At 36.5% G+C, this 72089-nt stretch overlaps 2 protein-coding genes across 5 annotated transcripts; one reads left to right on the top strand and one right to left on the bottom strand.

The window, feature by feature from the left end:
* The first annotated feature begins 29524 nt into the window (after positions 1–29524).
* On the top strand, positions 29525–51226 carry LOC105050181 (EH domain-containing protein 1). Of its 4 annotated transcripts, XR_832984.3 has the most exons (17): positions 29525–29788; positions 29974–30053; positions 38309–38377; positions 38471–38528; positions 38636–38688; positions 38792–38837; positions 38916–38977; positions 40767–40880; positions 41052–41154; positions 41264–41313; positions 43034–43162; positions 43247–43498; positions 43670–43749; positions 44020–44146; positions 44228–44371; positions 45614–45806; positions 50795–50933. XR_832984.3 is itself a non-coding variant. In XM_010930102.4 (16 exons), the coding sequence occupies exons 1-16, from the start codon at positions 29704–29706 to the stop codon at positions 50978–50980; spliced, it is 1638 nt and encodes a 545-aa protein (XP_010928404.1). In that variant the 5' UTR covers positions 29526–29703; the 3' UTR covers positions 50981–51226. The 4 variants fall into 4 exon arrangements, 3 of the variants coding, with proteins under 3 accessions (XP_010928404.1, XP_073118348.1, XP_073118349.1); XM_010930102.4 differs by lacking the exon at positions 45614–45806 and having other exon boundaries at positions 29526–29788; positions 50795–51226; XM_073262247.1 differs by lacking the exons at positions 29974–30053; positions 45614–45806 and having other exon boundaries at positions 29526–29788; positions 50795–51226.
* Positions 51227–59019: 7793 nt separating this feature from the next.
* On the bottom strand, positions 59020–61099 carry LOC105050180 (GDSL esterase/lipase At2g42990). The gene is made up of 3 exons (XM_010930101.2): positions 60727–61099; positions 60164–60656; positions 59020–59272 (listed from the first exon to the last, which is right to left on the bottom strand). Exons 1-3 carry the CDS (start codon positions 61093–61095, stop codon positions 59079–59081), a joined length of 1056 nt encoding a protein of 351 aa, XP_010928403.1. The 5' UTR covers positions 61096–61099; the 3' UTR covers positions 59020–59078.
* Positions 61100–72089: the final 10990 nt, after the last annotated feature.

The following is a 72089-nucleotide window of genomic DNA, read 5'->3' as shown; positions in this document are numbered from 1 at the left end:
CCTTGGACTTGCATTACTCTGTGCTCCCTCAGCGCGGTCCTATGCCTCCTCGTGGCAAGAAACGGCCTCATGAGAGAAATTATCGCCTCGACCGCGCTTAGGTAGATTTGCACGGTGGATAACGTGCAATCGAGAATTCGTGACATACAAAGGTTACTGTGGCGTATTATCCACCGTGGGATTTGGATGGTCTACATGTGCGGGGTCCAGGTAATAATTTCTCCCCATGAGTGACGCCATCCCGATTTAAACGCCGCCTGTACATTTAACCCCAAGAAATGCCGCGAGTACAGGACTCCTCCAATTGGGAGGGAGCTCTTTTTCTAAATAATATAAAAAAAAAATATTTATATAAATAATATAAAATTTAATTTATTTATAGAAATAATATAAAAAAATATATATATCATTTTGAATGGCATTTTCTTCCTGCCACGTCACCCATATTTTTTCACGTAGGCGTCATCCGAAAAAATAAAAAAAATAAAAAATATCATTTTGAATGGCGTTTTTAAAAACATCATTTTGAAAGGTGTTTTTAAAAACGCCATTCAAAATGGCATTTTCTATTTTTTCCCTCAAAAAAAAAATTAAAAAAAAATAGAAAAAAAATAAATTTTAAAATTTTAAATTAATAAATAAACTAAAATTTTAATTTTGAATGAAATTTAAAATATAAAAATTTAAATTTTTAATTCAAATAAAAAAGAAAATTTTAGATGATTTTTTTTTTAAATTAATTTATTTAAAAAAATGTCTAAACAAAATTCTTAAAAATTTAAAAAATTAAAAATATCATAGAAAAAAAAAGATAAAAAAATATGAAAGAAATAAAAATTATAAATTTAAATTTAAAAAAAAATAAAAAATTTAAATTTAATTCAAAAACATCATTTCAAATTCTTGCCAAAAATGTTCAAAAAAATAAAAAAATAAAAAGTACCATTAAAAATAAAAAAATAAAAAAAATAAAAAAAAATAAGAATTATAATTTGAAATTTAAAAGAAATAAAATTTTTAAAATTAATTAAAATAAAAATATCATTTCAAATTACTTTTCCAAATTCAAATTAATTTATTTAAAAAATATTCCAAATAAATAAAAAAATAGCCTAAAAAAATTTCATAAAAACAGAAAGAAATGAAAAAAATAGAAAAATTATATAATTATAAATTTAAATTAAAAAAAATTAAAATTTTAATTTGAATTAAATTTTGATAAAAAAAATACCATAAAAAAGTGAAAAAATGAGGAAAAAATGTGAAAAAAATTTATAAATTAAAATTAAAAAAAAATAAGAATTTTAACTTTAATTCAAATAAAAAATATTATTTCAAATTACGTTGTCCATTTCAAATTATTTTTTAAAAAAATTATCTTAACAAAAGAAAAAAAATGTTGTAAAAAAATAAAAAATACCTTAAAAAAAGAAAAAAAAATACAATTGAAAAAAATAGAAATTATAATTCTAATTGAAAAATAAAATTTATAATTTTCAATTTTTAGAAATAAAAATTATAATTATAATTGAAATAAAAAATATCATTTTAAATAACTAAATTAATTTAAATATAATTGTTTAAAAAATATTTTAAATAAAGAAAAAAAATACGTAATAGAATGCCAAAAAGATAAAAATGGAAGAAAACTAAAATTATAATTTTAAATTATAAAAATATTAAATTGAATTTCAAAAAAAATGTCATAAAAGAAGTAAATAAAAGAGAAAAAAATGGTAATAAAATAGAAATTATAATTATAAATTAAAAAAAATTAACTTTAATTTAAATTAAAAATTATCATTCAAATTACTATCCTCATTATTTAATTAAATTTATTTATTAAAAAATTATAAAAAAATAATTAAAAAATTAAGAAAAAAATTTAAAAAAATCAAAAAAAAAAGAAAAGAGAAAAAAAAGAGAAAACGTCAAAGGGAATGGCGTTTTCTCCTTCCCCCCTTCTTCTCTCCTTCTCCCTTCTCCCTTCTCGCTCTTCTCGCTCTTCTTCCTTCTCCGGCGTCTCTCTGACGGCACGGCGGCGAGCTCTCGACGGCGGTGAGCTGCCTCCTCTCTCTCCCTCTTCTTCTCTCTCTCCCTCTTTTTCGTTGGCCGCCAGCGTCAGAGGGCCGGTAAAAAAATATAAGGAATAATTTTGAATTAAAAAAAAATTTAATTTTAATTGAAATAAAAAAAATCATTTCAACTTACTTTTCTCATTTAAAATTAAATTTTTAAAAAAAAAATATCAAAAAAAATAATAAATTTAAAAAATAAAAATTACCATAAAGAAGTCAAGGGGTCGACTCATGGGGTCGACTCATAGGGTCGACTCACAGAGTGTGCCAGCCAAAAATTGTGCGTGCCGTTCAGCCCTTTTAGCCATGAGTCAATTTATGGGGTCGACTCAAAAATATAAATCTGTTTTTCTTACAAAATACACTTCCAAAAATGTTGAAATTGTCTCCAATAGATTACACATCTTTTGTTCTTGCTCTTGAGGCTTCCGAATCAGGTCTGATAAAATTATGATTTTGCTCTTGAAATATAATAAATCTTTTTTCAAGCCAAAATCATTAGTAATCCCCTCAAATATTTTGTAATCATCAAAATCAATTCAAAGAGCAACATTCAATATATTATTGTTTACGTTATAATTTTTATAGTCCTTTTAGCATAACTTTTTCTCTCCTAATGTTCTGAGACACATTCGAGTATGTGTATCCATATGCACAAAGCATAATATCCGATCATTTGAAATTAAATAATATAAAATAAAATTAATATTTAATATTATTAAATAGAATAAAAATATCAAACATATAAAAAATAGTACAATAAAAATATAAAAAATACTAAGTACAAATATAACAAAGACTAAGTCCTACGAGGACGTCGCGGTGCCTGTGGTCGCTTGGACCTTCTTAGGAAGGTCCTCACCGGCTGCTCCTACTGTGATGGCTCCTCCCCTATATCAGTGGAGGAGATCTGCTGATCATGCTGCTCAGGAATAACTGATGCTGTCGGATCATCTACGGATTGAGAGATCCGTTCAACCCTCTCATCTGGATACACGGATGGACCTGAAAAGAAAGTATCATACTCATGTGGCCAACTGGTACCCAGTGATGTCATCTGGGGGATGTAGGAAGAAGAAGACGCTGCCATCTGTGGATCAAAAGGCGGTAGCATCTATGCAGCATCTAATGATGACATCTGCGGAATATGCGGTGATGGCATATGTGAAACATATGGTGATGGCGTATATCTCATATCTGGCGTCGGAGCTGCTCCATACCAAGGCACACAGCTATATGGATCAACACCAATCGCCACCAATATTTCGGAACTTGTTCTTTCTATCTCCCGCAGTATCCGAATCCGTTCGTCCTTATCAGTCGTAGATAAAGCACGACGAGTGTCCAACACGAGATCCGACATAGAATCAGTCTACAAAATAAAAATAAAACAGTCAGTATAGTGTAAAATATAAAACAAAAATATAAAATAAATAATATAAAGTAATTTTCGTAATCTTACCAAAAGATGCACAGTAGAACTCTCGCCCTTGTATCCAGGAACTGCATACCGAGACTGTCCAATGACTCGCACCGTAATACTAAAAAATTAAGCCATGTAGTCATCGGTATATGAACGGCCTCTCAAAATAGGATCACCATGAACAATGTGATCTCGACGTGCATCCCAAATATCGATGTACTCTACATGTCTAATACGCCAGTCAATACGAGCTCTTTCTCGTCGATCAATACAATGAAGTCCTTGACTGGTATCAAACTGCTCTGGGATGCCCTGAATCTGACCAAACTGCCGTAGGACACGATCGGAAAGATGCCACTCTACCACATCAAAACAAATAAGTGGCACCCTAGCAGTCCATATGTCGTGTCCAACTGTACACATCTACGGTAGTATAGCCAATATCTCATCTGTATATGGCTCCCACAAAAACTGATATAGTTAAAATAAAAAAATTAGTAAGCTAAAATTTTAATAGATTATGAATACTGTAAAATGATATTTGTAAAAAATTTAAAATTTATCCGTCTATATATATCAACTAATGTATCCAACTGGCACCTATAAACTCGTGCCACTCTCGTCGATACGTGATGAACATTGAATGCAACGTTCCATCTGTTTCACAATGTATTAATATTAAATAAATTTTATCAAAATTAAAATAATAAATTTGAAATAAAAAAAAATAATATTTCAATATCTATATCCCAATGGTTCGTCTAGTCTGAATGAAACATCAGGATCCTGCTGCTCTGATGGCATCTCGAGCAACTGTCGTCGTAATGGACTGATAGTCGGCATACGCTCCCATACCCAAATCTGTAAATTTTAAAAATTAAATAGATGATATACCCACTGTAAAATATAATTGAATATTAAAAATAAAAATTTTTAATTCACATACCTGTAATAATATAAGATAACCACCAATCTCGCTTTGATCAGCATAAGAACCCCGACATATAGCTCTGTATAGGCAAGCTAGTACTGCACTGCCCCAACTGAGTCGACGAGCAAAGTTTAAATCCTCTAATAATGGTAAAAACATCAACTTCATCTTATTCGATGAAGTATCGGGTAACAAGAGACCTCCTAACAACCGCAGCACCAGACCCCTAACATATTGCTGCACCATCTCCTCTGGTGCATCATCCGCAATATGAAAATATCAATAACGATCATCCAAACTGTCACGTCCCCGATTCGAGATTGTGAATCGAGGGTCATGACAACCACCGCATACTCATAGAAAACTCTTCCCATAAGCATGCAAGGCATCTTATCATACTATCCTAAAATAACAGCGAAATAATTAGACAATAATTTAAATCCAAAATATAACGATCTAAATTTCTTCTTTAATATCTCTATAAATTCAACAAATGATTCATAGTCCTTACATCAAATTCAATAAGACTTTCAACCGAAAATAAAAGTATAGAGATTCTGCTTCTGATCACTCTTCCATTCATATCTTGTATCATCTTAATTCCTCAACATCTGTAAAAATAGTAAAATAAGAGGTAATGAAATAGACAGCCCAGTAAGCAATGATCACTTCTCAACAGATTTCATCAGGCATTTAAGTAAATAATCATTTATAGAAAATAAGCATATAGAGTTCATTAATTCGAAATCAATTTCAATTATGCAACATAATTCATGCCAAATTCATTTTTTTTTCGAAAATTCAAGTTTCTTTCGAGATTTCAATTTCTTTCATTCTTAAATTCTTTTCGTCAACCATGAGCTATGACCATATTTTTCCTGTGGCAGGATTATAATACCGCATATCTTCTTGCAGTGAGCTGCGAATCATCTGGCAGCAAAGTCCTTCGGAACCGCTGGTCTCTCTGGCTGTTTGTCACTGGTCTCTCTAGCGACATGAACCCTCAGGATAAATCAATTGCCAACGTATATGCCCCCATTGGCAGTATCCTTTACATAGTCAGATTGTCAATTCATAATATTTCTTATATCATAATTTTTCATAAATCATATTTCATATTCTAATTTCGATAATAAAACATATAATCATGCAGTATCGAAATCAATCAATATAATGCATCATGGAATCAATATGTTCAATCATGCTTCATCATAACATTTCAAATAAGATATTTTCATAACAAAATACCATTCATCCAATTCATGCATCATTTCGCAAATCATGTCAGAAAAATATATTATAATTTATCGATAAATCTAAAAAAAGTGAAACATTACTTACCTCGAACGCATTCCAATAAATCCATATAATTCTATAAATTTTTTTTCCAAAAATTCTGTTCGTAGATCATATTGCGATATCTCATGGTCAAACATCCACAATCCTATACAGAATCAATTTCAATAATTAGAAAGAATACGAATACCATATTTCAATGGTTTAGACTGGGTCCGATCATCTAATTTTATCTAATCAAAATCTAATTAGGACCTAAACGATCCAAATTTTGACTATCAGATCAAATCAGATTTGAAGTGATAGGACCAAAGTTTCTTCATCGATTTTATAAAATCAAGTGGAGAGAGAAAATTAGAGGAGAGAGAATTTATGAGGTATAATTCGAATTGATCAGATGACACAATCCAATATTACGATTGGTCCAATATCTCGATTGGTGAAATCAACATGATCAAATCAAGTCATGGCTAGATCGAAATCATGGATCATCAAATCTAAAGATTCATGGTCTGATTAAGGTGGGTGCCAGTACGTTGTCTGACAATCATGGATCAGGATTCTTCATTAAAATCAGATCAGAACTATTAAAAGAAATTTCTTCATTCACTAACCTTTTTAGAGAAAGAATCAATCAAGAGAGAGAATATTTTAGAGAAAAAACTCATCTTGAATTCTTCAGACAATATGATTCAACAAATTCAATCGATCAGATCAAATCATACTGAAATTATCATGTAGATAATTCAATAAAATCATGAGAAATAAAATCTAAAAATACCTGATCTGATCAAAGTGAATGTCGGTGTACCGTCCGACGATCACAGATCAAAAATTCATCACGAGGATTATTTAAATTCATCATCATTCTTCTCAAAATTTTAAAAATCTTATGAGAGAGAAATAATCTAGAAAGAGAATTCTAGAGAGAGAAAGTAGAGAGAGAAAGTCTAATTCTAGAGAGAGAAAATACTAGTTCAGACTGAAGGGAGAGAGGGAAGAGAGAGAAACTCTCTTTCTCATATTTTATTATTTATATCATTATTTATTAATTAATTTATTTTATTTTTTTCTTCTTTTCTTTCTTCTTCTTTTTTTTCTTCACGGAAGAGAGAGGAGAAAATCCTATTTATTATTATAATAATATTATTATATTATTTTTCTTCTTCTTTTTCTTTTTTTTTCTTTTTCCTTTTTCTTTTCTTTTTCTTTTTCTTTTTCTTTTCTTTTCCTTCTTTTTCTTTTCTTTTTCTTTTCTTTTCCTTCTTCTTCTTCTTCTTTTCTTTTCTTCTTCCCGTGGGTTCCTTTGGGCCGAAACAGGGGACCGTGAGGTCCCCTCATTGGAGTTCCGACCGACGGCGCAGCCGGCGTGGAGCGGCCGTCGGCAGGAGGGGGGCGACTGGACGACAAAAGGAGGGCCAAACCGGTGGTCAGCGGCGACCACCGGCGTCAGAAATCAAAAAAAAATAGGCAAAAATAGAGGTTCTTCCGTAACAAAATTCGACGACTCCGGTCACCGACGAGCGTGCACACAGGCATGGGAAGGAAAGGGGAGAAGAGAGGAAGGGGAGGAGGCTTACCTCCAACGCCGGTAAGGCTTTTCCGGTGAGCAATTGGACGGCATAGGTGCGGGTCTCCGTGAGGATTTTTTGATGATTGCCACCGACTGGATCCTAGGTCTTTGGTGAAAGGGAGAGAGGAGGGATCTCCTCCTTAAATAGAGCCGGAGGGAGCTCATTTCCGACTTTGATTGGGAGCCGGCGAGAGGAGGAAGAAGACTCCCTTCGGGAGTCTTCTCTCCTGTTTTCTTTTTTTTTTATTTGGGCTTTGGTGGGCTGAGTTTGTTATATGGGCTGGGCCATCATATTTTTCTCCTCTAAAAAAAATTTCGTCTTCGAAATTTTTCTTGCTTGAGTCTTCATAGTTTCTTACTTGAATCTCATCCAGAAATATTTCAATATTCTAATTCTTGATATAAATTCATTCTTAAATCATTTCATAAGAAAAAAGTAAATACATCAAATATTGATTTGAAACGGAACCATCCATTTTCTTATTTATCAAGATCAACATCTCAAAGATTTTCAATATTTCAAGATTTCAAAATTATGATCTCATTTTCTGTAAAATAATGTTCAATATCTCATGACTCAAATCAAATCTATCTCTTGTGAATAGAGGAAGATCAATGTCTCTATTCTTGCATAAGAACTTCATTCATCATCATTCATTTATTTATTTATTTTAAAATATTAACCACTCTTAATTTCAATCCATCATAAGATAGAAAAATATACTTCTATGAATCATTTGATGATATCCTAATCAATCAAAATTCAAAAATATTTTCTCTTATTCGTACTTTCAAAGGTTGAAGATTTATCATTTCAATCTCATTTTCGAACTTTTGATATTAAATTCTCGATGCAACTTCATCATTAAGTCATTTCATAAAGATCAATATCATCAATGTTGATTAGAATTAATATCACTATTTCTAGTCATCGAAATTTTCTTGCTCAAACCCTCAAACTCTTAAATATTCTAATTCTTGAAGTAAATTTTATCATTAAGTCATCCATAATAAAAATTAATAACTCAAAAATTAATCTAAATCAAACTATATTTTTCTTATAATCAAAATTAATGTCTCTATTCTAAGTATATCAATTTTCTTTATCTAAACATTAACAACTCTTAATTAATCGATTTATTATCAAATTAAATTATAAATAACTCCAATATATCTTTTGTAGAATAATCATCAATATCAATAGATAACCTCAATCTTTTTCATTCAGTCAGAGAAATAATAATGATCAAAAGAGTCCAAACTTCAAATTTTATTATACCCTGGAGATAAATATTTGAGTATAATAATCTAAGATCAAAATTATTATTCGATAAACAATCTCAAATTCTTCCTAATAAATAGAGGATTATAAAATTTAATTTTAAGATAGAGAAAATTTATCTCTAAATATTCTAAATCTAAAATCAAAAATCAAGGGTCCACTCATCCTAAAATAAGGATGCTAAATATTTTTGTAGCATAGTAGGTGGAAGCACTACTTTTAAAAATCACATTAGGATATCTAAAATAATTCAAAATTTTAAAAGATTATTCTTTCTAAAATCAATAAATTTTTGTATCAAACCATATCATCTATCATAATTTTTTAACTCAAAGGGTCAACATTCCTGACTTACTCAAAATAATTCAGATTATCATGCTTCTGCTGCGCACTCTGATCTAACAATCAAAATTTGTTAGCTTCACCAAAAATTTTTTTGATCAAATTATTTATTTATCTTATCAATAGAAAAGATCTAAAATTTTAAATTTCAATTGAAGCCAAAGATTAGCTTCTGATTCTCATTCATACTTCTACTGGTATATAATAATCTTGATTAACCCTTGAATCTAATATCATATTTAAACCATCATATAGATTTACTATAATCAATATGAATCAAATTTTAATTCTCATATCAATTCAATTCGATAAATTTTTAAATCAAAATCTTTATAAGTCAAATTAATGAAGAAAAAAAATCCTTCGATGCTCCGCCAAATTTGGACATAATCAGAATATATAAGAATTTCAAATCATTAATATTTTTTTTAAATTTTTATCATCAGGATCTTCAATATCTATCAAATAACTTTTCATAACAATCATATAAGCTTCAAAAAATCAAATCTCCATTTAATAGTAGATTCAATTATGGACCTCGTTAACAAAAACAAAGGAACTCCATATCAATTCTTAAATCCAAAATTTCTAAATTATAAATTCATATGGATCCCTTAATCTGAAATAAATATAAATCAGATCTTTTATCTTAATCTAAAGATATCAATTTTTTATTAACAACCTCGACAATAAAATCAAAAAATCTCTTGATCAACTTAGATACGAAATCTTTAAATTAAAATTTCATACACATCGTGTAGTCTCTAAGAGACATAATAAGATCTATTATCTAGATCTAAGGATGATGATTAAAGATTTCAGTACGATGAATATTCTACAACCTCATAATCGATTTCATCAATAAGAAATAGGTTTCTTTGCAATATCCTCAAATATGCATTCATCCTAATATGTCACTTTATATATAATCCACATACCAAATTCAATTTCGATAAATATTCCAATCAAGCATCATAAAAGATTTTTCTTAGTCCATCCTGGAATAATATTTTATCGTCAAATCTTTATCTTGCCAATAATAGTCAACTTCTTAACTAGAAGTAATATTATAGTATTATTCTCACATCAAATTTGAATTTATGATTCACTTGAATAACCAATGATCAATTAATAACCACAATGCATAATAAAATTTTAGGTCAATCCTTTTGTGATTACTTTCGATCAAGATCTAACTAATCATATCATAATCTATAGATTATCCATCATATTTTAAACTCTATATGTCATAATCTTTTGCGATCTTTTTATATATAATCTCAATATTTAATCAAAATTTTTAAATATTTCTCCCACTACAATCATCAAGATCTACACTATAATGTCCCTAGTGTCTATCCACTTACATCCATTCTATATCTGATTCTATGTTTCATAATTCATCCACTTATGCTCTGATACCATATTAATTATCACGCCTCCGATCCGAGATTGTGAATCGAGGGTCATGGCAACTGCCGCATACTCATAGAAAATTTTTTTCATAAACATGCAAGGCATTTCATCATGATATCTTACACATAAAGTTAATTAATTTTTTAATTTTTAACAATCAAACTTTAGTTCAAATAACAAATCAAAACTCAGTGTCCAAAGGAAAAATAATTGTCTGACAAAGTCAACACTTAAAATAAAGTCTTGGATCAATTTCGAGAAAATCCTAAATCAAATGAGCTAACTCTATCTCTAATCGCTCTCCCAACCGAAATTCCGCATCATGCTAATTTTCTGGATTTGTAAGAAAATATAAAACTCATCATGAACTAAATAGTCCAGTAAGCAGTGTATACCTTTAACTGAATAAATCAGATAAATAATATTATACTTATCGATTTACTGATAATAACAAAATCAATATGTAATTTCATGAAATCATAATCATACTATCAATCATATATAAAATTCAATTCATCATAATTTTAAATTATGCTTATCATCTTAAATTCATCAATTTCTTAAGTTCTTCTTACCAACCATGACTATGATCATATTTTTTCTGTGGCAGGGTCATAATACCGCGTATCTGCTTGCGGTAGGCTGCGAATCATCTGGCAGTCAAGTCCTTTGGAACCGTTGGTCTCATTGACGGTTTGTCGCTGGTCTCTCTGACGACATGTCGTTGGTCTCGTTGGCAATCGAATGTGATGGCCCAACCCGAGTAAGAATCCCAGCCCACCAAAGCCCAAAAAAAAAAACAAAGAAAGAAAAACAGGGGAGAAGACTCCCAAAGGGAGTCTTCTTCCTCCTCTCGCCGGCTTCCAACCGGAGTCAGAAACGAGATCCCTCCGGCTCTATTTAAGGAGGAGATCCCTCCTCTTTCCCTTCCACCAAAGACCTGGGATCCAGTCGGCGGCAATCGCCGAAAAATCCTCACGGAGATCCGTCCCTGTGCCAGTCCAATTGCTCACCGGAAAAGCCTCACCGACGTCGGAGGTAAGCCTCCTCCCCTTCCTCTCTTCTTCCCTTTCCTTTCCATGCCTGTGTGCACGCTCACCGACGACCGGAGTCGCCGGATTTTGTTGCGGGAAGAACCTCTATTTTTGCTTGTTTTTCTTTGATTTCCGACATCGGTGGTTGGCGCCGACCACCTGTTTGGCCCTCCTCTCGTTGTTGGGTTGCCCCCCTCTTGCCGATGGCCGTCCCACGTCGGTTGCACCACCGGTCGGCTAGCCAACAGGGGATTGTGAGATCCCCTGTTTTGGCCCAAAGGAACCCACGGGAAGAAGAAAAGAAAAAGAAAAGAAGAAGAAGGAAAAGAAAAGAAAAAGAAAAGAAAAAGAAGGAAAAGAAAAGAAAAAAAAAGAAAAGAAAAAGGAAAAAGAAAAAAAAGAAAAAGAAGAAAAAAATAATATAATAATAATATAATAATAATAATTAAGATTTTCTCCTCTCTCTTCCGTGAAGGAAAAAAAAGAAGAAAGAAAAGAAGAAAATAAAATAAAATAAAATAATTAATAAATAATGATATAAATAATAAAATATGAGAAAAAAAAATTCTCTCTCTTCCTTCAACCTGAACTAGTATTTTCTCTCTAAAATTAGACTTTCTCTCTCTAGAATCCTCTCTTTAGATTATTTTTTTCTCCTAAGATTTTTAAAATTTTGAGAAGAATGATGATGAATTTAAATAATCCTCGTGATGAATTTTTGATCTATGATCATCGGACGGTATACCGACATCCACTTTGATCAGATCAGATATTTTTAGATTTTATTTCTCATGATTTTATTGAATTATCTACATGATAATTTTAGCATGATTTGATCTGATCGATCAAATTTATTGAATCATATTGTCTGAAGCATTCAAGATGAGTTTTCTCTCTCTAAAATTTTTTCTCTCTAAAATATTCTCTCTCTTGATTGATTCTCTCTCTAAAAAAATTAGTGAATGAAGAAATTTTTTTTAATAGTCCTGATCTGATTCTAATGAAGAACTCTGATCCATGGTTGTCAGACAGTGTACTGGCACCCACCTTGATCAGACCATGAATCTTTAGATTTGATCATCCATGATCTCGATCTAGTCATGACTTGATTTGATCATGTTGATTTCACCACTCGAGATATTGGACCAATCGTAATGTTGGATTGTGTCACCTGATCAATTCGAATTGTACCTCATGAATTCTCTCTCCTCTGATTTTTTCTCTCCACTTGATTTTATGAAATCGATGAAGAAACCTCGGTCCTATCACTTCGAATCCGATTTGAAGATAAAATATTATTTCAGGATGGACTAAGAAAAATCTTTTATGATGCTTGATTGGAATATTTATCGAAATTGAATTTGGTATGTGGATTATATATAAAGTGGCATATTAGGATGAATGCATATTTGAGGATATTGCAAAGAAACCTATTTCTTATTGATGAAATCGATTATGAGGTTGTAGAATATTCATCGTACTGGAATCTTTAATCATCATCCTTAGATCTAGATAATAGATCTTATTATATCTCTTGGAGACTACATGATGTGTATGAAATTTCAATTTAAAGATTTCGTATCTAAGTTGATCAAGAGATTTTCTGATTTTATTGTGGAGGTTGTTAATAAAAAATTGATATCTTTAGATTAAGATAAAAGATTTGATTTATATTTATTTTAGATTAAGGGATCCATGTGAATTTATAATTTAGAAATTTTGGATTTAAGAATTGATATGGAGTTCTTTTGCTTTTGTTAACGAGGTCCCTAATTGAATCTACTATTAAATGGAGATTTGATTTTTTGAAGCTTGTATGATTGTTATGAAAGGATATTTGATAGATATTGAAGATCCTGATGATAGAAATTTTAGAAAAAAAATATTAATGATTTGAAATTCTTATATATTCTGATTATATCCAAATTTGGTGGAGCATTGAAGGATTTTTGTTTCTTCATTAATTTGACTTATAAAGATTTTGATTTGAAAATTTATCGAATTGAATTGATATGAGAATTAAAATTTGATTCATATTGATTATAGTAAATCTATATGATGGTTTAAATATGATATTGGATTCAAGGGTTAATCAAGATTATTGTATACCAGTGGAAGTATGAATGAGAATCAGAAGCTAATCTTTGACTTCAATTGAAATTTAAAATTTTAGATCTTTTCTATTGATAAGATAAAGAAATAATTTGATCAAAAATTTTTTTGATGAAGCTAAGAAATTTTGATTGTTAGATCAGAGTGCACAGCGGAAGCATGGTAATCTGGATTATTTTGAGTAAGTCAAGAATATTGACCCTTTGAGTTAAAGAATTATGATAGATGATATGGTTTGATACAAAAAATTTATTGATATTAGAAACAATAATATTTTAAAATTTTGAATTATTTTAGATATCCTAATGTGATTTTTAAAAGTAGTGCTTCCACCTACTATGCTACAAAAATATTTAGCATCCTAATTTTAGGATGAGTGGATCCTTGATTTTTGATTTTAAATTTAGAATATTTAGAGATAAATTTTCTCTGTCCTAAAATTAAATTTTATAATTCTCTATTTATTAGGAAGAATTTGAGATTGTTTATCGAATAATGATTTCGATCTTAGATTATTATACTCAAATATTTATCTCCAGGGTATAATAAAATTTGAAGTTTGGACTCTTTTGATCATTATTATTTTTCTGACTGAATGAAAAAGATTGAGGTTATCTATTGATATTGACGATTGTTCTACAAAAGATGGATTGGAGTTATTTATAATTTAATTTGATAATGAATCGATTAATTAAGAGTTGTTAATGTTTAGATAAAGAAAATTGATATACTTACTTAGAATAGAGACATTGATTTTTATTATAAGAAAAATATAGTTTTGATTTAGATCAATTTTTGAGTTATTGATTTTTATTATGGAATGACTTAATGATAAAATTTGCTTCAAGAATTAAAATATTTAAGATTTTGAGGGTTTGAGTAAGAAAATTTCGATGACTAAAAATAGTGATATTGATTCAATCAACAATGGTGATATTGATCTTTATGAAATGACTTAATGATGAAGTTGTATCGAGAATTAAAATATCAAAAGTTCGAAAATAAAATTGAAATGATAAATCTTCAACTTTTGAAAGTACGAATAAGAGAAAATATTTTTGAATCTTCATAGAAGTATGTTTTCCTATCTTATGATGGATTGAAATTAAGAGTGGTTAATATTTAAAATAAATAAATAAATAAATGAATGATGATGAATGAAGTTCTTATGCAAGAATAGAGACATTGACCTTCTTCTATTCACAAGAGATAGATTTGATTTTAATTTGAGTCATGAGATGTTGAACATTAATTTTTACAAGAAATGAGATCATAATTTTGAAATCTTGAAATATTGAAAATCTTTAAGATGTTGATTTTGATAAATAAAAAAATGAATGGTTCCATTTTAGATCGATAATTGATGTATTGACTTTTTCCTTATGAAATGATTTAAGATTGAATTCATACCAAAAATTAGAATATTGAAATATTTGTGGATGAGATTCAAGTAAGAAACTATGAAGATTCAAGCAAGAAAAATTTCGAGGATGAAATTTTTTTTAGAGGGGAAGAATGTGATGGCCCAACCCGAGTAAGAATCCCAGCCCACCAAAGCCCCAAAAAAAAAAAAAAAGAAAGGAAAACAGGGGAGAAGACTCTCGAAGGGAGTCTTCTTCCTCCTCTCGCCGGCTCACAACCGGAGTCAGAAACGAGCTCCCTCCGGCTCTATTTAAGGAGGAGATCCCTCCTTTCTCCCTTCCACCAAAGACCTGGGATCCAGTCGGCGGCAATCATCGAAAAATCCTCACGGAGACCCATCCCTGTGCCCATCCAATTGCTCGTCAAAAAAGTCTCACCGGCATCGGAGGTAAGCCTCCTCCCCTTCCTCTCTTCTTCCCTTTCCTTCCCATGCCTGTGTGCACGCTCGCCGGCGACCGGAGTCGTCAGATTTTATTGCGGAAGAACCTCTATTTTTGCCCTTTTTTTTGATTTTCGATGCCGGTGGTCACCGCCGACCACCGGTTTGGCCCTCCTCTCGTCGTTGGGTTGCCCCCCTCCTGCCGACGGCCGCCCCACGCCAGTTGCACTGCCGGTCGGCTAGCCAACTGGAGATTGTGAGATCCCCTGTTTCGGCCCAAAGGAACCCACGGGAAGAAGAAAAGAAAAAGAAAAGAAGAAGAAGGAAAAGAAAAGAAAAAAAAGGAAAAGAAAAGAAAAAAGAAAAAGAAAAGAAAAAGGAAAAAGAAAAAAAAGAAAAATAAAAAGAAAAATAATATAATAATATAATAATAATAAATAGGATTTTCTCCTCTCTCTTCCGTGAAGAAAAAAAAAAGAAGAAAGAAAAGAAGAAAGAAAAATAAAATAAATTAATTAATAAATAATGATATAAATAATAAAATATGAGAAAGAGAGTTTCTCTATCTTCCCTCTCTTCCTTCAGTCTGAACTAGTATTTTTTTCTTTAAAATTGGATTTTCTCTCTCTACTTTCTCTCTCTAGAATCCTCTCTCTAGATTATTTCTCTCTCCTAAGATTTCTAAAATTTTGAGAAGAATGATGATGAATTTAAATAATCCTCATGATGAATTTTTGATCTGTGATCGTCGGATGGTACACCGACATCCACTTTGATCAGATCAGATATTTTTAGATTTTATTTTTCATGATTTTATTGAATTATCCACATGATAATTTCAGCATGATTTGATCTGATCGATCGGATTTGTTGAATCATATTGTCTGAAGAATTCAAGATGAGTTTTCTCTATTTAGAATTTTCTCTCTCTAAAATATTCTCTCTCTTGATTGATTCTCTCTTTAAAAAGGTTAGTGAATGAAGAAATTTCTTTTAATAGTCCTGTTCTGATTCTAATGAAGAACCCTGATCCATGGTTGTCAGACAGCGTACTGGTACCCACCTTGATCAGACTATGAATCTTTAGATTTGATCGTCCATGATCCCGATCTAGTCATGACTTGATTTGATCATGTTGATTTCACTACTCGAGATATTAGACCAATCGTAATGTTGGATTGTGTTACCTGATCAATTCGAATTGTATCTCATGAATTCTCTCTCCTCTGATTTTTTCTCTCCACTTGATTTTATGAAATCGATGAAGAAACCTCGGTCCTATCACTTCGAATCCGATTTGATCTGATAGTCAAACTTTGGATCGTTTAGGTTCTAATTAGATTTTGATTAGATGAAATTAGATGATCGGACCCAGTCTAAACCGTTGAAATATAGTATTCGTATTTTTTCTAATTATTGAAATTGATTCTGTATAGGATTGTGGTTTTTTGACCATGGGATATCGCAATATGATCTACGAACAGAATTTTTGAAAGAAAAATTTATAGAATTATATGGATTTATTGGAATGCATTCGAGGTAAGTAATGTTTCACTTTTTCTAGATTTATCGATAAATTATAATATATTTTTCTGACATGATCTGCGAAACGATACATGAATTGGATGAATGGTATTTTGTTATGAAAATACCTTATTTGAAATGTTATGATGAAGCATGATTGAACATATTGATTCCATTATGCATTATATTGATTGATTTCGATACTACATGATTATATGTTTTATTATCGAAATTAAAATATGAAATATGATTTATGAAGAATTATGATATAAGAAACATTATGAATTGACAACCTGACTATGTAAAGGACCCTGAATTATGATATAAGAAACATTATAAATTGACAACCTGAATTTTAGAGAGAGAAAATTTTAGAGAGAGAAAATTTTAGAGAGAGAAAACTTATCTTGAATTCTTCAGACAATATGATTCAACAAATTTGATCGATCAGATCAAATCATGCTAAAATTATCATATGGACAATTCAATAAAATCATGAGAAATAAAATCTAAAAATACCTGATCTGATCAAAGTAGATGTCGGTGTACCGTCCGACGATCACAGATCAAAAATCTATCACGAAGATTATTTAAATTCATCATCATTCTTCTCAAAATTTTAAAAATCTTAGGAGAGAGAAATAATCTAGAGAGAGAATTCTAGAGAGAGAAAGTTCAATTCTAGAGAGAAAAAATACTAGTTCAGGCTGAAGGGAGAGAGGAAAGAGAGAGAAACTCTCTTTCTCATATTTTATTATTTATATCATTATTTATTAATTTATTTATTTTATTTTATTTTTCTTTTTTTTCTTCACGGAAGAGAGAGGAGAAAATTTTATTTATTATTATTATATTATTATTATATTATTTTTCTTCTTCTTTTTCTTTTTTTTCTTTTCTTTTTCTTTTTTTCTTTTCTTTTCCTTCTTTTTCTTTTCTTTTTCTTTTCTTCTTCCCGTGGGTTCTTTTGGGCCGAAACAGGAGATCTCACAATCCCCTATTGGCTGGCCGATCGGCGGTGCAACCGGTGTGGGGCGGCCGTCGGTAGGAGGGGGGCGACCCAACGATGAGAGGAGGGCCAAACCGGTGGTTGGCGGCGACCACCAGCGTCGGAAATCAAAGAAAAATGGGCAAAAATAGAGGTTCTTCCGCAACAAAATCCGGCGACTCCGGTCGCCGACGAGCGTGCACACAGGTATGGGAAGGAAAGGGGAGAACAGAGGAAGGGGAGGAGGTTTACCTCCGACGCCGGTGAGGCTTTTCCGATGAGCAATTGGACGGGCACAGGGACGGATCTCCATGAGGATTTTTCGATGATTGCCACCGACTGGATCTCAGGTCTTTGGTGGAAGGGAGAGAGGAGGGATCTCCTCCTTAAATAGAGCCGGAGGGAGCTCATTTCCGACTCCGATTGGGAGCCGGCGAGAGGAGGAAGAAGACTCTGGTTGGGAGCCGGCGAGAGGAGGAAGAAGACTCCCTTCAGGAGTCTTCTCCCCTGTTTTCCTTTCTTTTTTTTTTTTGGGCTTTGGTGGGCTGGGATTCTTACTCGGGTTGGGCCATCACATTCTTCCCCTCTAAAAGAAATTTCGTCCTCGAAATTTTTCTTGCTTGAGTCTTCATAGTTTCTTACTTGAATCTCATCCACAAATATTTCAATATTCTAATTCTTGGTATGAATTCATTCTTAAATCATTTCATAAGGAAAAAGTCAATACATCAATTATCGATCTGAAATGGAACCATTCATTTTCTTATTTATCAAAATCAACATCTCAAAGATTTTCAATGTTTCAAGATTTCAAAATTATGATCTCATTTCTTGTAAAAATTAATGTTCAACATCTCATGACTCAAATTAAAATCAAATCTATCTCTTATGAATAGAAGAAGGTCAATGTCTCTATTCTTGCATAAGAACTTCATTCATCATCATTCATTTATTTATTTATTTTTTTTAAATATTAACCACTCTTAATTTCAATCCATCATAAGATAGGAAAACATACTTCTATGAATCATTTGATGATATCCTAATCAATCAAAATTCAAAAATATTTTCTCTTATTCGTACTTTCAAAAGTTGAAGATTTATCATTTCAATTTTATTTTCGAACTTTTGATATTTTAATTCTCGATACAACTTCATCATTAAGTCATTTCATAAAGATCAATATCACCATTGTTGATTGAATCAATATCACTATTTTTAGTCATCGAAATTTTCTTACTCAAACCCTCAAAATCTTAAATATTTTAATTCTTGAAGCAAATTTTATCATTAAGTCATTCCATAATAAAAATCAATAACTCAAAAATTGATCTAAATCAAAACTATATTTTTCTTATAATAAAAATCAATGTCTCTATTCTAAGTAAGTATATCAATTTTCTTTATCTAAACATTAACAACTCTTAATTAATCGATTCATTATCAAATTAAATTATAAATAACTCCAATCCATCTTTTGTAGAACAATCGTCAATATCAATTGATAATCTCAATCTTTTTCATTCAGTCAGAGAAATAATAATGATCAAAAGAGTCCAAACTTCAAATTTTATTATATCCTGGAGATAAATATTTGAGTATAATAATCTAAGATCAAAATTATTATTTGATAAACAATCTCAAATTCTTCCTAATAAATAGAGGATTATAAAATTTAATTTTAGGATAGAGAAAATTTATCTCTAAATATTCTAAATCTAATATCAAAAATCAAGGGTCCACTCATCCTAAAATAAGGATGCTAAATATTTTTGTAGCATAGTAGGTGGAAGTATAACTTTTAAAAATCATATTAGGATATTTAAAATAATTCAAAATTTTAAAATATTATTCTTTCTAATATCAATAAATTTCTTGTATCAAACCATATCATTTATCATAATTCTTTAACTCAAAGGGTCAACATTCCTGACTTACTCAAAATAATTCAGATTACCATGCTTCCGTTGTGCACTCTGATCTAACAATCAAAATTTCTTAGCTTCACTAAAAAAATTTTTGATCAAATTATTTTTTTATCTTATCAATAGAAAAGATCTAAAATTTTAAATTTCAATTGAAACCAAAGATTAGCTTCTGATTCTCATTCATACTTTTACTGGTATACAATAATCTTGATTAACCCTTGAATCCAATATCATATTTAAACCATCATATAGATTTACTATAATCAATATGAATCAAATTTTAATTCTCATATCAATTCAATTCGATAAATTTTCAAATCAAAATCTTTATAAGTCAAATTAATGAAGAAAAAAAATTCTTCGATGCTCCACCAAATTTGGACATAATCAGAATATATAAGAATTTTAAATTATTAATATTTTTTTTCTAAAATTTCTATCATCAGGATCTTCAATATCTATCAAATATCCTTTCATAACAATCATACAAGCTTCAAAAAATCAAATCTCCATTTAATAGTAGATTCAATTAGGGACCTCGTTAACAAAAGAAAAAGAACTCCATATCAATTCTTTCTAATATCAATAAATTTTTTGTATCAAACCATATCATCTATCATAATTTTTTAACTCAAAGGGTCAACATTCTTGACTTACTCAAAATAATCCAAATTATCATGCTTCCGCTGCGCACTCTGATCTAACAATCAAAATTTGTTAGCTTCACCAAAAAATTTTTTGATCAAATTATTTCTTTATCTTATCAATAAAAAAGATCTAAAATTTTAAATTTCAATTGAAGCCAAAGATTAGCTTCTGATTCTCATTCATACTTCTACTGGTATACAATAATCTTGATTAACCCTTGAATCCAATATCATATTTAAACCATCATATAGATTTACTATAATCAATATGAATCAAATTTTAATTCTCATATCAATTCAATTCGATAAATTTTCAAATCAAAATCTTTATAAGTCAAATTAATGAAGAAAAAAAAAATCCTTCGATGCTCTGCCAAATTTGGACATAATCAGAATATATAAGAATTTCAAATCATTAATATTTTTTTTTTAAATTTTTATCATCAGGATCTTCAATATCTATCAAATATCCTTTCATAACAATCATATAAGCTTCAAAAAATCAAATCTCTATTTAATAGTAGATTCAATTATGGACCTTGTTAACAAAAGCAAAGGAACTCCATATCAATTCTTAAATCCAAAATTTTTAAATTGTAAATTCATATGGATCCCTTAATCTGAAATAAATATAAATTAGATCTTTTATCTTAATCTAAAGATATCAATTTTTTATTAACAACCTCGACAATAAAATCAAAAAATCTCTTGATCAACTTAGATACGAAATCTTTAAATTAAAATTTCATACACATCGTGTAGTCTCCAAGAGACATAATAAGATCTATTATCTAGATCTAAGGATGATGATTAAAGATTTCAGTACGATGAATATTCTACAACCTCATAATCGATTTCATCAATAAGAAATAGGTTTCTTTGCAATATCCTCAAATATACATTCATCCTAATATGCCACTTTATATATAATCCACATACCAAATTCAATTTCGATAAATATTTCAATCAAGCATCATAAAAAAATTTTCTTAGTCCATCTTGGAACAATATTTTATCGTCAAATATTTATCTTGCCAATAATAGTCAACTTCTCAACTAGAAGTAATATCATAGTATTATTCTCACATCGAATTTGAACTTATGATTCACTTGAATAACCAATGATCAATTAATAACCACAATGCACAATAAAATTTTAAGTCAATCCTTTTGTGATTACTTTCGATCAAGATCTAACTAATCATATCATAATCTATAGATTATCTATCATATTTCAAACTCCATATGTCATAATCTTTTGCGATCCTTTTATATATAATCTCAATATTTAATCAAAATTTTTTAAATATTTCTCTCACTACAATCATCAAAGATCTACACTATAATGTCTCTAGTGTCTATCCACTTATATCCATTCTATATCTGATTCTATGTTTCATAATTCATCCACTTATGCTCTGATACCATATTAATTGTCACGCCCCTGATCCGAGATTGTGAATCGAGGGTCATGGCAACCACCGCATACTCATAAAAAATGCTTCCCATAAGCATGCAAAGCATCTTATCATACTATCCTAAAACAACAGCGGAATAATTAGACAATAATTTAAATCCAAAATATAACGATATAAATTTCTTCTTTAATATCTCTATAAATTCAACAAATGATTCATAGTCCTTACATTAAATTCAATAAGACTTTCAACAGGAAATAAAAGTATAGAGATTTTGCTTCTGATCACTCTTCCATTCATATCTTGTATCATCTTAATTCCTCAATATCTGTAAAAATAGTAAAATAGGAGGTAATGAGCTAGACAGCCCAGTAAGCAATGATCACTTCTCAACAGATTTCATCAGGTATTTAAGTAAATAATCATTTATAGAAAATAAGCATATAGAGTTCATTAATTCGAAATCAATTTCAATTATGCAACATAATTCATGCTAAATTTATTTCTTTTTCGAAAATTCAAGTTTCTTTTGAGATTTCAATTTCTTTCATTCTTAAATTCTTTTCGTCAACTATGAGCTATGACCATATTTTCTCTGTGGCAGGGTCATAACACCGCATATCTTCTTGCGGTGAGCTGCGAATCATATGGCAGCAAAATCCTTCGGAACCGCTGGTCCTCTGGTGGTTTGTCACTGGTCTCTCTAGCGACATGAACCCTCAGGACAAATCAATTACCAATGTATATGCTCTCATTGGCAGGATCCTTTACATAGCCAGGTTATCAATTCATAATATTTCTTATATCATAATTTTTCATAAATCATATTTCATATTCTAATTTCGATAATAAAATATATAATCATGTAGTATCGAAATCAATCAATATAATGCATCATGGAATCAATATGTTCAATCATGCTTCATCATAATATTTCAAATAATATATTTTTATAACAAAATATCATTCATCCAATTCATGCATCGTTTCGTAAATCATGTCAGAAAAATATATTATAATTTATCGATAAATCTAAAAAAAATGAAACATTACTTATCTCGAATGCATTTCAATAAATCCACATAATTCTATAAATTTTTCTTCCAAAAATTCTGTTCGTAGATCATATTGCGATATCCCATGGTCAAATATTCACAATTCTATACAGAATCAATTTTAATAATTAGAAAGAATATGAATACCATATTTCAATGATTTAGACTGGGTCCGATCATCTAATTTTATCTAATCAAAATCTACTTAGGACCTAAACGATCCAAAATTTGACTATCAGATCAAATCGGATTCGAAGTGATAGGACCAAGGTTTCTTCATCGATTTCATAAAATCAAGTGGAGAGAGAAAATCAGAGGAGAGAGAATTTATGAGGTACAATTCAAATTGATCAGATGACATAATCCAGCATTACGATTGGTCCAATATCTCGATTGGTAAAATCAACATGATTAAATCAAGTCATGGCTAGATCGAAATCATGGATCATCAAATCTAAAGATTCATGGTCTGATCAAGGTGGGTGTCAGTACGCTGTCTGACAATCATGGATCAGGATTCTTCATTAGACTCAGATCAGAACTATTAAAAAAAATTTCTTCATTCACTAACCTTTTTAGAGAGAGAATCAATCAAGAGAAAAAATTTTAGAGAGTGAAAATTTTAGAGAGAGAAAACTCATCTTGAATTCTTCAGACAATATGATTCAACAAATCCAATCGATCAGATCAAATCATGCTGAAATTATCATGTGGACAATTCAATAAAATCATGAGAAATAAAATCTAAAAATATCTGATCTGATCAAAGTGGATGTCGGTGTACCGTCCGACGATCACAGATCAAAAATTCATCACGAGGATTATTTAAATTTATCATCATTCTTCTCAAAATTTTAAAAATCTTAGGAGAGAGAAATAATCTAGAGAGAGGATTTTAGAGAGAGAAAATAGAGAGAGAAAGTCAAATTCTAGAGAGAGAAAATACTAGTTCAAGCTGAAGGGAGAGAGGGAAGAGATAGAAATTCTCTTTCTCATATTTTATTATTTATATCATTATTTATTAATTAATTTATTTTATTTTTTTCTTCTTTTCTTTCTTTTTTTTCTTCACGGAAGAGAGAGGAGAAAATTTTATTTATTATTATTATATTATTATATTATTTTTCTTCTTCTTTTTCTTTTTTTTTCTTTTTCTTTTTTCTTTTCTTTTTCTTTTTCTTTTTTTTTCCTTCCTTTTCTTTTCTTTTTCTTTTCTTTTCCTTCTTCTTCTTCTTCTTTTCTTTTCTTCTTCCCGTGGGTTCCTTTGGGCCGAAATAGGGGACCGTGAGGTCCCCTCGTTGGAGTTCCGATCGGCGGTGCAGTCGACGTGGGGCGGCTGTCGGCAGGAGGGGGGCGACTCGACGACAAGAGGAGGGCCAAATCGGTGGTAGGCGGCAACCACCGACGTCGAAAATCAAAAAAAAACGGGCAAAAATAGAAGTTTTTCGTAATAAAATCCGACGACTCCGATCGCCGGCAAGCGTGTACACAGGCATGGGAAGGAAAGGAAAGAAGAAAGGAAGGGGAGGGGGCTTACCTCCGACGCCGGCGAGATTTTTTCGGCGAGCAATTGGACGGCACAGGTACGGATCTCCGTGAGGATTTTTCGACGATTACCGCCGACTGGATCCCAGGTCTTTGGTGGAAGGGAGAGAGGAGGGATCTCCTCCTTAAATAGAGCCGGAGGGAGCTCGTTTCTGACTCCGATTGGGAGCCGGCGAGAGGAAGAAGAAGACTCCCTTCGGGAGTCTTCTCCCCTGTTTTCTTCTTTTTTTTTTATTTGGGCTTTGGTGGGCTGAGTTTGTTATATGGGCTGGGCCATCACACAAACACTCAATCCTGAGTCGTGAATGATCGAAAAAATATGCATCAGGCTCAAACCCTAGCAATCGCAAGCACAAAGCCTGCCACTCCGGAATGGTAAGCGTGGGATCAACTCCGGTAACTAGATCGCCATCAACTGGTAGTCCAATAAGAATGCTAACATCCTGTAAAGTGATGGTCGCCTCACCAAATGGAAGATGAAATGTGTGTGTCTCTGGACGCCATCTCTCAAGCAAAGCAATAATAAGACCAACGTCCATCTGTATACGACCAATCCAATATACTTCATAAAATTTCAGATATCGTAAATAATCTAACACTCTATGTGGGATGTCCTCTGTCCTCCAGAAGTCAGCATCGGATCATCGTAGACGAAGGTGTCTGGACTCCTGCAATAAAATATAATAATTAGATAACGTACATGACTTTTAAAATAAAAATTTAAATAGTAAATAGGATTGAAATGCTTACGCCGCCATCTAAAGTAGTCTGTGATCGATGGTGCTCCTGCAATGTAAGAATACTGCTGTCTCGAAGATCGGGATACCGCAGATCGTAAGTCATAATACGCTAATGAATCTAAAATAATGATATTATCACAGATGTATTAAAAAATAAAACATAATATATTTTAAGAGAAATATTTTTTAAACATAATATTGTCACACAATACAACTTAAACACAAAATTCAGTTCATCTCAGGATATTAAATACGTAAATTCAAATACAATCTCACAGAAATACATAAAACAATGACGAAAATAAGTCCTCGGAGCTTTTAATTTCTTCCACTGCTTGAAGTTGAAGTATGTTGAAGTATCCTAGGACAGCGATGGCGGTCATGATCCTGTTCCCTACAAATGTCACAGTGGTTCTTACTTCTTATTTGCCTATCATCCATCTCATTTCGTAGTCTTGTTGACTTTGGTCTACCTTTCTGCTTAGGTCTCAAACGATGATGATCAGGAATACATTTGAACATACGTGTATGCATCCAATAATCTTCATATGGTAATGGATTAAAATTACCGCTCCAAGCATTCATATATGCTGTAATTGTATATGCATCATCCACAAAACCACTAAAATGTACAGCAATTTCTTGACACAGCTAAAACATGTGAACATGGATATTTGTACATGCTCCACTTTCCACAAGAATATTTTCTTTCAACGAAAGTAACAGTATAAAAATTTTCTCCACCTCGTAACCCTCCGCTTGCTCTCCTCGTAAGCACTTCATATATACCTCTTTGAAGGTTGAATGCTGTTACTCGATGCTGGTTAGCTTTAACTTGATCTTCAGCAATCTTAATTGCAACATGAGGAGTAAAAAGATTATTTAGATTCTCCTCTACATATCTTAAGGCTTGGGCATGCCTCGTATTGAAGTATTTCACAAGACAATAAAATGTCATTTGAACACAAGCTGTAATTGGCACATTTCTAGCTCCTCATAAAACACTGTTAAAAACCTCCGATAAATTTATAGTTAAGACACCATAGCGCAGGCCATCATTATGTGCCAATGTCCACTTCTCCTTTTCTATCTCGGACAACCAGCTCCAAGCCTTTTCATTCACTATTTTGATCCTACCCATGATAAAGTTGAACTTGCGAACTTGATGAGCGCTTCCTGCTTGCCATACTGCTCTTTTCAGCTACACATTTTTGAAATGAGTGTTGAAATTACTGCAGATATGTCTTAAACAGTATCGGTGATAGGCACGTGGTGGACTCCATCCAATAGACTCATCTATGATGGCATTTAATATACTTAGATGCCTGCCAGAAATTAAACATATTCCATTTCTATCTTTAACGATGTATTCTGAGCTGAAAAAGAAACCAACTCCAACTTACAGTCGTCTCCTCATCCACAATTGCATATGCTAATGGAAATATCCCATTCTCTGCATCAATTCTTGTTGCAATTAACATCTTACCTTTAAATTTTCCATACAAGTGCATGCCATCAATGCTGATTACAGGATGGCAGTACGTAAAACCCTGGATAGATGGTTTGAAAGCCCAAAAAATATAATTTAAAACTCGGACATTGGAATTCACAGCTTGAAAAAAATTTTATGAAACAACTGTACCGAGATTTGCATGTTGAAGTGCAGCCATATAATAGGGTAATTTAGCATAAGACGGCTCTCATTCTCCATAAATATCAATCAATGCTTTCTGCTTTCCACACCATGCTTTCCTGTATGACACTGTATATTGAAATTGATCATTAACGGCTGCTACAATAGCTTCAACTTTAACACCGGGATCTTTTTCAACAATATGTCGGACTAATGTGCTAATCATCCTTCCACTGATATGTTTCTGATCTCGACTCAATCCCGTAAACAAACAAGTGTGAGGACCCTCATATTTTGTGATTTGAAAATATCCATATTTTTTCAATAATGCAGCACGAAGCCTCCATTTACAATGTTGAATATTATCTGATGATGCACATCGTACGGACCATAATTTTGAATGCGACTGAACTACATTGTATGTCCGATGCTTCATAATGTGATAAAGATCAACAGCTCTCCTTACATAATCTTTACTCTCAAACATTAGACCTTTAGAAAATTCAGTCATCAAAGAGTGCCAAAATTGATTGTCAGAGTTCAATCTTCGACTAGCACTAACACAACCACCATCATCTAAATTTATATCGTTAAAATATTATGGAGGTTCGTGCAAACGAGGTTGATGTTCTTCCACATTAATATTAGTCTGAACATCTTCATCATCATTCTCATCTTCACAATCATCATCATTACTGCTACTGTCCTCATCTATCTAACAGTCTTCATCTCTACTTTCATCTGACTCAAAGCCTAGACTATCAGAATTTATTCTACCGACTATCCAGTCGTCGTTTCCTATATGAGTGTCGTCTCCTGCACTTACCACTACTTCTAGCAAAGGAGAAGTCACCATAGCAGAAGACACATGAGAAGTCACCATAGGACTTGGAATAATTGGACAACTAGGACCGGCAGTAGTGAAATATTGTTCTGCAAAAATGGCCTCAACACTATCGGTTTGCACCATAGGAGTTACGAAAGGTGATTTTTTTAATAAATAAATTTAATTAAATAATGAGGATAGTAATTTGAATGATAATTTTTAAGTTAAATTAAAGTTAATTTTTTTTAAATTTATAATTATAATTTTTATTTTATTATCATTTTTTTCTCTTTTATTTACTTCTTTTATGACATTTTTTTTGAAATTCAATTTAAAATTTTTATAATTTAAAATTATAATTTTAGTTTTCTTTAATTTTTATCTTTTTGGCATTCTATTAAGTATTTTTTCCTTTATTTAAAATATTTTTTAAATAATTATATTTAAATAAATTTAGTTATTTAAAATGATATTTTTTATTTCAATTATAATTATAATTTTTATTTCTTAAAATTGAAAATTATAAATTTTATTTTTTAATTAGAATTAGAATTTTTATTTTTTTTTCAATTCTATTTTTTTCCTTTTTTTCTTTTTTAAGGTATTTTTTATTTTTTTACAATATTTTTTTCTTTTCTTGAGATAATTTTTTTAAAAAATAATTTGAAATAGACAACGTAATTTGAAATGATATTTTTTATTTGAATTAAAGTTAAAATTATTATTTTTTTTAAAGTTTAATTTATAAATTTCTTTTTTTTCATATTTTTTCCTTATTTTTTCACTTTTTTATGGCATTTATTTTTTTTATCAAAATTTAATTCAAATTAAAAATTTAATTTTTTTTAATTCAAATTTATAATTATATAATTTTTCTATTTTTTTCATTTCTTTCTGTTTTTATGAAATTTTTTTAGGCTATTTTTTTTATTTGTTTGGAATATTTTTTAAATAAATTAATTTGAATTTGAGAAAGTAATTTGAAATGATATTTTTATTTTAATTAATTTTAAAAATTTTATTTTTTTTAAATTTCAAATTATAATTCTTATTTTTTTTAATTTTTTTTAATTTTTGATTTTTTAATGACACTTTTTATTTTTTTATTTTTTTGAACATTTTTGGCAAGAATTTGAAATGATGTTTTTGAATTAAATTTTAATTTTTTTTTTTAAATTCAAATTCGTTCCCGAGTCAATTTCCTCAGTTTTTATTATGAAATCTGATCCATAAATCAGTAACTAAAAGAATCAAAAAAGCTTTTATTGTGTCACTTAAGTTATAGAGGAAGTTATAATTTTTATTTCTTTCGTATTTTTTTCTCTTTTTTTTCTTTTTCTATGATATTTTTAATTTTTAAAATTTTTAAGATTTATGTTTAGACATTTTTTAAAAAAAATTAATTTTAAAAAAAAATCATCTAAAATTATCTTTTTTATTTGAATTAAAAATTCATATTTTTATATTTTAAATTTCATTCAAAATTATAATTATAATTTATTTATTAATTTTAAATTTTAAATTTTATTATTTTTTATTTTTTTCTGATTTTTTTCTTTTTTTTTGATGAAAAAAATAGAAAATGCCATTTTGAATGGCGTTTTTAAAAACACCATTCAAAATGATATTTTTAACATCATTTTAAATAATATTTTTTATTTTATTTTATTTTTTTGGACGATGTCTACGTGAAAAAATATGGATGACGTGGAAGGAAGAAAACGTCATTCAAAATGATATTTTTTCTCTTTTATATTATTTTAATAAATAAATTAAATTTTATATTATTTATGTAAATAAATTTTTTTTGTATTATTTAAGAAAAGAGCTCAATTGGGAGGCCGTTTGACGGCCAATAGACGTCACGATCCCGATCAGACGGTTAATGTGAACCATTCGATTTACCGCTAATTATAGCACCGACTTCCTAACTTAGCATCGGCCATCGCCATTCGCGGCGTCCTGTGGTAAGAAAGCGACCATTTTTTTCAAATCCGCCAACGTTCTCCAACGCTCCTCTTTTCTCTTCCTCCTGAGTCGTGCCTTTCGGACCCTTGGTCTTTTCTTTTCTTTTCTTCTCCTCCGTCGTCGCCTTCGCCGTTTAAATATCTATGGATTTGGTGACGTCTCCGAAGAAATCTTGCACCAGAGAGCAGCAAAACATCTACCAGCAATGGTTCTCCGTCGCCGATTCTGGTCCTCTTCTCCTCCTCATCCTTCGCCCCGCTTCAATTACTGTATATTATGTTTGGATGATGGAAACGTGAGGGGAGGAAAGCAAATTAGGGTTTAAATTCTGTCAATATTCCAGGAATCAATCCAATTTCTATGAATTCTTACCTAGTAGTTTGCTCAATTTGTTTTTCTTGGGTCCTTTTAAGATGGAGATGGACGGGTGACGGGTAATGATGCGCTCAAGTTTTTTGCCATGTCTAAGCTCTCCAGGCCGGAACTTAAACAGGTTTTAAGTTCCCTCTTCTTTTTCCTTTTGTGATTTCTGAGACTCTTCCTTTGTTGTTACTATTTTAATCTAATATATTTTGCTTTGTTGTTTAAGGATTTTGTCTTTTTTTCCTTTTTAAACACAAGCGGACCGATCTTTGTCGTGGTCTAGAAGAAAACGCCGATACACATGAATACGAGCCACCTCCCAAAACATTATTGGGCGTCACGATGCCAAAAAGTTTCAAAATATTTGTTCTTGAATCTACATGTTGTGTTGTTACAACTGCTGTAATGGTGTATAACGACCTACAAGGGGAATATAAGGAAAAATGAGTTTTGCTAAATATATACAAATTATTAAAGAGATTTACAGAATATATGAGACAGAAGACTTACAGACTCATATTTTATTTCTGATAGGAATCTGAAGGTTGATAAAATGGATGTTACAAGTTGGATCTACAACCTTGACCTTAATCTGAGCCAGAATGAGAGTAAATAACAAAGGAGTTGGTAAAAGAAATAGCATTTGGTCAAGAACATGCCAAAAAGCAAACATGCAAGTTTACAATTCACTAACGTAGGATAAGAATAAGAAAAAAAAAGAATATCCTACAATTGCCTCATACCTATATAATGAAGATCCCAATTCACAACTTTTTATCTTCTTTGATAGCTTCTCATAAATCCTAATGATTCTCTAGAAACCCTAGCATGCTTCTTCGATGCTTGGTGGAAGAACTATCACACCTATGTTTCAAGATGGGGTGGAAAAGCTGTTGGGCAAAATTCTTGATTGTAGTTGTTCAAAGAAGCCTCAAAGAAGCATAGAAGGGGATGTCTGCACAATATGTGACTCATTCATCAGTTTTCCAAGGGAAAGTTGATTACTAGTCTCCTCTTTGAGGAATGAATATCTGCGAATCATAATGCAAATGATGTTAAAATTTAGAATTAAATGGAAATGGTTTCCCAAATGATGTTTCAAACTATTACTTGCTTGGGATTATTGTAGACCCATTAGGGTTCCAATGCCTGACAGTCTTATTAGCTACCTGAGCTTGCATCGAGCAAAAATTCAACCACCCATTTGGAGGTGGGTGAACAAGAGTTTTGCAGTGTAGCCAGCTTGAACCTGGTTTCTTTGCAAACAACTTTTTGTGCTAGCACAATCCCTTGCTAGATGTTCAAAATTAGCACATAAATTCTAGGAAGTAGAAAATGGTCTTCTCGCAATACTTGGTATGGATTGCCATCTCCGGAGCAAGTTCGTATATTTTCTCTTATAGGAGTCTTTATTCATCCATTCTACATTGCAAAATTCATTTGAAACTTTAATACCAAAAGTCTATTGACTTCGGAAATCAATACTGTGAAATGCAGGGTTTGCTACCTAGTGGAAATTGACTCCTAAGCTTTTCAAGGTTGCCAATGACACATTCTAAATCCTTGGAAATAGAAAAATCGACTTGCAAGTAGGTTAGAACAACTAGATACAGGATCAATTACAGGATCAGTTGGCTGCCAATATGTGCAAATTATTTTTCCATGCATAGGTTGTTTTTTTTATTCCTTGAACCTATGAACTAGGGTTTTAAATCCCGTAGGACAGGGGTATCCCGGTTTTTCTATGGAATGGAATGCGCCGTCGTAGCGTCCCATCTCGATAATTAGGATACAGGATATCCCAAGATATTTCGATCGGAATGCTGGGATGCTGCTAAGACGGCCCTGTTCCGACACATTAGATAGTACTATAGGCTTAGATGTGGTGCTTCCAAGCCTCTGATGGCCAAAGGTAGGATCATGGTTTAGACTCTATGGAGCTATCATGGAGGTTTTAGAGCTGGTTTAGGCCCTAGGGTGAAGGTATGCAGCCTTCATGGATCGAAGCCCGAGATTCAGGGGTTTTGATGGGCTAATTTGTTTTTTGGGCTAGGTTTGAGTCCAAGGTGTGAGAACACATAAGACCATAGGTGTACATGGGGCTTGGGTGTGTGTTTTCATGTATTGAGTTAGCATGGGAGTTGTTTGGTTTGGGTTTGGAATCATGTGTCTAGACTAGACCATGAAAGCTTTTGTATTTATATTGATTCTTTGAGTTTCAATGGAACAGATCAAATCTTTTTCTCCCAAACTCTAACCTCTCTCTCTCCTCTCTTCCACGTCCTAGGGGCTCTCTCCAAACCCTAGGTGCTGCCCAAGTGAAGGAAGGAAACTCTTTTGTGCTGCGAATCACCATCTCCTACTTGGACTAGGAGAAGACAGCCTTGTGGCCAAAAACCTGATCTCCTAGTTGTTCTTGGACATTGGGGATGCCCAAAATCTGGTTGCTGATGTTGTTTCAGATCTCCAAGGAGTCCTAGAGGTTTGGGAGGCGTCCCACATCAATCCTATAAGGATTGGGAATAAGAAGAAGGAGATCTATAAAATCTGCTGCCCAAAAATCCGTCCAGAATTTTCAGCAGCAAGTCCTTGGTGTTTCCGCATCTCCACAGCCCTTCTTGGTGGTTTTTAGCGAGCCACGCTCCAAGGGGAAGTTAAGGAAGATCATAACAATTGGTATCAGAGCATGGATTGCGTGGAGAAGAAAGGAGACGTCAGAAGTTGAAGATCTTTAAAGGCTGAAATTTTAGCAAGATCCTATCGAGATATTTCTCAAATCTCTTGGTGTTTTGTTGTATTTTTGGCTTGGATCCAGTCATGGGAAGCAACCTGAAAGTAGATTTTGAGAAGTTTGATGGAAAAGAGAATTTTTTCATGTGAAAAGTTCGGGTAGAAGATCTCTTGGTCCAACTAGAATTGGATTTGGTGTTGGAGGACAGGCCTGAAGGTATGAGTGATCGGCAGTGGATGTCTTTGGAGAAACGGGCGTGTGCAGCCATTAGAGGTTGTTTGGTCGATGCGGCGTTGTACTCGGTGCTGGAGGAGAGGACTCCAAAGGGACTTTAGTTGAAGTTGTACACATTATATATGGAGAAAAATATATGCAACAAATTGATGCTGAAAAAAATGTCTGTACAGCCTTCGGATGCATGAAGGCGGGGATGTCGTGGTCCACATCCAGAGGTTCGATCAATTGAATAATGATTTGCTGAATCTTGGAGTGAAGATGGAGAAGGAAGATAAGAGCCTTCTACTACTATCCTTACTGCCCTTTTCATTTGATCCATTGGTGACTACGCTGTTGTATGGAAAGGAGATCTTGATCTTCGAAGATATTGTCTCGGTACTTAGATTCAATGAACAGCGGGAGAAGTTAATCAAGGAAGGAGTTCCCCATGAGGGTTTGGTCATGAGGGAGAGGTCTGGAAGGGGCAGGGATAGGAGCAAGTCTAGGAGACAGTCCAAGTCACGGAAGGGCAAGAGGAAAGTTAGATGTTTCAAATGCGAGTGATTGCCCGCTTTGGAAGAAGTCCAAGTCATCTCAAAGTCTAGGAGAAGTCCAAGTCACTTCAAGCGGGATTGCCTGCTTTGGAAGAAGAAGCAAGAGGAGAAGAGTGGATCTGATTCACTGAGTATGGTGGATGATAGTGAGGTGGAGGATGACCCTTTGGTTGTCTCAGATGGTCACGGAGGTAGCACGAAGATTTGGACCATGGATTCAACCTGCTCTCACCATTACACTCCGAATCGGTCTTGGTTCGCTACATACACCAAAACCGATGAGGGAGGCATAACACTTGAAGACGATCATCTTTGCAAGGTGGCTGGCATTAGAACCATCAGAGTGAACATGTTCGATGGGATGGTGTGGATCCTCACCAATGTAAAGCATATCTCAGAGTTGAAAAAGAATTTAGTGTCATTGGGCTATTTGGAGAGGAATGGCTACAACTTCAGTAGTTATTTCGAGAGTGGTATTTTGAACATTACTAAGGGAGTCGTGGTGGTGATGAGAGGGAGGAGGATGGAGAATAATCTGTATAGGATGGAGGGGTCTGTAGTGACTGAGAGATTTGAGACGACAGCAGCAGCAGCATAGGATCAGCAGGATGTATATCGTTTGTGGCACTACCGCCTGGGCCATATGGGAGATCGTGGTATGAGGGAGCGGAGCAAGAGTGGGATGATTCCTGATCTGGATGGTGGATTTTCAGAGGTATGTGAGCCATGCCAGATAGGCAGACAGCACAGAGTCAAGTTTGCCTTGCTCAGCCTGCAAGACCACTGGAGCTTGTACATACTGATCTATGGGGTCCAGCCCCAGTTTTGGCTAGAAATGGTGCGAGATTTTTTATGACATTGATAAATGATTTCTCAAGGAAGGTGTGGGTGTACTTCTTGAGGGAGAAATCAGAAGTTTTCTTGAAGTTCAAGATTTGGAAAGCCGAGTTGAGAAGTAACAGAGTTGAGTGTCAAATGTCTTCGGTCAGACAATGGTAGGAAATTCACCAGCAAGGAGTTCCAGAGTTTTTGTGAGGAATGCGGCATCAAAAGGCATTTTTCAGTTAGAGAAACTCCTCAGCAAAATAGGATAGTTGAGAGGATGAACCGAACTCTTCTGGAGAAGGCTAGGTGTATGAGGCTGCAATCAAGACTTCCTAAGACGTTCTGAGTGAATACAGTCAATGCAGCGTGTTACTTGGTGAATCGATCACCGCACACCAAGCTAGATGGGAGGATTCTAGAGGAGGTATGGTCTGGAAGGAAGATGGAGCTCGATCATCTCATGGTGTTTGGTTGCACAGCCTATGTACACGTAGATGCTGGTGAGTAGAGCAAGTTGGATGCTAAATCGAAGATCATATTTCTTGGCTATCCACATGGAATCAAAGGGTACCGGCTATGGGATCCTTTGGAGAAGAAGGCTACCATCAGTAAGGATGGGGTCTTTGAGGAGTTATCAGTCCTAGGGAGGCATGGGGGAATAGGTAGAGCAGCAGGAGGCCCAACAGGGAAAAATTGGGCAGCTAATTTCATATTCTATTTTGCCTTTTGCAGGAACATCTGGAGGACATGATATTCAAGTGGAGCACTCTCCAAAAGTGTCTCCATAGGTGGAGAGGGCTGAGACGGGAGGTAGAAGCCAAGGAGTACAATAAAATAAGTCGGATCCAGAACAGACATCAGGGTTGTATTGCACAAGCCCAAGAGAAACATGAGGCAATCGGATCAATATGACTTCGAAGATTCGGTGTCTTATGCTCTAGTGACAGCGAATGGAGACCTTCACACCTTTGAGGAGGTGGTGGAAAGCCTAGACAGAGATAGGTGGCTCTAGGCAATGACTGAAGAGATGCAGTCACTTCAGAAAATTCAGACTTGGCGGTTGGTACAACTGTCGAGAGGAAAGACATCCATTGGATGCAAATGGATTTACCAATACAAGGAGGGGCCTTCAGAGCAGGGAGATATCAGATACAAGATGAGATTGGTGGCCAAAAGGTACTCTCAGAAGGAAGGCATAAACTACAACAAGGTATTCTCCCCGGTTGTTAGGCATACATCCATCAGGATGCTGTTGAGCATTGTAGTAATCCAGGACTTGGAGTTGGAGCAGATGGACGTCAAGACGGCTTTCTTCTATAGGAATTTGGAGAAGTTCTTTATGGAGTAGCCAAAGGGGTTCGAGGAATCAGGATCAGAAGAAAAGGTCTGCCTATTACAGCGTTCACTGTACGGATTGAAGCAGTCGTCAAGGCAGTGGTACAAACACTTCAACACATATGTGAGGAGTATCGGCCTTTTTAGGTGTGATTTGATCCATGTATGTATGTCAAAACCCTTGAGGATGAGTCTAGATTGTATCTGCTTTTGTATGTGCACAACATGTTGATAGCATGCAAGAGCAGAAGTGTAGTGCAGGATTTGAAGGCAGTCTTGTCTCGAAAATTCAAGATGAAGGATTTGGGTCCTGCTATGAAGATCTTAGACATAGAAATCCTTAGGGACAAAACCAATAGAATGCTACATTTGTTTCAAGGTGGCTACATTCGAAAGATTTTGGAGAGATTCAGTATACAGGATGCGAAACCGGTAGCACTGTCGTTAGCCGGTCATATCAATCTTTCGAACTCAATGTCACCCCAGACTAAGGTGGAGGCAGAGAAGTTAAGGAGGATACCATATGCCTTTGGAGTAGCAATCCTCATGTACGTGATGATGTACTCGGGCAAGGAGCACTTGCGAGCACTGAAAGGCATCTTCAGGTATTTGGTGGCCATAGTTGGAGTCGGCATCTACTATGGGCAACAAGGTGGTATTGAGGGAAGCTCTAACATGTCCAAGGAGGCTCGGGATCAGATGGTTGGATTTGTGGATGTGGATATTGGAGGAGATGTGGATACCAAACGGTCAACCATAGGTTTTGTGTTGAGCCTGAATTGAGGTCCATTTGTCTGGAGATCTTGTTTGCAACCCATAACGGCCTTATCCATCACTGAAGCGGAGTATATTGACATTACGGAGGCAGCCAAGGAGGCATTGTGGCTGAAAGGATTGGCATTGGAGATGGGGCTTCCACAGTAGGCCGTCGGGGTGCACTGTGACAGCCAGAGTGCACTGTTCTTGATCCAGAATGCTGTGTATCATGTGCAGACCAAGTATATCGATATAAGATATCATCGGGTCAGAGAGCTTGTGGAAGAGGGTGAGGTGGAGCAGGTCAAAGTTCACACCAAAGAGAATCAAGTTGATGCATTGATGAAGACTCTTTCCAGGGATAGCTTTCATAGATGTGTGTTACTGATGGGTTTGATAGATAGATCAGACTTTGCAGAGGCTATGGGGCACCAAGGTAGAGATTGTAGGCTCAGATGTGGTGCTTTCAAGCCTCTGGTGGCCAAGGATAAGGCCATAGTTTAGACTCCATGGAGCTATCATGGAAGTTCTAGGGCTGGTTTAGGCCCTAGGATGAAGGTATGCAGCCTTCATAGATCGAAGCCTGGGATTCAGGGGTTTTTATGGGCTAACTTGTTTTTTGGGCTACGTTTGAGTCCAAGGTGTGAGAACACATGAGACCATGGGTGTATATGGGGCTTGGGTGTGTGTTTTCATGTATTGAGTTAGCATGGGAGTTGTTTGGTTTGGGCTTGGAATCATGTGTCTAGACTAACCATGAAAGCCTTTGTATTTGTATTGATTCTTTGAGTTTCAATGGAACAAATCAAATCTTTTTCTCCCAAACTCTAACCTCTCTCTCTCTTCTCTTCCACGTCCTAGGGCCTCTCTCCAAATCCTTTGTGCCGCCCAAGTGAAGGAAGGAAACTCTTTTATGCTACTAATCACCATCTCCTACTTGGACTAGGAGAGGACAGCCTTGCAGCCACGAACCTGATCTCCTGGTTGTTTTTGGACATTGGGGACGCCCAAAACCTGGTTGCTGGTGTTGTTTCAGATCTCCAAGGAGTCCTAGAGATCTGGGAGGTGTCCCACATCAATCCTATAAGGATTGGGAACAAAAAGAAGGAGATCTATAAAAGCTGCTGCCCAAAAATCCATCCAGAATTTTCAACAGCAAGTCCTTGGTGTTTCCGCATCTCCATAGCCCTTGTTGGTGGTTTTTAGCGAGCCACGCTCCAAAGGGAAGTCAAGGAAGATCCTAACAAGTATCTCGTCTCGGTACCCCGCGGGACGTCTCGCTGGGACCTGAATCCTTGCTATGAACCACTAAAGTCCAAACTCAATCTTAGGTTTCATATAAACAAAAGAAGATCATAGATAAGCAATTAAGTATCATACTTACATGCTAATTGTTTATCCTTATTTTATTCAATTTCATATTTATTATTGTATAAGCCATGGTCTTATGGTGGTTGACCTATATCTTTTGCAGTTGGTATGAACCAACAAAGGGCTTGCTTAAGTTGATTGTCTGGTTGGACACATCAATTTATTGGACCTTTGCATTGTTTGTGATGGTCTTACCAATAGCTTTCTTAGATCTTGCATGAGGACGGAGGAGTTAAGTGTGTACTTTGTCTTCTGCATCGGCTGGAAGAGCTACAAGGTGTTTTGTAACTAAAATTGACAAAACTGATGGTGCATTCTTGTTTGGAATAGATAGATGTTTACATGCAAGGACTAAAAAAGGTCTAGCCTAAGAAATAGGAAACCATTAAGTTTTGAAGGATTAAATTAGTAAATGATAAATCCAGATATCTGGTAGGGCACTTGTTACTGCATAAGCCGGTCTTTTTCTCAGTCAAGCTAGTCTTTTCTAGTTTATTCATCATCAGCAATAGGTGACAAACATTGTCTCTTCTCTTCTGTATAATATATTAGATTATTTGTACAGTACTATTATTTTACAAAACTTTTTACCTGTAGGTGTGGGCCATTGCTGATTCAAAACGTCAGGGATTTCTCGGATTCCAAGAGTTTATTGTTGCAATGCAGGTTTAAGATCACATTTTGTTTTATTTTCATGATTTGTAGTCACAAGAAAGTCGATATTTTATCCATTCAATAATTATTCTTTGGAATGCACAGCTTGTTGCGCTAGCACAAGAAGGGCATGAGATTACTCAGGATGTCCTTACTCATGTAGGTGAGAACTGAACGAGAAAAAATTGAAAATTTGATATTCCACGGTTATGGAAATCATGCTAATTCTGTTATTTACTTTGTACTCATGAACTTATTTATCCATGACAGACTTGGAGAATGTGAAACCTCCAGTGATGGGAGGTTTGGATATACTTTTAGCTGTATGTCTGTTATTCTATATCTCTGCTTTTTATGCATAGGAATTCTTCAATAGGAATTATTAATGTTTAATGCTCTTACCTGTTTTTCCTGACCATCTTATAGAAATTTAATAAGCGTTCAGCGAAGAGAGATGATCCAACTGTAGATGGTATGGAGCATATTTTTCCATGGTGCCAAATATGCTAAGCATTCTAAAGTTATCTTATTGTTTCTGTTGATGATGCAGAAGCTCCTAAAACCCAACCACCATCACCAGCTCGCTGGTTTAGCTCAAAATCATCAAAGAAGGTATCTTGTTTGGCCCCTTATTGTTTCTTTTTTTTTTTTTATTTGTAGCATGTTCTATAATGGCAACCTTCTTCATAATCGAGCCTCGTTGGGAATTTTTGGTCCTGTCATGTTGTATTTTATTTTAGCTTTGAAGAAATTATGTTTTGGCTCTATAGATCCTTCTTTCATGATTGGATGGCCGTGTGGATCAGCTCTGAGAGTTCATACATCCATATGTCACTAATAATTGCAGTTTGGGCCGTGACATTTTACATATCCTTTGTTTTCGTATATTTAATTGCTAGTGTAATTTCTGTACTCATAAACAATATTGTCATGCTTCATTAGGAATAAATTGATGACCAATATTATAAGAATTTGGGAAGTCTGTGTTTCAGGATCCAAGGACGGGACTTATCTTATTACATGCGTTCTCAACATCTTCGTTCTAGAACAAGTCTGGAGGCTATGCTGGCAAAATTTGCATCTGGAATTGGACCTGTGATGCTGATGGGATATTAAGATAGAATGTGGGAACTCAGAAATGTCATTAACAGCATTGTTCTAACAAGTAGATGGGAAAATAAAGATATAATAACTATTCATCTTTGTATGCTTAAATGACATTTTCTAGTACGTACGACCATAATTATTAGATGCTATTAATCCAGTCAGCCAACATATTATATTTAAATATTATACGAAAAATAAGTTGGAGCCAAGATGCCTATGAGATTATTCAACAACTGAAGTGGTAGTTTTAATGAACCTCCAGCAACAGCTTATAACTTGACAACATGCACAGCATAGGAAATATTTAATTCGGAGATGACATGAGGACCCATCCTATTGGCGACATGATGGTAGCAAGTAGCTATGAGAAGTGATCCGCTATTGTCGGTTTAAATTCAGGCAGGTGCCTTATCACAGGAGCTTTCTACTTCTACCTGGCTTAGTTGGCTACTGCTTCCGAGCATGGAAGATAAGAGACATGTTAACACTGGAAAGAGGTCATACATAGACCTCATGAACCCAGATTTTTTCTCTGAGTGAAACCTCATCAACAACTTTGAAGAAAGAATATGTTATGATAAGGTGATCCAGTGGCTCTAGAACAACGATGACTAAAAACAATAAGAAGGTGAATGATGGCCATTTTTATATCTTGCATGAAAGTCTTCATGGAATCAGTATTAACAACTTGGTTACTAAGTATTTCTTTATTATTACTTTGTTACGAATTGGCTTTCTGAAAACATTTCAGCAGAGTTTCAATGTTGCAAATGAATGTGTGAATACAGGTCATCAACTAGAATTGGAAAATGATTTGAAGTTAGACTGCAAGAAATAGTAGATTCTGGGCTCTTAAACTTTCTTCTGCCACTTTTTTTAATTATTACCATAATATATTATTTTTAACTATCTATACAGCATTTTTCTTTTTCAAGACCTATGTTAACAACACTTGTTATACATGTCACATAGAAATAGTGAACTAACTGAACAACTATGTGAGCATGTTAAATCTGGTGGCCCTGTATGTTAGTTCATTAGTTAAACATGCGACCTAAAGATCAAATAGTTTCTTTGTATTGTGATTGCCAGTCATATTCCAGATTTTTGCAGAGTTGGCAAATTGTAATGCCAATTAAAAAAATGAATCAAAACTTATTCTGGTTATTGTTGGTTGATTTACTTGGGGGCATGTTCAGTTCTAACAATTTCCAAGAATACTTGTGTATCTGTATCAGTTATTTTTATTGGCTTTTTTTAAAATTATAATCTTGTTATAATGCTTTGCTTGTAGATACCTTTAAAATCAGTTACTTCAATTATCGATGGTTTGAAGAAATTGTACATTGAAAAATTGAAGCCTTTGGAAGTTACCTACCAATTCAATGATTTTGTTTCTCCCTTATTGGTAAGTTATAATCCCTTGTTCCTTGTATCATGGGTAGATAATCTGACAAGCTGCTATATTAACACACCAAACTCTAGGCACTTCAAGGAAAATTCTTGTTTTATAGTTTAGTACTAAATGGTAAAGATCAGCAGGTTCTGATCTCAGGTTCATTACTGGTTTCTTTTGTAGACAAATAGTGATTTTGATGCCAAGCCCATGGTTATGCTCCTGGGTCAATATTCTACCGGAAAAACGACATTCATAAAACATTTGCTAAATTCTAGCTACCCAGGTTTGTTGAATTCTGCAAACTTATTTCTGACCTTTTGTTTTGCTCTTTTCAAAATATTTCCAACAAAGAATGCTTCTTTGCTTTTTTTTTTAATTATCACTTTGTGCAGGTGCTCATATTGGACCAGAACCTACAACTGATAGATTCGTTGTTATTACGGTAAGTCAGTAATATTTTAGAATTTAGATATATCTTCCTAATAATGCTATTATTATTATTCTTAGTTGAAATAAACTGTTATATGATTGATCGGTCCATGACTCAAGCAATTTGAGTATGTGTTTGCTCTAGACTTTTTATTCCAAAGTCAATTTTCCTTTCCCTGGTTCAGCGGTAGTGTCAAGGCAAGTGAGTTAGATATTGTTTTGTTATGCATCATGTATCCTAGGACCTTTTTTTTTGGTTGTCTCATATTGAGACATTCAAAATTTTATTTTTTGAAATCAAATTGTTCACAAAGTCATGTGGGTGTGTTAAATTGTTGGCAATCTAACATATGATAATAAGTTTTTTTTTTTTTAAAAAAAAATTGAGCTTGAGGATCTCTGAGCCTGTCAAAATCCTTGAATATGGTTGGAATCAATTGTCACAGTCCTGTAATTTAATATTGTTGAAGCTTCTGAAATGACCCTGGTTTGGCTTAAGTTAAACCTTTTGAGTTCAGTTTCAGAGTTTTGTATGAAACTTTAAAACATGGTTAAGGCTTGCTAAATTAATGTGAAGGGATGGTGCAGCCTGATGTTGAGAGAGAAGCAAGGCGTTGAATTTAGCCTATTCAAAGGACCTTAAACAGGCGCTATTGTTGTTTTCATAGCAGACGTCGGTAAAGGTTCAGTTGATAGAGACGTAAATGAGCAAATTGTAATTGATGTTCCAGCCAGCCAGCAAGAATTCTTGTTCTTCTTTGTTGCACAAGATAAGGCTGGCTAAATTATTTTTTTCTTTTCATTTGATGGATGAGTCCTAAATGAACTCAAATTAGTAAATTAAGGCTGGCTAAATTATTTCAGAAAGGAAGGGGAGCCAGCTATCTTCCTCCCAACCCTTCTCCCCATGCTCTCTGTTTTCATTCTTCTTATCTTTTTTCTGCACTTCTTGTTTTGTAAGTGTGTCTGCATCAATATGTAAGAGATCTGGACCCAGGTCTGTCCTATAACAAGTGTAGACTATTGAACGATCAACACCAATAAACTTTCTAAAAAACTTGACATCTGCAGTTTGGCATGAAATGCCTAATATGAATGCGGACCTATTTAAGGCTTGTTATGGGAAATCTCGTAGCACTTGATCAATCTACTGCATGATTAACCTATTACAGATCTGATTATAGCAACTCATTATGGAACTTTAGCTCAGATTTAAATCCAAGCTGAAAGGTGTCATCTGACTTACCTTATATCCTGCCTACGAACCCCTATTTCTGTTCCTTATTGTCATTAGTTTGAATTATTTATTAAATCAGGGCTATTAAACTTACACAAGCCAAAAAATGTAAGTAGTTCAAAAACATGTTCTTGAGCCTACACATTGCCCTTGGCATATGTGGTTTAGAAACCCTAATTTTCCACAGGAATTCCTCCATATTGCTTGACTTTAGGCCAGGAATGAAATGAGACCAATTTCACATTTCAACCAAAAAAGATCTGTCTTGAATGGTAAAGTTTATCCTCTTGATACTTGCACCAGGAAGCTCTAGACCTCGGCTATGTCAAGGTTGTTTTGTCAAGTATTATGGTTATCATGAATTATTTGCTGAATCATATTTGCTAGATTTTTGGTTGCTACCCCAAAACAAACCTTGTTTCATTACCATACTCATTGTAAATGAACTTCAGTGTGCTTTATTCCTGGTGTACTAGCATTTATTTTTCTTATGCAGTCAGGACCAGATGAGAGGAGTATTCCTGGGAACACTATTGCTGTGCAAGCAGATATGCCCTACAGTGGTCTGACAACTTTTGGAACTGCATTCCTGTCAAAATTTGAGTGTTCTCAGATGCCACATCCAGTATGCTTTAATCTTAGCCTTAATGAAGAAATGTGCTTCTGTTAATTTGATTCAAAAACTAACTGTTACCCTTTATCCGTGAAGCTGCTGGAGCATATTACTTTTGTTGATACTCCTGGTGTTCTTTCTGGAGAAAAACAACGAACTCAACGTAGCTATGATTTTACTGGTGTTACATCCTGGTTTGCAGCAAAGTGTGACCTTATTCTTCTCTTGTTTGATCCTCATAAACTAGACATCAGCGATGAGTTTAAGCGTGTAATTGGATCTTTGCATGGCCATGATGACAAAATCCGTGTAGTTCTGAATAAGGCAGACCAGGTTGACACCCAACAGGTGCAATGTTATGGCTAACCCATGTGCCTTTTTGTTCTCAACATGTACTCTATGTTGCTATCTCTTATTCCATCATTTAACATCTAATTTTCAGTGGTTTATATCACTTTCTGTGAATAATTATATTCTGATTACATTTCAACCAAATGTTTTTATGGCACAATATTTCAGCTTATGAGAGTTTATGGTGCATTACTGTGGTCACTGGGGAAGGTTCTAAACACCCCCGAGGTCATGCGTGTTTATATTGGGTATGCTCTCAGACATAATTTATTCATCATTTTGTCTTTAATTTAATGCATTTATGTTCTTTTCTCAGTATTTATGCCCTCAGGATTTTATGCTGTTCTTTCTCATTGTTTGGTTATAATATTACTTCAAAAGTATTTTTTCCCTTAAAACTCAAAATTCTCCTATTGTGTTGTTATGGTGCAAGTTTTTCCGTCAGAAAATGCTAGACGAATCTCTTCAGTTCACTTGTGTATGACATTATTCTGATGGAAACTGTTGAAGTTTTTCAGTTCATTTAATGACAAACTGGTGAATGAAGCAGCTGTTGGCCCAGTTGGAAAGGAGCTGTTTGAGAGAGAACAAGAAGACCTGCTTTCTGACTTGAAAGATATCCCAAAGAAGGCTTGTGATCGCCGTGTAAGTTGGGTTTTATCTTGTTTGGTTCTTTCCCTCGATATAGCTACACTTCGTTTTAACTACCTCCTTTTACGATTGCAGATTAATGAATTTGTTAAGCGTGCTAGAGCAGCCAAGATTCATGCATATATAATCAGTCATCTAAAGAAAGAGATGCCTGCAATGATGGGCAAGGCTAAGACTCAGCAGCGACTCATTGATGACCTGGAGGATGAGTTTGCAAAGGTGGTGACTTTACTATTCATTTTGCTCACTTTTATGCAACCTCTGACGCACACCTTAATAGTTCTTTCTCAGTTTTGGTAGCTTTTACTTCTAGATGCATTGCAGTAGCTTTGTTGGGCAATTTTACATTGAGGATAACTAAATGGTTGTCTCTGAAAATGAAATACTGAGACATTGTTCTGCAAGTCGGTTTCCATGCAAGGATTCAAGAATCAGTGCATGGTGGTCTGTACCGATCGTCTTGGATTGTATTGGCAAGACACTATATTGGTGTGCCTGTGTATTGATACCATATTGGCACATGTCTAGTCCCATCATTTTTCCTATGCTGGGACATGGACACATTGTGTTTCACTATGGTACAATACTGTACTGGTCCTTAATGAACTAGTAAGGTGCCAGAACCAGTGCTATAAAATTATTTCTATATCTGAGGGGGTTGCTATTCTACCGTGATCATTGATGCTTTGATATGCTGTTAAGCTTCTCTAGAGGATTTGGGCCTTGTCCAACAAAAAGGGCAAAAAAGGTCATTATGGTACCAAACCTCTGATGAAGACTGCTTTAGATACATCTATTCTTGTGCTTCATTTTTCCTTATTGTCTCGTCGAGTATAGCAGTGGCTGCATTTTGAAATGCAATGCCATAAACATTATTGTTTTGTCTATCAAGTCTCAAACCTACGCCTGCTCTTACCCTTGCTTACCATGATCATTTTGCTAAATGTGCATGCATAGAAAACAATTCATTTTATTTTATAAAAAATCTATGAACAATCAGATTCAGATTAAGATACAGACTCTGATTAAAGCTTCGCATTTTTGCTCCATCCTACTATGGACTTGTCAAATTGGTATCATTTATTTATCGATTTTTGTTCTTTGAAATCTAATCATCAAAATTATCAGTGGTTCAAGGGGAGTAGAATGTCTTCCTGAATGTCTTATGTCTGCTGCATTACAGAATTATTTGATGACATAGATGTCTGATAGTAAAGCAATCTGATATGGCTTGTGATAAGGAGCAACAGCAGGCTTGCACCTTGCACAAAATGAGTGCAGCAGAAATAAGGATGTTGAAGTGTATTTAATTAAAGGATGGAGTTTAGAACAACTAGGTTAGAGAATGCATAATATTTGTGCTGTTAAATCAGTCTTGGAGAGTTGAATAAGATAATACTGGCATGCACTTTGAAGATTAGAATAGGCATGACGGTAGTGTCTTGGATCTTCATCAAACAGCTATAACCTTGGAGACCTGGCTGGAAAAGAAGATAGAAGAATGGCCTTAAATCGGATAAGTATTATGGATTTAGTTTTATTGTTCCACTTTCAATTTTCTTCTAAAGGTCTTGATGTGCAGATTTTTACTAGAAGATGCCTTTTGTGCCTCCTTGCATCACTTATACCACTCATTGCTTATGGACATTGACTGGTACATCTAAATTAGTTCAGTTTCTTGTATTCGTAATCTCTTTATAGTTTAATACACTTGTCTATTAATGATTTCTTTTGGGTATGCATATTTGTTTAGAATTATTTGAATCCATGGATCAAGTTCTCTTTTCTGGTACTTCTGCTGGACTTTGACACTGGTGAAATCATTTTTTTCCAAAATGTTGAATATATGAGTAGTGGTATTTTGGCTAGTGGTTTGACAGAATCGATCAATTTTAATGCTCCTTTACAATAAGATGTGAATTTTCACTGATGCCAATTCAAAGTTCTGACACGAACGGTTGGAAGGTTGAGGTTGTCAGTTAGGACTAAGCTACAAAATGTATATTGGTCTGATTTTGAGTTAGTGCCAAGGTGTTTTCCTATAAGATCTCTTTTCTGGCACTTGTGCTAGACTTTGACACTAGTGAAATCATTTTTTTTAAAATATTGGATATATGAGTAGTGCTATTTTGGCTAGTTGTCTGACAGAATTGACGAACTCTAATGCTCCTTTACAATGAGAAGTGAATTTCCGCTGATGCCAATTTAAAGTTCTGATAGGAACAGTTGGAAGGTTGTGGTTACCAGTTAGGACAAAGCTACAAAAATTATATTGGTTTGATTTTGAGTGGTGCTAAGGTGTTCCTATACGCTACTGGATGTTACCCATGTTGGAGCAATGCTGTGATGGATGTTGACTTGCACCCATGGACAATGAACATGCAATTAAATCTCTCCACGATAGAGAGAGAGAGAGAGAGAGATGGCAAGCAGAGGCCCCATTCCATATACCCTCATTTTCAAGTGATGCAGTCATGCAGATTTAGGTGCATTTTACGCTTATTGCATACAATATCATGGATATTAATCTTATGATCAATTGGTTGCTAAGAATGGTTAGGCTATGAACCTGTTCACCAATTACAGAATATAATCCAACCTGCCATCTAGTAGATTGGTTTACTAATGTCACCAAATTCCACATAAAATGGTGTGCACTGATGGCTTTTAAGCCACAATTCCCCATATCGGAGTGGCTTTAGAATGCCTGTCATGATCTACTCCAGTCTGGTTCTGTTCATTTACTTAGATTTCTCTCTTTGCTAAAAGGGCTTAACCATCATCACAGTGATGAGATACGTGATCGAGATCTCTTTGATATATTTTTGACAAAATGATTAAACCAAGAATCAAAATTTTATGTCGTAATGGTGATGACAGCTTGCTTTCTTCATAAATGATGATCATAAAGTCATAAATATGGTTGAAAGATGAAATGATGTTCTCATCAGTCTTATCATATGAAATGTTGCTTAATATATCTAGTTCTATGTTATTAGTTATATTAGTTATGACCAATACTATTAGATAAAACTAATAGATCTAATGATATAAATATAACTATAGAACTATGAACTTTCATATTAAATTAATGGCTAATAGCTAAGCTAAGATCCAGCAGTTTCCTGAATTCATATGCGCTATTCTATTTGTTATACTGTTTCTAGTCTATCATGTGAGCCCGCTTAGCTTGGAGGTTAAAGCATCACATTTATAATGCGATGGTTGTCAGTTTGATTCTGATAGCCGGCTTCTTCTTTCTCTATCAATTTTTTCATGATTGATAATCTCTCCTTTCTCAAAATGTTGGATCACCAATCTATTACATCATGGTACCTTGTAACTTTGAACAAAAAAAAAAGAGAGGATTGGAGCAATTAGATCTCTACTGAACAAATCATAAATGGAGCCTCATTTTCCCATATGTATATATAAAAAAATCCAGATATTAATTGAATTTATTTCATCCTACTTTGTAATACTTCATTGAATGCCATTTCAATAGGCTTGTTGACAAAAGGGGAGTGCTTAAGAACCACATACATTGGAACAGGTCTTGGGAATTATGAAATGGTTCCATGACTAAGTGGGATGGTGGTTGGAAATTATGGTTATATAAGCCATTTATGCAAATCCATCCAAGTGGTTGCATCAAGGAACCTAAACCTTGTACCTATCTAAGCAAGGTGGTGATAAAGAATAAGTAGTTTGGTTAGTATCTTGTTTTGATAATGTTTGATCAATTTAGAATATGATATGCTGGCTTGATGTAATAGATATGTGCTTAGGGGTGCAAATGGGTCGAGTCAGACTATTCATGAGTGACCCCAACTCGACTTGATTCCTTGATCAGGTCCTAATGTTGGATCCAAACGTAGACCAATAAAAGATTGGGTCAGGTCCGTAGACAAAAATTTTGCCCTAATGGATCATTCGGGTTGGGTCGGGTCCATATATAACCTAGCCCAACCTAAAAAATTCAGGTCTGGCTCGGGTCTAGGTCTATAATCCCAAAACACTGCTATACCCATTTTTTGACCATTTTAATGATCTATAATCCCATCTACTTTTCATTGAACTTCATGATTTTTCCTCTCTCTAAACTCTTTTGCTTAAATTGGGAGAACATTCCTTCTTAAATGCTTTCTCTCTCGTTTTCTTAGCAACCAAACAAAACTTTTAAACAGTTTAACTCAGAAGAAATATGTGTTTTATAGACACTGTTAATAATTAATCTTCCAAAACAATTGAAAACATATTTCCAAGTCCTCTAACATTCCAATATTGCATGCAGTATATTCATCAAAAGACATATCAATTAGAAGTCCCAATGCTTGGATTTACGATTTACATGAGAAGGGAGAGGAGGTGGTTAGCATCTTCCGCTGAAAACTGGGGTGGCACCACATAACACATTAACTACAATCAAATGCGTCCCCACCACCCATGCAAAAAGAGAAAAAGAACCACTTGAAGCTTGGGAAAAAAGACTAAGACTTGATATTGACATGTGGTCTGAATCCATTCATATATTCATCTAAACCATGAAAACCACCATGACAAAATGTACAAAGCTACAAATCTCATGATACTAATGGGTCAGGATCTATGAATGGATTCAGCCATTTGGGTCCAATATCGAGTTTAGATTGAGTTGGGTTGTTGAGCATAAGATCCAAATCAACCCATAAAACTAAGTGAATCGGGTCAGATCCAAATTCAGTAAACCCAGATCCGATCCGAAAAATGGAACGGATCCAATTTTAGAATCCAACCTGGCCCCATGGGTCCTTTAATGCGAGTCGGATTGGGTCTAAGTAGGTCAAGTCGGAGCAGGTCACGGGTCAATCCGACCCATTTGCAGCCTTATATGTGCTCCTTAGATGTAGTTGGAGAATTGCTATCCATGTTGCTGGCCTAGTTTTGGTGAGGGTTGCCTTCATTATGTCATTCACCTCATTTGGTCACTTATTTTTCCTTGTGATTTGTTGGTAGAGAAAGTGGCCCTTATAAGAAATGCATGATGAAGGATTCCTGAGTTGACACAAAATTGATGGAATAAGGCTTGTTGGTTATGTATATTTACTGATTTTCTTTTTCCATTGGGATGTATCGGAAGCTGAAAAAAACTTGTATGAATGGCTTCCAAATATTTATTGTGATGTATTTGTGTTTTATCTCTTTCTAATAGTGCTATTCTTTAATGTGATCTTGCCCTAGCAAAAAATTTAGAAAATTATTAATGGCACATCTGGCTATTTGCAAAAGATTGTATTTTCTGGTATATTGTCCTAGGAATCTAGAATAATGAGTGCTTCTAGTTGCATAACTGGGTGCTTTATTTTTATCAATACTTTTTTTCTTCTATAGAAGTTTTGTGCCTAGTGCAATCAACCTTGGTTAATTTTTCACTATTTTCTATGTCTTCTACCATTAAATGTCATGCATGCAAAGCCTTTTCCTCTGGATATATATTATACTGTTTTTTTCCCCATCTTTTCATTTGTTTTTTATGTTTTATCTTTTATGCTTTTGCTTGTCTGAGGAAGAAGTCCTGATTAATTTATGTTTAAAGTTGCTCATGCTCATGTACGAAGTCCTACCACCAATGCATAATTAACACTATGCAATGTGCACAATATGGACACAAAGCTAAGAAAGCAAGAATTTAGGAATTCAACAATATAAAAATTCAACAGTGGTACCTGAAGAACAATGTTGTCTGTTTATTATGTTCTATATTCTTACTAATTCAAAGACCTTGTAGGGTACCTAAAATGCCAATAAATGCAAGAGCTTTGCCAGTTATGTCAAAAATTTCTTTCTTAACAATTTTATGACTGAGTTTGCTCGAGCCAATAAAAAACTGACCAGCCTCTTATGTGCCTCTTATCCATAAGCCAACATATGCAGCGGCTGTCTTTCACATATTTTTGTCTGTATTCTTATTGGTATTCGTGGTGATCCAGAAATGTCGTTCTTCTATTTCTTTTCATTATATTCCATGTGCACTTCTTTTTGTTCTTTTTTTCCTGTTGTTGAGAAAAAAAGGTTAGGCAAGCCAAACTACTTTCATTGAGAGAATGGAAGTACAGAGAGGAAAAGAGGCTTGTGGAGGGGTGAGGAATACGTGGAGGAGGTAGGAGAAGAGAGAGGGAAAGAAGGGGAAAGGAGTGGAAATATGATCATGAAAACTACAGAGAGCAGTCACTTATCAAGAGCAGTTATACATATACAGTCCAGCAGGCAACAAGAAAGTTTGTGCAGGGTTGAAGGAGAGGCTGGTCAAGTCTTGACTTTCAGAAAGAAAAAAATGCTACTTCTCTGGGTACCTAATGACAGATCACTGTTAATACCTTGTAATTTTATAGCTACTTTGAATTAAACAACTATGTGCTTTCTTTGTTTCGTTTGTCCCCCTCTCCCCTCTTCTTACTCTTCCCTGTAATGAATTTCATTTGGAAATGTGTATCTGAAATCATAGTTGAATACTACTGAATTAGCAATTCTGGTTTTTGTTTTGGAGCATATATATTTGATCATCATTATGCAAAACTGGTTTGATTTCAGACAACTGCATTAAAATATCATTTATCCTCTAATTTAATTGACTTGTAGATTCAAACAACTGTTGTTTAACAGGTTCAAAGGGAATTCCATTTACCAATAGGTGATTTTCCCAATGCTGACCACTTCAGGGAGGTGCTAAGTGGCTATAATATTGACAAGTTTGAGAAGCTGAAGCCAAAGATGATACAGGCTGTGGATGACATGTTGGCATATGACATTCCAGAACTCCTGCAGAGATTCAGAAATCCATATGACTGAAGAATGCTTTCATCTTTGCACACAATATGCTCCTTCAGAATCCAATTGGCACGGAAGTATGTCATGCGGATGATGATAGTCTGTGTTACAAGAGCCATGTATGGTTCGTGCATGTTCTCTTTTGAATTTCATTTTTCTCAGAGAATTGTTGTAAAGTAAATCAAAAGGTATGTCGCTGCAACAAAAGATGATATTAGGGATGATAAATATGTTTAGAATTCTCTTGGTAAAATTCATTTATTCTAAGCCTGGGGAGTGTAAGATATAAATTTGGCCATCTTATTTTCATTATCTGCATGGAGCTGTAAAATCACTTTGTGGCTGAAATTTTGTCCCTTTATGATAAATGCCTGTAGTAATGGTAATTTGATCCTTTTTAACACCTGGGAAACATTTTCTTTTTTGGAATAAAGGCTCTTTACCCCCTCGTCTTGTACTCTTTTCCTGCCAAAGACTGTTTTGAGAAAAAAAGCATCTTGAGATAGAGTTATATCCTGACATGAAATAAGCAGGAGAGAGTATAATTTTATTCCACAATTTTGGTGAAATTGATTTATTCTGCAAAATACAAAATCTGTAAAACAAGTCCATTTCCTCTGAATTACATTATCTGTTTTTTTGATATGATTTGTGGAACCTTATCTGAGGATTGGATACCGTGGTTGTTTAGGGCCTCTTTGGGAAGGATAGGATTGACCCAAATCTTATAGGATTTGATAATTTTGGAGATAAAAATCTTATTTTACATCCTAATTATTGTTTGACTAGATTAATTATGAGATTAAAAATCTATTGGAAGCGGCTAATCTCATTAGAAAAAAATAATCACCTTTATGATTTTCTTTTTTTTTTGAGATCGTTGGACTCTCTCCTCATCCAAACATTATGTTTTCTTTTTCTTTTCCATCGTTCTTTCTATCACCCATCTTACGTGCATCTTCTCCCTCCTCCCACTCTTCCGCCCTCTTATTGTCTCTTTCCATGCTGTCCATATCTTACTATCCTCATCTTCACTGTCATCACTGCAGTTATCACTGTCGTTGCTGCCACCGTGCTTTCTTGTTATGCCCGCCTTTGGTGGTCTTTCTGGTTGTCATGCAGCAAGTCCAGCTAATGTAACCCCCTAAAGGCCGAGAATTCAATGTCCCATTTCAGATCGATGAGGCTTTCCACTCTCTTCCATGAATATTACATCTCCTATAAAGTTTGCTCATCAACTGTTTGATCTTATGCCAAGGTGAAGATGGTAAACATTAACCTATGTTGTTCCCTTTGGCTCTAAGATATTAACATGTGACTCTCCTCACTCTCATCTAGTACTGTATCAGGTTAAGGTGTTACTGCTTCTATTTCAAAAATCTCTAATATTATTTTTTCCCTACAATAGTTATTTGTCGTCCCAAAGGATGATTCCTATAATAAAAAAGATTCTGATGGGGTTCGCACTAGCAATTATAATTGTTTAATTCTTGACTTTTTTATGGGTAATTTAGTTTATATTCATCATCGGGCAGAACTAGGTTTTTTCTTTGGGAGATTAGCCTTTTGCTGTGGTTATATAGTTGCATTATCTATTCTACAACCCATCACAATCTGCCGCTTAGTTGTTCTACTGATCATGTTTAGTGTGCCTATAGATGCATTATACTACTAGTTGTATTCCTAGGCTCCTACATTTTTAAGATGTTTCATGTGTCTTCTGCTTTGGGCTTCAAGTTACTAAGAAATTTATGCTGTTGTCTCTTGAAGACAATATATCCTTATCAATGCTTTTATATTGGTCAATATGATGATTCAATTTTAATACGAACCGATGGACAGAGACTCAACAAGAGCAATGGCTCTTTTACTTATGCCGCATATCCAAACATATATCATGCAAATTACCATGCAAAATACACATCCAAACGTAGGATAGGATCATTTACATAAGATTTTTTTTTTCAATAAGATTTTTGGTATAATTCTATAGAATTAAATCCTACATCATATCATGATTTTTATTTTAGATTTAAAAATCTTAGATATCCAAACAGACCCATAATTATTTTTTTTATCCCAAGCTTGGATTGTTAGATATCATTATGCTTGGTCTTCAACTGTGCCCTGTGCAGGATGGGTACCTAAGACTCTTGATTATCATTGCTTTAGCTTTTGTGGTTCATAGGGGGATGGGGATCTTTTGGGGAGCAAAAAAAAAAAAAAAGCCAATTTCTTTTTTTTGGTAGCAAAAAAATAAAAAAAGAAACAATGGGAGCTAGAGTGGTCGCTTCAATGGAGCTGTTTTCTTCTCTTATTATTCAGTTCATCAGGAAGTGACGGGGCATGTTGTGGATTTTTAATTCACGAACTTCACTTTGTGTTACTAACTTCTTAAGGACGGCCTGCCAGATTCTTTCGTTTTCCCAATTAGCTTTTGTCTACGGACATATTTTACTATCATTTTCCAAAGCTTTCTTAGGTGCATTAATTTTGGCACTATTTGGAGTGCACTGAATTTTTTTAAAAGTTATGCTTTGCTCCTTGCGGGTTTTTATTCATATACTCTTTCCTTTGATCTGAGTTGTTCAACACCCAGTGTTTGCTAGTTTTTTTGTTTATTTGTTTGATGTATTGGATCAAACCAGTCGGTATTTACCACCCTGGTTTTCTTCCATCTAATATTTTGAGTGGCGTCCTGAGATTGTAATATATCTATTTCTCACAGATCCGTTGTTTCTTTTTTGCCCCCGTTGTTTTCATTCTTCTACAGTTGTTATGGTGCGCAAGGAAAAGAGCTCCTGGTCTCGTCGAGTGGCAGTCAGCAGAAAATGGCATGGGAAGGTAAGGTGGTGCATAGAGAACCCTCAGCTGTCTTGACGTGGAGGATGAGGTGGTAGAAGTTACAAGAGTTACGGTGGTTGACTGCAAAATAATGGAGAGACTCCGAGCCCAGTCCTGAGCTCCATCACGTAGAAGCAAACTGTCAAAACCTTGCATGTAGGGACTACTAGCTTGACATCTAAAGCAGTCAAGGACCGTTCTGTTTTAAAGTCCTCTCATTTGGAATTAAATAATATGACAGAAGAACCGCACATTGAATGCATAAATTTATGTTGAAATAAAATAAGAATGAAAGGAATTACCACTATTGTGTTAGAGAACTTCTGGTTAAATCTCTCGATAACAACAATTGTGGTATTTGGAGGCCAACGACTAGCTGACGTGCCCGGAAAAGAGATATTTTAAAGATATCATGGATTTGATGAGAAATTTCCAAGTTCTTTACATAGTGATTACCCAAGACAAGTGAAGCCACAGGTCCCCATCTTCCTCAGACTCTTTCAAAATCTACTTGCCTATAGAAGCCGAAGGTATCTCCTCTGACTCCGGTTTGATTCTTTTGATAAACCATAACCCGCTCAAAAAGCGCCCGGTAGTTGTGGAACCCTTCTCACAAATCCCTATTCACCGGAGCACTGCAACTCTTTTAATGACGTCACAAAACACCATTTCTACAATGACCTGGTCTAAAGTTTATAATTTGGGACAACTTTTTGTTTCCAAATAGTTTAAAAAATGGTACTTTGTTTAGAATCGGCCAAATATGAGCTGATCCGTCGTAAATAAATTTGAGTCCAGACTAAATGAATTTGAATCATAAACAGATCAATTCATTTAATCTATTTAATATTTAGATCATATTTAAATTTTAGATATCTTATATATTTAATCTATTTAATATTCACATCGAATTGAGTCAGATAATCTATTTAACTCATTTAATTTATTTAAAATTTATTTAATCTATTTCTGACCCATTTAATTTGACTTGTTTAACCCGTTTAAGACCTATTTAACATGTTTAAAACCTACCTAATCTGTATTTGACCTATTTAATCTAATTTATTTAATCTATTTAACCCATTTAATCTATTTAATCTAATTTGATCTATTTAATAAATGAGTTAAATGGATCAGATTACCTGTTTAATAAACAGATTGGGTTCATATTTGAATTTTTGATCCGTTTAATAAACATGTTGGATTTGGATTGATAATTTTTTGACTCGACTTGCATTGATTCGATCTATATATGATCTGACTTGATCCAATTGCCACCCCTAACTTTGTTGGATAAAAAAAAAACTTGTATGGTGGGACCACTGACAAAAGTTAAATACTTCTATTTTTCTTTCTTTCAAATAAATTTAAACAAATACTACTGTTATTAGAATTATCATGAAAATAAATTTTGACTTTTAAAATTATTAGAATTAATGATCAACTAAACAGAAATTCTAATAAAATTAGAATTTGACAATGAATTTCAAAAATGTGATACCACCAAAGTAGCAATAATGGCTGTTTCATTTACTTGCATTTTCGGTGGTAGCACAATTCAACTACCAAATTGATGATATAGAGTAAGGATCATCAAAAAGTCTCTTGTCCCATCTCTCTCCGGTTCCAATTTAACCATTGCAGGATCTTGTTCTTCTAAAAATAGTTGCTACAAAATTTTTTTATAAATGTAATCAGAGCCAATGATAGACCTCCTCTACCTCCTGAAGCAGTAAAACAACCAACAAATCCAAACTCGATCGTTCAAACAGGCAGCCCGCATTTCTAGCTACATGTGTGTGTAGATAGAGAGATAGAGAGAGAGAGAGAGTAAGCTACACTTGAATGTAGCTAAGTGCGAATCTGATTGCCACTGTTGCTCTTAGATTGGTACAGATTTTGAAGCATCTAAATGGTTGTTAATTACTATTCTGATAAACAAAAAAGAAAAAAAAGAATAATGAATGGAACATCATAGAATGCGCACCTCATGCTTGCGATGCATACCATCTACTCTCACTCTCTCATTCTCATCTCTTCTTAGGATAAACATTGACCTCCAAGTGGTAAACACTTAATTTGTAGGGATGAACACAAATATTATAGAATAAACAGAAAAAGATTTGGTCACTTGCTGGGGGTAAATACAAAGTATTCGGAAATAAATAGTAATCTGATGCAAGTAAACACTGGCTCACCAGAAATAAAAATTAAGGTATCTATGATAAATACTAATCTTCAGATGATAAACAAGAAGAAGACATGCCTTGAAAGAAAGGGCTTGGGATTAGACAAAGAGGGAGAGAAGGAGACGTGTGTTGAATGATGGGTATGGACGTAGATGGCATGTCACTTCCCATCCCAGTGTTGTACCAGAGAGAGGAGGAAAAGACCACTGGTGGTGTTTCATCCTATTAATGCTTTGTCACGTTTTGTGGTTTGGTATGCCACGGTGGAAGGCTGCTCTTGACATGATCTTTTCCAGGTTGCGCACCAATGGGAACGACGGTAGAAGTGACAGCTTGGTTACATTCGGAGTAGTCAAATGAACCTCTCTATATATACATACACAGAGATAGGTATATATTTGTATGTACATATTTATATCTAAGTCCTCTTGACAAACATAATAAAATTTAAAATAATTTTTTATATAATATATATAATATAAAAAGATATATCATCTTATTAGTTAGATTATACACCCATAATTTTTCGATGCATATTTAATATTTATAATTTTATTTTTTATTTAAAATTTTAAATTATAAAAATATCTCTCTTTTTTTGAAAAAATTATGACATTCCGTAACCATATTATGGTATTCTGCAGATAAATTATGACTTTCTGCATATAAAAAATTATAATTTACTTCTAAAATGTTATAAAGAAGAGAGTGATATTTTCATCATTTAAAAAATTTATAAATTTTCAATGACAAAAATATCCTTCTTTTTTTATGACTTTTAGAATAAAAATTACGATATTTTATGTGCAGGAAGTGATAATTTGACAGTAAGATATCATAATATGACCATAAGATGTCATAATTTTTCAGAAGATGAGAGATATTTTCATCATTCAAAATTCTAAACAAAAATATAGAATTATAGACATTAAATACGTATTGAAATACGATTGCTACATGTTCTAATCAGATTGGTGATATATTTTCTCTACACCATATACAGTGTACAAAGAAATTCTTTAAGGTTGCATTTGGTAGCTGGCAAGCTATTCAGATTGCTAGCAATTTAAAAGAGTCCAATCAGATTACCACATTTGGTATGCTTTTTAAGTCGGTAATCTATATTAGCAGGTAATTCAGATTACTTCCTATGAGGTAATCTGGATTACCAAGGAGAAGGATGACTATCCAGATTATCTCCCATGAGATAATTTTGTAATAAATTTTTTTGACGAAACTATCCTCCTCTCCCCCCCTCTTCCAGTGCAGTGCCACCCGTGCCTGCCCCTCCAACTCGTGCCTCCCCCCGCAATCCCCCCAACTCCTCCTCCGATGGCCCTTGCTGCCTCCTACTCCGCCTTCGTGGCCCTTGTCGAAAGCAACACGACAAGCGGCCAGGGGCTGTGGCTAGGGCAGTGCGGGCGGCCGGGGGGCAGGAGGCGGTGGCTAGGGCAGCACGAGTGGCCGGGGGCCGGGGAGGCATGACAGTGCAACGGGCGACCTGGGGAGCCGAGGTGCAGTGGCCAGGGCAGCATGGCCGGCTGAGGGGCTGGGGAGGGGTGGCAGCACGACAGGTGGCCGAGGGGCTGGGGTGCGGTAGTCAGGGCAGCATGGGTGGCTGGGGGATCGGGGGGTCGGAGAGGGGTGGCGGCATGACGGGCGGTCAGGGGGTCGGGGTGCGGTGGCCACGGCAGCACTAGGGTGCGGTGTCGGAGGCATGACGAGCGGAGGGGGTGGGCAGGGGAGGGGGGTCGGGGCGTGACGTGTGGGAGAAGAAGAAGAGGAAAAAAAATAAAAAAATAATTTAATAATAATAATAAATATTAAAAAATAATAATTTTTTTCTACATAATAATTTTTATTATTAAAAAAATAAATAAATAGTTTAAAAATATTAAATTAATAATTTGATTAAAGATATTTTGAAAATTTGATGTTACATTGTTAGTATTTTGATTATCATATTAAATATATCAATCAATATTTTTAAATTTTTTTTTATAATATTATCTATATATATTAAATATAATAATTAATATTATTAATAAATTATTTAAATTATAAATAATTTAAATTATTACTGTCTGATAATATATCAAACGCAACTTAAAAGTTATCAACGGAGAGCTGTGGTGCCACTGCCTCGCCTTCTACCGCGAAGGGAGATCCACTTTTGGTTTCATTAATGAATCCTGATCAACCCACCTCCGTGGGAACCCTTGGCCATCCTCCGACAACTGAAGTAACACAAACTCTGTCAAATTCAACTTTTGTGGCTCGTAAGGAAGGAAAAGAGCGACATGGGTACGTAGCAAGATGGGAACTTGACTTGCCTCGTACAAATTTTCCTCTCCCCGCGACGCTTATCATCCTTGACTTCTTCGGGGGCAGTGGACGGTGTTGATATTTACAGATAAAATGAAAGAAAAGGGTAGCAGCGTCATCCTCATAATGATCGACAACACAGACCAGCAATGAAGACAACAACAACAAATGCGGCTTGCAATTAATGCTCATTATAATACTTTTGACATTACCTATTTCAAAACTAAAAGATAGTCTATTAAATATTGATTAGGCAACTTGCATGCCCATGGGATCAGGGAATGGCGAGAAGAATTGCTCTTAATTTGATCAATAATATTCCCTTAGTGAGGAATAAACAAAAAAAATTCCTGGTTCCGTGCTAAATTATTTCAGCCTACTCCATTGAAAAGTTGTATTTTCTATTAGATATGGCCTAAAATTGTTATACTTCTTAGGCTGGCATTTTCCAGGCTCCATGAGCAAGAAGTCACATCTGATCCTTGAATCTAATCAGCATCAGCTACAAATCCATTGTCGTTGTTATAATCATAAATGAAGTTAACGAATTAACTTCGATCTCTAATGCCCTTGTCGACACCTTACCCTACTTTGAAGATGACAAAATTATGAAATATTTATATCACTACTACTTAAAAGACTCAAATTTACTACTTAAAAGTACTTACATAGTCGTTACATAGTTATACATATAGCTCCAGATGATAATGTTAAGATTTACATGTTAACATACATCACACTATAACCAAGCAGTACTGAATTTATTTAAATACTTGTAGAGTAGTTTTCATGATTTCAGCCGCAATAACCAGGTTCATCCTCTCGGTCGGGTGGAAGGCATCCCAGAAGACATACTTGTTGGCGTCTTGGCATGTGAATAGACTCCTTCTATTGCACAAGTAACCCATCTCAAATATTCCTGTTGCGCAACAACCAGAGTTTGCGTCCTCAAATCCTGCACACCATGGAACGAAACACATTCAGCATTTGATGGCTGATCTAGTTACATTTATAGTGCTTGTGCTCCTTATCTTAGCTTCACTTTAATCCAGTTCCTTGGTAGCATTTGTTTCTTCTTTTGATTGAAGTGAAAAATATTTGTTAGAATTCCTTTCAGAAAAGAAAATATTTATTGGAAGGTGAAGATACTGGTTTTAGGCACTTGCATTGTGCCATGCATGTGCACATGTGGCATGTGCATTTATTGATTATTTCAAGCCCACGGATTGGTGAGCTACATTAATTGAATATAATAGCATGCGCGTAAGTTGTTAGATAGCAGTGGACCAATAAATTCTTACGTATGATTATTGAGCATGCAACTGTAGATGTATGTATATATATGATGCAAATAGTATTGAATATTGATTCCTGTAGTTACATTTTTCAAAATTTTTATGCCTACTTTAAAGCAACACACTTAAAAAAAAAAAAAGAAAAAAAAGAGAGAACTATTAACAAATTTGAAGTTTTTTCTAAAAACATTAATCAAATATGATATTATAGAGTGAGCAATTATAATTATATGAAACTTTTGAGCTCATCAGAAGGCTATCATCCAAAAATGTCTTTATATTAGTTTTCGAACATATCAAAAGTGACTCCTTAAACATTTTTAAAAAAAATCTTATGACGTTATATGTGACAGCTGACTTGTGAATTATCTATATATGATCATACACTTATTATTGTGGATGGACCACAGTGTGATGATGTGCGATGCCAATGTCAACACTCAACAGTGTAGGCATATGTGTGAAGAAATAAGTTTTTTTTTTTTTGAGTAAATGTTTTATGGATCATTAGCTGCTATGTGTTGCTGGAATTAATGGCTTCTTGAACTCACCGAATGTCAATGGCTTCTTGATTACATCGAGAAAAAGATAGTAGATATCGCCGTATATAATCGTCATACCAGACAATTCTCGGTTAAGCTTGCTGATCAAGCGCTTCAGCTTGCTGTTAAAATTCCAGGCCACTCTGTTGTACATTTCATTGCAAGCGTCCCTAGACGCCGGATTGGTGGCTCGTTCCAACGGTAAACACCCCATTGGAGGAATGCCAGTAAGGTCTAATTTGCGAGCACCTAATTTATAAAGATCCCTTATGAAACCTTCGGCAATGCCAACTAAAAAGTCCTGGTATTCGTCGACGGTATATTGCGTCCGCCGGCCACGGGGCACGGTGTAGTAGTTCTCAAGGAAGTCATTGGTCCCCAAGCTCATAATATACAGAGCCTCACTTATTGTCTCTTGGGCCTTTGCCTCCCCTTGGTAATCCTTTAACTGCTTCTGGTATTCTTTGAAGTTCTCCAATTCCCTCCATAGAGGTATGACAGACTGCAACAGAACGGACCAAGCTAACATTATATCAGAGGAAAAGGAGATCATATGAAAGCTAAGGACTTACGAAAACGTCAGCGGTGGCATTGTCATAGCCGCTGCCGGCGGAGGCGAAGCAGACACCGGAGGCGAAGTCCTTGATGCTGTACTTGGGGTCGAGGAAGGCCGGCACGGTCGAGGGGAGCCCAAAAGCTTCCGAGATGAAGTCGGTAGCGAGCCGCCCGTTGCAGAATCGACCCGTGGCCTGACCGCCGTTGAAGTCACGGCCGTAGGGCTCGAAGTTGCTCCTGGCGACGGTCGGTATGAAGTTGTTGTTCCCGGCGTCGACCGAGGAGTCCCCGAAGATGATGATCGCCGGAACTTTGGCAGCGGCGATCATAGTGGAATGCAGCAAGAGTTGGAGCAGGAGAAGCCAAGGGAAGCAGTTGGGTGACATCTTCTCTGACCGGGGCAAGTGATGTGGAGGGGAATGGAGTAATGAACGAATAAATAGGTGAGTTGGTGGGGACCGGACGGAAGCTAAGATGGAAGCAGGTAATGTGGAGAAATTATTGCAGTGGACCAAGTCCAAGCGGAGCAGGGCAAACCTCGTAGCATGTGCACGGTGGATGATGCGCAGGAAACTGGTGAAATACAAGGAGGTAATGTACGAGAGCCCAGAGCCAGTACCGTGGTTGGGTGGATCTGTGATAATACGGAATAGTTAAGAATTCATCTATTTTTTTAATATTTAAATTATTCTCCGATCTTCGGTTACAGTGACAGTCTATTGAGAAGCATGAAAGATTGAATCGCATCGTATATAATAAAATATTTTAAAAATTAAATTTGATAATCGAATGATTTATTTATCGATTTTATAAATTTTTTTATATTTTAATTTTTTTAAATTATTTTTATATCAAAATAATATGACTATCCGTATGTATCAAAAAAAAAATATAAAACTTATGTGGCGTGTTCTCCACCACCGGATTTGGCATGGTTCGTTGGACCTGGTGCAAGTAGTAATTTGGGAGTAATGAGGGGTGTTACAAAATTTTCGGTGCGGTCCTTGGCCGTTCTCGGTGCCCACGTGCCACGTGGTGGGTTAAAAGTTAAAACTTTTTTTAAGAAAAGGAACGTACGGTGGGCTAACAACGAGTGAAAGAATGAGCCATGCGGTTCCAGAAGACGTGGGAGTTTCCGAATACCTGCATGGATGGGTGACCGGCAACGCTACTGAAGGTGAAGGGAAGCAGAAACCCGTGGGGAAGCTTCCACCCAACAGAAAATGGAGGCCATTAAGTTACCATTTAATGGCTGTCTGCTGCTGGTTCCTTCCAAAGCGAACGTTGTTCGGTTCCAGTGAACTAGCTGCACCGTTTTAGCGGTTGGGTTCCATTTTCTTAGTTAATTTATAACCATGTCTCCTCCTTTGTAGGGCGCGGATACCGCAGCGTAAAATGCTGTGTAGCTGTAGATAGTCATTAGTAAAAGATTGATGGTAATCAAACAACATGGCTCACAAATGCGTGCCGTGTTATATACGGCATGTATTATCTGATGGCTATCTATCTTTTGATGATGGTTGTCCAAACATGTGCAGGTACAGCACTTACAATGTCGTTGACTGCAATTTTTGTACGTTTATCATGGAGCCTGGGCTCGAGGGCAAGCTATCCCGTTGTGTATCAAACATAATGAGGCTTCCAAGTTCTTTTATCCCTTAAATGTGTGTGTACAATAGGAAGTATCATTAGGATTTGCATAATGCACTAGGATAATAAATATTGTCCAGCACCAATTAAGTAAATAGAAATACACCTTAAATTTATAGCCTTTGTGATTATATATACTCTGACCTATTTTTTCTCTCTTTTTTTCATGTAGATCAGGATAAAGCTACACATGAATAACTTTATGGAGTTACACCCTTTTTTGAGTTGAACAATAAGAATTTCATATTGATGATCCAAGCTAATTGATATGATATACTATCTTTAAATTACTTATATATATATATATATATATATATATATATATATATATACTTTGGAGATCTCTAGTTTATATATCCAAAGTGTCAATTTTTCATATTATTTTATTTTGTTCAATTTTTGATCATTTGATATATGGATTATAAGCCTCTAAATTATATAATTTTTCGTATGTATGAAATTTAAAATAACCCATATCATTAATATAGGATTTTCATCATTACAAAAAAAAGATGCTTTAAAAAATTATACTGTATGTAACTTGAACCTGCATACATGATGAACTTGATAGGGGATAGGATCATGGTTGTTTAACTTCTCATCGGTAAAAGCATGTCAAATGACTTGCTGCATCATGACATAACAGCTTACTATGCTGACGGCCGGATAAAGAGGGTTCTTTTTTTTTTTTTTTCAAAAAAAGGCGTATGCCCTACGCTAATGGCAATCATCAGGGCATTAAGTTGTCTCTGTCCTCAACCCGTCCTTCCACCCTCTCCGGTCATAGTTCTCCTTCTCAATTGGACTGTTCAACTCTAACGCTATACGACATTGTGGGGATGGATATCTGAGTCTTAACAGATCAAGGTCCATGCCCTAGACTTGCAGTCATTTGGTGGATTATCATATATATCAAATTGGACCGGTTAGCAGCTCAATTCTGATCATCTCATTATCTTCGAATGGTGATGTCAGAAACCATTAGGGAGGAGGCGAATCACGTGGACTTGGTAAAATAGTGAACCACAACATCTGAGTCATTTGAACTTTGCATTGCATAGGCAGAAGTTGCATGCAGCACCAACGAGTTGCAGATTGGCCTTTATCTGAGGACAAATTAGCACGCATTTATTATTTGTTTTGTTATACTACTTATTCCTAGTAGTGCATGCAGTTTGTTTGAAAGGAGGCAGCATTCGTTTATGATTGCAATCTCAAAGGTCAGAATGGGAGGCATATGCTGTGTTGGGATATATCGATTGACCTCTGTACGCTGACTTATTCTCAGATCGATCCGACCGACGCCGACAATGATTGCCGATAATATCTGGCCAAAGGTATGCCAGTCAAATAGACGAATACTGATTTCCAATCGACCGAACGGCCGAACGACCGAACCCTTATCACCGACTCACTGTCGGGAGTGGCAGCCGACGTCCGACTTCTACAAGATACCAGATTAGCCAACGGTGTTCTCGAGTCATCACCCGACATCTCGGCAGCCGAATACCGACATATAGTCGGCCAATCCGTCCAAATGCCGTACAATCGCTATGGGCTGTTGTCCTACCAAGGACATGCGGTACGATCATCTTGGGGTATTATCCCGCCAAGGACATGGATTAATTTCAATGACTTGACAACCCACGAAGATTTGACAGCCCCCCGGTGATTTGACAACTCCCCAGTTGTCTGCACCATTAATGGCGGGACCATACCGCATTCTACTATAAAACGGGGTAAGACAACAGTTTTGGTAAGCTTTCGAAAAGCTTTCAAGCTCTCTCCCTCTCGTTGAGCCCCCGGATTTTTTTTTCCCACTGTTGCCTAGTCTCCTGTCTGACTTGAGCGTCGAAGGATCTTCGCCGGAGGCATCTCCGGTCAGTGAGAACTTTTTTTGCAGGTGCGTGACCCCGGCGATCAGACGACTAGGGGATTGACCGCAACAGATTTGGCACACCAGGTAGGGGCCGTTCGATGGAGGTAAGATAGCGAGCCCCATAGAGCTTGAAAAATCTCTCGAGATGACAAAAATCAGGGCTCAACGATCAAGAGCTACTAGATCAGCGAGGTACTCTTCCCATCGGAAAGAGGTCCCTCCTTTACTCTCCATAGCGGAACCCAGCTCTTCGCACCCGGTGGTGACCATGGAGGCGTAGATCGCGGTGATCGTATGGAAAATGACCGTTCTAACAGACGCGGTCAAAAACCTCCAACAGCAACCGACTCAGTTGCCGCAACCACCGACGGAACAACCGGCGGCGCACCTTATGCCATCCAGAAGCAGCCGCCGACGCCCACATCAACTTCCGTCTCCTCCTCAAAAGCAGCTGTCTCAGCACTCCCATTGAGAAGGGAGGAGGCGGCCACGGCACGACACCCATCGATCTCGACATCCCTCTCCTTCCCAGCTGGAGCGAGCGAGGAAGGAGAAGCGATCGCGGACATCGTCCGCCTCACTTTCAAATTCATCGGGAGGTTCGACCCCTGGGATTTCTCAACACCGACGGTTGGATGACTACGAACGTAAGTTTGAAAAAATCAACCTCGGCTTGTCTAGCTCCAAGCGGATGGTCAGAAGTCTTCAAACGATGTCGACTTTCGGACTACCCAACCTCTCTCCTGATTTATCCTCGACGAACCGATCCCTAGTCGGTTCAAGATGCCTCATGTGGAGCCTTACGACGGCTCCACCGACCCAGTTGACCATCTGGAGAGCTACAAGGCTCTCATGATAATTCAAGGGACAACCGATGCCCTCCTCTGCATCGGCTTCCCCGCCACACTTCGTAAAGCTGTCAGGACCTGGTACTCCGGCCTCCGCTCAGGATGTATCCACTCCTTCGAACAGCTCGAGCATTCTTTCGTGGCCCATTTTAGCATCAATCAGAAACCATCACGAATCTCGGACAGTCTTTTCTCCCTCAAGCAGGAAGACAATGAGACACTCCAACACTTTGTGGCCCAAGTCAACGCGGCCACACTTGAGATCCGAGACCTCAACGAAGACATGGCTATCTCGGCCATGAAGAGAGGGCTAAGGAGGTTCCGATTCACATATTTTTTGGACAAGACCCTCCCCCTGACGTATGTCGAATTGCTGGAGCGCGCGTACAAATACATGTACATAGATGAAGGAGCTTCCGACCGACGTCAGACCGAGGGCACGGGCCAGAAGGAGAAGCGAAAGAAAAATCGGGCTCCTACTGAACCCAGTAGGCCCCAGACCGATAGACGGGTTCGCCCCGACGATGGAGCTCGAGATCGCCCCGACAGTGGAGTCCGAGATCGATGTATCGCAGGTATGACTCCTACATCCCTCTCTCTGCTCCTCGTGCGCAGATCCTGATGGAGATCGAAGGAGCAAAATATCTGCGATAGCCTCCGCCTCTGAAAGCAAAAGGCCTCGATCGGAGAAAATACTGTCGATTCCATCGGGGCCACGGTCACAACATCGAGCAATGCATCCAACTCAAGGATAAAATAGAGGCCCTCATACGATGGAGGTATCTCGAAAAGTATCGAAGGGACCCACCGGTCTGACCCCTTTCCGACCTACGACCCCAACCGACTGAAGAAGCAGCGAACAATCAGCCTACTGCTGGAGTCATCAACATGATCTCCAAACGACTGGACCGAGGAACGACTGCTGAAGGAGAATCGACGAAGAGGTCACGCCAGGATGATGTAATCATTTTTACAGATGAAGATGCTCGAAGAATCCAAACTCTCCATGATGACGCTGTTGTTGTCTCGACGATAATAGCGAATTATGATGTAAAAAAGATTCTTGTTGATAATGGAAGTTCGACTAACATTTTGTTTTACTCGACCTTCTTCCGAATGCGACTGTCGACCGACCGACTCAAGAGAGTCTCCACGCCCCTAGTAGGTTTCGCCGGGGAGGCCATCGCAGTGGAAGGAGAAATTGCTCTTTCCATGACAGCTGGGGCCGAACCACAACAAAGCACCGTCTACATGACCTTCACAATCGTCCAAGTACCTTTGGCCTATAATGCCATACTTGAAAGATCCGGAGTAAACGCCCTCAGAGCGATAGTCTCGACATATCACTTGCTGGTCTGGTTTTCGACTAAAAATGGAGCTGGAGAAATGCACGGAGATCAACAGCTCGCTCGACGATGCTTCCAAATCTCAACTCAAAATAATAAATCGAAGGACTCCCTGTATTTCGACAAGCTGGACCAACGAAAAGAGGAGGAATGAGGTGAACCGGCTGAACAGCTGGTTTCCATCCCGATGGCAAAGAATCCTGAACAGATCATCCGGGTCGGGTCGCAGTTGTCCAACCCGGAGCGACAGTAACTGATAGAGCTATTGAAAGCCAACGCCGACATATTCGCTTGGTTGGCAGCGGATATGTCCGATATATCTCTGGAAATAATGACTCATCGACTCAACATCGCCCATGGCATGAAGTCGGTGAGATAGAAGAAACGGTCTTTCACCCCCGAAAGACAGAAGGCCATCGACGAGGAAGTAGACAAGCTACTCGATGCGGGCTTCATCAGAGAAACCACATATCCCGACTGGCTCGTCAATGTTGTTATGGTGAAGAAAGTCAACGAAAAGTGAAGGATCTGTATCGACTACACCGACCTAAATCAAGCCTGTCCGAAGGACAGCTTTCCACTGTCAAAGATCGACCAACTGGTAGATGCGACATCCGGTCATCGACTGCTCAGCTTCATGGATGCCTTTGCCGGATATAACCAAATTCAGATGGCGCCCGAGGATGAAGAGCATACGGCCTTCGTGACCGCCAAGGATCTTTACTGTTACAGAGTGATGCCCTTCGGTCTGAAGAATGCTGGAGCCACCTACCAGTGCCTCGTCAATAAGGTCTTCAAAGCTCAAATCGGATGCAACATGGAGGTGTACGTGGACGACATGCTGGTGAAGAGCGCGCAGGCTTCAGATCATGTCCAAGACTTAGAATAAACCTTCCGCACTCTTCGACGACACCGGATGAAGCTAAATTCGACCAAGTACGTCTTCGGGGTAACTTTGAAAAAGTTCCTCGAGTTCCTTGTTTCTCAACACGAAATTGAGGCCAACCCCGAGAATATAAAGGCGATTATCGACATGCAGCATCCAAACACTAAAAAAGAAGTGCAGTAGCTCAATGGAAGGGTCATCGCACTCAGTCGATTCATTTCTCGATCGGCTGAGAGATGCCTTCCTTTCTTCAAAACCCTGAGGTAGACAAAGGACTTCTCTTGGTCGAATGAGTGCCGGCAAGCCGTCGAAGATTTGAAGAAATATCTGACTTCTCTACCCCTGCTTGTAAAGCCAGAGGTCGAAGAAATATTGTACCTTTACTTGGCTACTGCCCCAGAGGCGGTTAGCTCGGTACTCGTCTTGGAGAATGTGAGCCGAACTCACTAACCCATATATTATACCAGCAAAGTACTCCACGAAGCCGAAACTCGGTACTCAAGGGCGGAGAAGATGATATTTGCCTTGGTCATATCCGCGCAACGACTTCGTCCGTATTTCCAAGCGTACGCCATCGTGGTCCTCACTGACCAACCCCTGAGGGTGATCCTCCATCGCCCCGACACATCAGGACGACTGACGAAATGGATGGTGAAGCTGAGCGAGTTCGACATCCAGTACCGACCGTGACCTGCTTTGAAAGTCCAAGTCCTGACCGACTTCATTGCGGAATGCCCGACAACCGATCAAACGTTGGAAGGCGGGAGCTCCAAAGAAGCTGCGACCTCTGAATATAACCTCAGGTCAACCTGGGTGTTACACATAGATGGAGCTTCCAATGCCCAAGGGAGCGGGGTCGGGTTCTTGCTCACTAACTCGGAGGGAGTAGTTACCGAGTACGCCCTCCGGTTCAACTTCAAAGCTTCCAATAATCAAGTTGAGTATGAAGCACTTCTTGCTGGCTTGAGAGTGGTAAAGGAGCTCGGGATCGACAGCCTCAAAATCTTCTCTGACTCCCAGCTGATTGTGGGGCAAGTCAGAGGCAAATTCGAAGCGCGAGATCCGACCATGGCGAAATATTTTCAGAAGGTGAGAGATCTCGTGGCACACCTCAAGTATTTTGAGATCTCCCACATTCCCAAGATGGAGGATGCTCGAACCGACGCACTCTCCAGGCTCACGACATCTGCCTACGGTGCCTTGGGTCGGACACTCGTGGAGAGTCTCGAGCAATCAAGCATCGACAGGGCTGAGGAGGTGCTACAACTGACGATCGAGCCAAGCTGGATGGACTCGATTGTTCAGTATCTGACTGATGGAACCAGCTCTGAAGACTCCGAGGAAGCCAAGCGACTCCGATGGATGGCCTCCCAATATGTAATGATGGACGGGCGACTCTACAAAAGGTCGTTCTCCCTTCCCTTGCTAAGGTGCTTGGGACCGACGGACGTGGACTACACACTCAGAGAGGTGCATGAAGGGATCTATGGAAGTCACCTGGGGGGCAAATCCTTAGCCTACAAAGTCCTACGGTAAGGTTACTACTGGCCCACCATGAAAAAAGATGCGACTGACTTGGTTCGAAGGTGTGAGCCATGTCAAAAGTACGCCAACTTACAACACTGGCCCGCCAACCAGTTGACTTCCATTGTCACCCCGTGGCCCTTCGTCCAGTGGGGAATCGACATACTCGGCCCTTTCCCTCTGATGTCTGGCCAAAGAAAGTTCATAGTCGTCGCGATCGACTACTTCACCAAGTGGGTGGAGGTCGAACCCCTGACACAAATCACCGAGCGTAAGATGGAAGACTTTATCCAGAAGTCCATCATCTTCAGATTCGGACTGCCACACACTATCATCACCGATAATGGACGACAGTTCGACAACCATGACTTCAGAGAGTTCTGTGCGAGATTTTATATCACGCACAAGCTGACCTCGGTCGGGCATCCACAGTCCAATGGAGAAGTCGAAGTAACCAACCGGACCATTCTACATGGGTTGAAGACTCGACTGAACAAAGCCAGAGGCCTCTAGGTCGAGGAGTTGCACTCGATCCTGTGGGCATACCGAACGACACCCCGTGTCCCGATCGGAGAATCTCCTTTCAATTTGGCCTATGAGACGGAGGCAATGATCTCACTAGAGATCGGGCTACCATCGACTAGAGTTGAGCAATACTGTGAACCAAGCAACTCCGAGTGTCGGAGAGCTGACTTGGACCTCCTACCCGAGCTCTGATGCGAGGCTCAACTCCGCATGGCTTCCTACCGACAAAGAGTGGTTCGATACTATAATGCTAAAGTTAGGCCAAAGTTTTTTAGACCTGGAGATCTGGTTTTAAGGAAGATGGAAGTCTTGAAGCCTCAGGATCAAGAAAAACTGTCTCCGAACTGGGAAGGACCCTATAAGATAGCAGACACCTGCAGGCTGGGCGCCTACCGACTTGAGACCCTGGAAGGGACGATCATTCTCTGGACTTGGAATGCCGACAACCTGAAATTATACCATCAATGAATTTTATATGCCCTTGTTCGGAATACAACACAATTTCAAAACTCCAGAGTCTACAAAGTTCGACTCTCCGCAGAGGGTTGGCCCTCGCCAAAAGTACGGGTCCCGACACTCCGACTTGGACCCAACGTCTCGTTGGGAACCTATGGCTCGATCGCCGAATCTATGGCTCGATCGCCGATGACATATCGGACTCTTACGAGAACCGTCCTGTCTATACTAACGGAAGGCCAGTGCTGGCGATGAAACCTCTCTAAGTTGAAGCTGCACTCCTTCCACAGTCGACTCTCGATCAATACGGCTGGCTAACTTGCTGACTTAGCTTCGACTAAGAAAGACAAAACGCTAAGACGACCGTGGTCGCACTGGCGACATACCGACTTGATCACGATCGATCGAAAGATATTCGGCTTACCACCATTTATCATACGTCCCGACGTGCACGCTCGACCAAAGGCTGGACAATGAATATTCGACTTGTCATCGTTATCCTATCCGAATACGTCGAACACTACTCGACTATCAGATTCTACGGAATGATCGTGTCGACATGCTACGTTCGGGGATTGATCGACACTCGACCCGACGTGCACGTCCGACCAAGGTCCGGGCAATGGATATTCGACTTGTCATCGTTATCCTATCCGAATACGTCGGACACTACTCGACTATCAGATTCTACGAAATGATCGTGTCGACATGCTACGTTCGGGGATTGGCCGACATCCGACCCGACATGCATGTCCGACCAAGGTCCGGACAATGGATATTCGACTTGTTATCGTTATCCTATCCGAATACGTCGGACACTACCCGACTATCAGATTCTACGAAATGATCATGTCGACATACTACGTTCGGAGATTGGCCGACACCCAACCCGATGTGCACACCCGACCATGATTCGGGCGACGGGCGCTTGACCTACAGTCGGGATGACTCCCGACCATCGGATCCTATGCAACCTGTACGACAGTCAGGGCACCGGCCTACGATCGGGGCTTGCTCTGCCCTTAGCATGGCGCACGCCACTAACTACCTTGATCGACTATGCTGGATCCTATCGAACGTCCTAACGAGGTATGTCAGGGTTATAACCTATGCTCTCGGGGATGGCTCGGTGAGACATACACTTTGAACCGCATGCAGGGAAAAGTTTGAAAAGTCTTTGATTTTATTTAGTGAAAATTAGACTTACAAAATTGGACCGAAGCCCGATTACAAGTATCAAAGGTGAAACAAAAAACAAAAGAATACAAAAACAATGTGGCAGACACTCTGACTATTCATCGGAATCGACTTCCTGCATCGAAAATAGTTCGAGAGCAACCGACGTACCCACTCAGATCGGAGTGGGATCGGAGGTTGGAGCCACCTCACCTTCGGCAGCTTGTTCCACCGGCCCAGGGTCGGCCTCCTCCGTAGCCATCGGATCCTCCGGCATTGGGTTGGCCTCCTCCTCTGTGGCTTGGTCCTCCGACCCCGGAGGGATGACACTGCTCAGGTCGAGCTCCAGATGCAGCCTTTGAATCGCATCCCAGGCATCCTCGTACCCCACCCAGTAGGAAGCGAATCTGCTCTCGAGAAGCTCCTCCCGGTACTCGTCCGAGCCGTGGAAGTCCCCCACCGCCCGGCTCAGTGCCTCTTTGGCCGACTCTGCCTTCGCCTTCGCTATGTCGGCGTCGGCTTGGGTGATGGACAAGTTCTCCTCGGCCTTGGCTAGGTTTTTCAGGCTGACTCGAAGTTGTTCACGCTCAGCCTCGAGCTCACCAATGCAGTCATCCCGCTCATGCCACAGCCGATGAACAGAACGAGTCTTGCACTTGACCTGCTCGTGGGTCGACTGAACTTCACCTCCGAGGTAGCCAGGTCGTTGCTGAGTCAGAAAATCTCCTCCTCGAGCCTGGCCTCGCGGTCGACCGATAGCTTCAGCTGGTCCACCAGCGTCGCCTTCTCGACTTCGACGGTTTCGGCCCTATCCTTCCAGGCCACCCGGACGTCGCCGAACCTCTGGTACTTGACCTCCAGCTTGGACATGTTGTAGGTCAGAAAAATAAAATGATGAAAGTGATAATGGAGAGGAAATAAAAAGAAGAAGAACTCACCTAGATCATGGTCGGGTAAAAGGAAGAGAGCATCTCAGTCACCAGCCGACTCCTTAAGAGCTCCCGATCGGTCGGAAGAATTGTTGCCGACACAACCTCCTGGCCAAATTGTGGTTGGCCAGGGCCGACACTCCCTCGAAAACTCGAACGTC

Source organism: Elaeis guineensis, chromosome 8, assembly GCF_000442705.2.
Source record: "Elaeis guineensis isolate ETL-2024a chromosome 8, EG11, whole genome shotgun sequence".
NCBI classification, from domain to species: Eukaryota; Viridiplantae; Streptophyta; class Magnoliopsida; order Arecales; family Arecaceae; genus Elaeis; species Elaeis guineensis.
Note: the sequence above shows the minus strand (reverse complement) of the source record. Positions and strands in the feature narration are given on the sequence as shown.

Coding starts and splice junctions, on each gene's coding strand:
- LOC105050180 (XM_010930101.2), bottom strand. CDS start 61,095: ATGTCACCCAACTGCTTCCCTTGGCTTCTCCTGCTCCAACTCTTGCTG. Junction 60,657..60,726: donor ATGCCACCGCTGACGTTTTC/GTAAGTCCTTAG, acceptor GTTCTGTTGCAG/TCTGTCATACCTCTATGGAG. Junction 59,273..60,163: donor CAAGAAGCCATTGACATTCG/GTGAGTTCAAGA, acceptor CATGGTGTGCAG/GATTTGAGGACGCAAACTCT.
- LOC105050181 (XM_010930102.4), top strand. CDS start 29,704: ATGGATTTGGTGACGTCTCCGAAGAAATCTTGCACCAGAGAGCAGCAA. Junction 30,054..38,308: donor CCAGGCCGGAACTTAAACAG/GTTTTAAGTTCC, acceptor TTTTACCTGTAG/GTGTGGGCCATTGCTGATTC. Junction 38,529..38,635: donor GGATGTCCTTACTCATGTAG/GTGAGAACTGAA, acceptor TATCCATGACAG/ACTTGGAGAATGTGAAACCT.